The following is a 71,749-nucleotide window of genomic DNA, read 5'->3' as shown; positions in this document are numbered from 1 at the left end:
ACCCAAAACAAAGGAAAAAATAGATTTAGGTTGGGCCAATCCAGCCAAAAATTTTGAAAAATGTCTAAATCCAAAACCTATCAAACCACATCGTGATACATCACACTAAACTGCACCACACAACATATGTGACCGCAAAATTAAGGTGTGGTACAATGATAAAAATGGACAAAAGCCACACTGAACCACACCATGAACACACTTAGTTGAAACCCACGTGGCTTCTAAAATAATAATAATAATAATAATAATAACGTTTAGTTAACATTAAAAAAAAATAACACCATCATTTAATAAACAAATAAAAGACAAAAAAAAAAAAAAAATCTTCATTCCGAAGAAAGTTTTTTTTTTTTAATTATAACTAATCAAGGTATGGTTGCAACCAAATGATTTGGTTTGGTAACAAATTGCCTGGTTCCCATATCAAGGACAAGGAAATCAACTAATTCAATTCAATACTTTTTCTTGCTCGACTTATTGGTAAGACAAGTAAGACAAGGCTATTAAAGTGTTGAATCATACGTACTCACTTCAATGCCGAAAAGGCCGTACTCGACAACACCTCCTCGTGCTCTAATCGCTACTTAAAGAGCTTGGCAGTGGCAATGGCTGTGGCAAGCTGGCAATGAAGCAAAAGACCCCGGAATAACTACTTGATTCTATCCCTCCTCTTCCTCATCCTCCCTAAAATATTCTTCAAAGTCACCCAATCTATGACAAGGAGGGACGGGCCCCAGGAAGGGCCCAAAGGGGCCCCAGCGCCACCCCCCCCCCCCCCCCCCCCCCCCCCCCCCCCCGCGGCAGCTTTTGAAAAAAAAATTATATTAGGTATATTTTCAGGCCAAAAAAATTATATTTAGGCCCCTCTTCTAAGTAGCTTGGCCCATTTCCCCTCCAAAATCATTAGCCCAACTCAATCTAGTCCAACTCAAACTCATGTAAATCCTTGGCCCAAAACATATGGATGCTTATTTGTTAACACTTTATAGATGCTTATTTAGAGTTCTTTTTTTAGAAATGTTTTGTCCACAATATTTTCACAAAAAATTTTAAGTGTCAAGTTATTACTGGCTATTATTGGTGGATAAATAAGGAATTTCAGTAATTGGTTCAAATTAAAAACAACTAGTCGCTAACCCGTGCGATGCACGGGATAGTTAAACAAAATTTATACACATTCACTTTTATTGATTCAATCATTTAAAGTAGCATTCTGAAGAATTTACACATATTGTGTAACTGAGCCTTAATTTCTCATCAACAATAAAAACGTGGAAATTCAAAACATGGAAAGAAAATAAAAATTACAACAATTAATTCCATTATCTTTCATGCTATACTTTGTAACTGTACGAAATTAAGTCAACTCAATTTAAGTAGTTGTAATAAAATTGGCTTCTACTATTCTCTATTCTATAGAGATATGAACATATTGGATTTCTCAAACAATTACCGGTATTGCAATAAAATGATTTATTATTGAAAATAAGAAACAAAGAAAATCTGTCTATAGCTTAAGAAACACAATATAATAAAATTAAAGAGATAAAATTTTCGGAGGACAAAATATTATAGATAATTTTAAAAACAGATTATACACTTAAAATTGTTAGTAATTTATAGTACTTACCCCCCACTATTAGTATACAAACACCAAGTGCGGTCGTCGTAACCCTTTGAAAGAACCTTCCCCAATTGGACCCTAAAAAAAAAAAAAAAAAAAACACCCAATTAACAAAATTGATCCAAAAGGGTCTAAAAAGCACACAAAATCAATTCAAAAAACAAAAATATGAGACAAAGTAATTACTTTCCACTGTCTATGAAATCGTCTTTTGTATTGCTGTTCCAAACTGCAACACTTATCTCTCTAAGGTCTTCAATTAACGAAAACACAAACTTCTTTTGAAATACTGGAGTATTATAACCATTTATACACATACACACAAAACAAAATCAGCATAACTCACTATAACTCTATAGAAGCCTCAAAAATATAAAGAGAAATTAAAGGAGTTGAATTTGATATTTACGTTTGGAGAGGGAGAGTTTGCAGAAACTGTGACTTTATATTTCTTAACTTGAGAGAGGGGTAAGGTGGCTAGGGTATTGAGGGTAAGGTTGCTAGGGTTTTGAGGTGTTATAATGTTTTTATTTTTATTTTTTATTTTTTAAATATTGTGCTGACGTGGAAAATTGTGGTTATTTTTTAAATATTGTGCTGACGTGGAAAATTGTGGTGCTAACAGAGGTTTCGGTTTTATATATATATATATATATATATAGATGACAATCACCTAGGAATTGCTGTGAAAACGTTGTGGATATAATATGGCTTTTTTTTTTAACTTCCCCCCCCCCCCCCTCCAAAACCCCCTAATTTGAAATCCTAAGTCCATCCTTGATGACAAGGACAACCCAGATCTAGGCAACTACAAGTCTACAATCCCAGATCTAACAAGAAGAGAAACTTAACAAAATTTTGAGATTTATATGAGACAAATTCAACCACAACCTTATTTGTCTCATTTGTGGTTGAAGATTCGATGAAATGAGAGATTGATTATTTGTTTTGTTTTCGATGTATTGTGTATTATGTGTTTGGTTGCCAAGAAAAAGTAACAAAAAATTGTAAAGTAAGATTTTTTTTTCTCCAAATCTTTTTTTTTTTTTCATATAGATTCTTATGTGGAATTTTTTAAATATCTAATAAATTTTTTTATTATTATTTTAGAAGCCAGGTAAGTTTAAGTGTGCCAGCTTTGCACATTATGTGCCACATAGGCAATCAGGGCCGGCTGAACAATTGATGCAATTGCCTAAGATCTCCAAATAAAAGAAGGCCCTCACTTGTAAAAAAAAAGTATATATATATATATAATATATATTTATCAATATGTTTTAATTACACAAAAAATAAATAAATAAGTACTTTTATTGGTCAATAAAATACATTAAAAATGTCTCATTGTATCCTAAAATGTACTCCAACTAGTCAAACTCCAACTAACAAAATTAAATTTTTAGGAGACAAATTCATTAACTCATTCTTGAAATATGCTAAAATCAAAATTAATACTAGACAAATTCATTAATAATACAACATAATTGTCTTGAAATATGCTAAAATAGAGATTATAAATTTCTAAAACAAAAGAAAAAATCTCTCATCTCTCTATCTCTCTGCCTCTCCATCTATATTCTTACCTTTATTTTCTTCATCTTGATTCTTGATCTTTTCCTATAAGCTCAATCTAGCTTGAAATCATTCTTTGTTCATTCCCTTCAATTCACAATAAATTCAAAATTGAAGAAGGATCGCGTAGGTTGTGGGCATAGCAGAGGTAACCTTCTCTCCCTCTCTATCTTTCCAAAAATTAAGATTGCGGAGTTTTTTTTATTCAATTTAAATATTTTAAATTATATTTTTTTAATCTACTTCACTGCTTGATTGATAGAACAACACGTCTTGCACAAATTGCACAGCCCACAGCACTTCACAATGACAATGCATAGTGCACACAATCTGCCCACAGGCCACAACACATCACAGCTAGCCCCACCACACGCTAATTAATAATTTATCACATCTTTTTGTTTTTTAAATGCAAACTCTTACCTTATCAATTATTACAAATTATCACACGAATTAATAATTTGATGTATATCATATCAACTCATTTGTATTATAATGATACTAATTTATTAAACCATGTAATAAATTAATTTTTATTTGTGCAGGTTTAGAATTTAAAGTGGTCATGGCTTTAGAAAAATTGCAATAACCAGGTTCTATTATTCTATACTTTAAATTTTATTTTTAGTTGAATTACCATTTTTAATTATAAATTGTGTTTTAGCCATAAGGTCTACTATGTCACAAGAAATATTAAGTGGATTAGTCATATTATCAATTGAAAAAGAAATGATAGAGTAACTTAAGTACAAAAACTTAATTAGTAATTTTGCATCTCAAAAGGCAAGAAAAATAGATTTTAAATAAAAAAAATCAATAAATATTATTTAATTAATATTTAAATATAAAAAATGCTCTACTTAAAATTTTCGCTTAAGGCCCTTAAAGTTGTTGAGCCGACCCTGTAGGCAATTTCCTTTAGTGAGTCGACGATAGGTGTCAAATTAACTGTAAATTGAAAATAATATTAACTAAATTGATTGTTATCAAAATATATGAACCAAATTGAAAGTAACCCCAAACTGTATAATCTAAAATGGTATTTTTGTCTAAAAGATATTACATATACTAAAAATCTATTACCACATACTAAACATGATGAAAGTTTATATTTTTGGAAAGTTTTTTGCTAGATTGTATGTTTTGATAGGATGAAGAAGCAACAAAATAACTGAGTAGCTGTTATATATAAATAACCATTTCATTACGGTATTTATTACTACATATCAAACATACCCTTACAATCTTTCTATGAATGCGTTTCTTTTTAAGCTTTGCTGCCTAAGAAAAAAAATAAGTCACAAGCAAGTTTCACTCGATTGCAAATGCGATATCGAAGTTTTATGCATTTGACAAGAACCTTGGTCTCAAAGTTGACATTGTTGTTGATCGCTTGTTGACCACAAAATTAATAACTTCGACAGTTAATTTTTTGTTTGATGGAATTTTTTTTCCTCCAAGGTTGCAAGTTTGACATGAGTTCAATGGAATGTGTATCCTCGATTAAAACGTTCAAGAATCGATAATTTAGTATTGTCTCAATTAAGAGTACTTAAACCAAGGCATGATCGGCTTAGCCAGAAGAACATGCTGAAGCATTGGCGGCTTCCCGGGCTGTGATATTTGCAAGGGAGCTTAGTCTTTCCAAAGTCATGTTTGAGGGAGATTGCCTACGGATTATTAATGCTATCAATAAAAAAGAGCCATGCCATACTCTATTTGGCCACATCATTGAAGAAATATGGAGCGGCACTACATCTCTAGTGACATGTAATTTCCAACATGTGAGAAGGGAGGGAAATAAGTTGGCACATGCCTTAGCCAGAAGAGCAGTTGTATCTGCAGACACTGATGTATGGGTAGAAGAACTACCCTTGGACTTGGATGATGTATTCAATTTTGACTTAGTTTAATAAAGTTTCACTTACTTGTTCCTCAAAAAAAAAAAAAAAAAACCAAGGCATGATCATGTATACATAGTTGATTGTGATTAAGCATAATAATAAAGTGTGATAGCAGATTGAGTAGAAAATTAAAATACTGAAATAAAACTTTTTTTTAATAAAAGGGGGTATTATTTATATAATAGAGAGTTTACACAACAACAATCATATTAGCCATTTAAGGGACAAAGTTTACTAGTCCTTATTTGCCTTACATCCCATACAAAAGCTGGATAAATAAAAGGAGAGCATCTGTCAAAGGCCTTGTTTGGTTGCAACATCACTTATCACTCATCACTCATCACCCAAATATCATCACTCATCACTCTTCACCCTGTAACTCATCACTCATCACTCAAAAATCTCTAAAACAAACCCAACTCTGTTTGACAACTAAACCCGATTAACTTTGCTTTCTTAAAAACACAAAAAACTCACCTTTTGTAAGACCCACTTACTATCTATCTTGTAAAGGCACAGAACGGCTACTCACGTTCCTTTTCTTTTTTTAGTTTCCATATGCCTTTTTTGCTTTCCCTTTATTTCCAACCTTTGTCTTCACCTCTCAAACCCCAAAGCCAAAAGACCACCCAAGCATCAACTCCTCCATCCTTGCCCACCTGCGCCATCTCCATGTCACCTTACCATGGCATCATCCTCCTTCCTCATCCTTGAACCCGAGCCGCTACACCTCCGTCCTCCAACATTGACCCTAAATCCGAACCCAGAAATAGAGAAAAAGAGTGGGTCCTCTACTCGGTCACTATTCCTCATCCAGATCGGTGGTCGCTTGACTTGCCCAAGGAACTTCAACGGCTTCCCCGAGCATTACGAGTGAACAGTGTATGGATTCATCCCTCGTTCTTTTTGAAATTTTGGGTAAAAATTATTTAAGCTTGCTAGGTATGCCATGGGAATCCAAATCTGTTTATCTCTTTCCATTTTTTAAGCTTGTATGCCACGGGAATAGAAGATGTAAAGTTGGGTGACTTTGTTATTGGCCTGTGATGGTTACGAAGATATGTTCCTTCGATTCTTAATTTGCAACTCCTATTGTTTTTTTTTTTCTCTTCTTATTTTAACATAATAAGACATTATTGTTTGTTAAGAGCTTTGTAAGTTGTTCTTGCTCTTGTGATGTTGTTGTTATGATGTTGCTGTGATGTTGGGTTCACAAGGTCTTGTGATCTTGTGATGTTGTTGTGGGTTTGGGAGAACTGAGAGGAGCTAAAAGTGATGAAAAAAGAAGACTGAGGTGGTTGGGAAAGTAGTGGCAATAGATTCGTTGGGTTCACAAAGCTTGCACTAATGGGACGAAACACTGGCGATGGGACCCATATTGTTAGATAAATTACAAAATTGTCACTAATAACTCATAATCCATAACTTGAAAACACCTCCACCGTGTTTCCGAATTAGCTCACTCATATCTCAAAATATTGAGATATGTTAACTGAGTTAAGTGTTTGAATAATCATCCAAACAAGCCTACAACCCGTGGGCCCCACCGATATTGGATTATGAGTTAACAAAACTGAGATTTGTTAACTCAATTCACCAAAATCCAAACAAGGCAATAGATTTCCAAAAAGCTATGTCTCTATCTCTTTTTGCTAACACATCCACACATTCATTTGCTTTATGGTGTGTATAAAATAGATGGGCCGTCCATGCTCGATAATCGATATGACAAATCTACTACAATCAAGGCTAAATTTATGTCAAAGGAGGATATTACAAGGATAACAAGCATAGTTTTTACTTTTTATATGGAGTTGAAATCTCTCCTCTCAGATGAAAAAAATTTATCCATGCTTCTTGGCAACAATTGACAGTCGTTTTAGGACACGTGTCTTCATGACCTTTATCCTTTGAACAATTATCAAGGTGAGTTGCGGGATTCTCCATTTCTCCTAGACTTTTGGGGTAATTGCCTAATAACCCAAATTCTTTTCCCTTTTGAGTTTCAAGTTATTATATAACTGCTCCTCCATAGTCCGAAAAATTTCGGTGTATCAATCTATTTAACTCTTGAACACGTGTCTTCCTTGTGAGGCCCACTCTTATTTCCATGTTACATGTGTTTATTAACTAAGTAAATTTTAGACTAAAATATTGGTTCTGTCCTTCAAGTCTGCATGGATTTCGTTTTTCATCTTTAAAATTATGAAATGATTTTTTTTAATAGTTTAAGAATTACTATTTTTCAAAATTTTAGGAATAAAAGAATTTCTTTTTTTTAAGTTTGAGGTCATAAAATATAAGTGTGGGAGGGCTAAGGATTGAGGTACCCTATTCGAAAATAAACCTACCAACCCAAGCAACTAATCGCAATCAGACCCCAAGGATCACGCTTAGCTGAGGAGGAGGACTAGGAGACCAAATGGCAGCTGACACCTTGAAAAGCCAAGGATAAGGGAGTAGATTACAAACAAAGAGTACAAGACATACAGGGGTGGAGGAAGGAAGTTTCCTAAAAGAGACACCTCCCACCTTCACATTCAATACTTTGCACCAACTTAGCTAACTGCATTCATGGGAAAATGACACTTGAACAATGACTTTACAACTCACATCTCTTTCTATCACCTCCAAAAGGGTCTCGATGGGACAAGCATCCAAATTGTTCCTCTGAGACATATAGATGGAGGGCTGAGATGCAATGGAATGGACTATATAAGGAAAGAAACCCCCCAGAAAGAGAGGATGAATATTTTCCAAGAAAAAAGACATAAAGTGAGAGAGCAAAGGATCACCCTGTAAAAATATCACCCTTGCTTATTAATGAGAGACCTATCCTTGGACCCGCCTAAGGAAGAATTTATACTGAATTGTCGTTCTTTTCATTCAAATTAGTTGCTTTGATTCTATTGGTCCTAAGCTTGTAATTTTCTTTGCATTGCAATTGACTTGGAAGCCCACTCTCTTAAAAATTCATTGTATTGGGCTTGGTTTGAAGGACTGGGAGCCACTATTCTAGGTGGGCCCAGACTTTTTTATTTTTTTGAATCCTTACAATAAGATTTTCAATAATTTTAGAGGAAAATAAAAAACAAATTTTAAATTTTAAAAACAAAAATGAAATTCATACATATTTTATGGACGGAAATAGTGTTTTAGCCTAAATTTTATTCTAAACACCAATGTCTCAAGCCAATGTCCAGATGGAAACTAGATTGGTCTCGAGATGGAGACTATATATTGGTTTTCGACGGTGACACGTTTTATTTTTGTGTGTTATAAACAGGACCTCTCTTTTGTTGTGCAAATAGAGAGTAAAGCAAAAAAGAAATGGAAATAAAATGCAAGTAGAATAAGATAGCAAAACCGGCACCAATTCTAGATGCTGATTTAATTTATGCTCCCCTAATCTTCTTCAATCTCTTCCCGATTTTTACCTTCAAATTGCATATTATAACTCGTAACTACGAAGGTCGTTTTCTCGAGTCTGCTTGCTCGAGTATTTTGAAGATTAAGAACTGTGCTCTTTGGTGAATTTTCTCTTCTGTGTCTTTCAACCTTGAGTAACCATATGGTCTCCTCAAAAAACTTGGTTTGCTTAAGAAATCCATGATAAAGTACAGATAGAGAGAAGGGTAAGGAACTAGGCGTAGAAGCAACCTAGCTCGAAGCAATATTTATCTGAGTGTTGAAAGAAGAATTGGGGTGTGTCATATGGTGATGAAGCAGTGCTTGTGCACCAATATTTGCAGTGGCGACTCCAGAAATTTTGTTTAGGGGGTTCATTAAAAAATTTTAATAAAAAGAGAACTTGAATATATCGAATTATAGACAAAAAATATAATAATAATATGTGAAGTTTTACAATTTTATTCTACAAGTTTTCAAATTTTGAATGTTACATGATAGTTCATTATGAGTATCTATTGCCAATGTGGGTAGTTATGAACCTATGACCATTTTATTTTGTTAAGTTTGTCTAACATTTTTATCTTTATAAAGTTGTTATTATCTATTTGACTTTATTCTTATAAAAAGATTTTAGACTAAATGACTAATCTCAACTCATTGACTCCATATTAATTATTGACGCACACAATCACACTCATTTATACATAAAATTGTACACTTTGTGTCTACTTAACTAATCAAATGCTTTAACAATCACTAACTTTACAATTTTTTTCGTGAATTTTACTAACTTTATAACTAAAAGTTATTACAACAAATAACAATATACACGCATGTCAAAAAACCCTTTTTATTTCCTAATTATTAAATTATATAAAGTTATATTATATTTATATTTTACACAATCATCCACACGCATCATAATTTATACAAATAACATTATAACAAAATGTAATATACACAATCAATATTAGACATACTCACACAAATATAATATAAACTTATAAAAAAAAAATTACACTTTCAATTCACAAACACTCACTCTTTAATTTTAGAGTCGAAAATACTTATAATAAGGGTTTGCAAAATTTAAGTCAGGGTGTGCAAAAATATATTTTTAAGAATAAATTAAAGTATTAACCTAACAAAAAAATATATTATATATAATTTTTTTTTTTTTTTTTTTGAAGTCAGGGGGTTCATTTGAACCCCCTAAATAGGCTATAACGCCGCCTCTGAATATTTGGCAGACAAATAATCGAAGATAAAACAGACTCTGAGTTGGCCTTATATTATTGTGTCCAAATCAACATACTAGCATAGAAATGACTCCATTATTATTATTATTATTATTTTTTCATGGTAGACCTTTGATTTCTTTGAAATGGAAGAGAGGATATTTATTATCAGTCAAATATTTAGTAGGAGGTAATAAGTCACCCTATATCAGTATATCAATGGAAATTTGAGAGATCAATTTTCTAATTAAGAAAATTGGTTCTCAATTAGAAAAGGTATCAACCAATTGAGTTACAAGACTTTTGACCACTGAAACTCTTACTAAAAAGTAATTATGTTAAGTAAAGTTTCTTTTAGTTTTATTTATTTCACATCAAAGTAGTAACCGTTTTTTATCAAAGAATATTCATTTTTAAAAATAATAATAATCTCTCTTTTGCCAAAAGTTATACCCTTCACCAAGATAATGCATCACGTCTATCGCAGGACAATGTAGAAGTTGAGCCATTTGATGATGTGTCAAATGCCGAAGGGCCCTGTCTTATTTACAAGAAAGTCAGATATGGAGATTATCCGAGGCAATCCATGAAGAGGAAAGAATGAAATCCTCTCTGCATTCCATGTCACAGTCATGACTTCTGCTTTGTATCATAAACATTACTATTATATTTGTTATTTTCTTGTGAAGTGGAAAGAATGAAATCCTCTCTGTTCCATGACATAGTCATGACTTCTTTGTATCATAAACATTACCATTATATTTGTTATTTTCTTGTGTCTTAACTATGCGTAGTCTGTGTAACGAAGACCACTATTTAAAACTTCTTTCCTTTCTCCTGAACGAAAGACTACTATTTAAATCTTGATTACAAAAGAAAAGACTTTATACAATAATATTTCAAACTTATAGTATCTCCTCCATGATGATTACTCTTATTATTAGGTCAAGACAGCAATTAATTTTTGGTATAGGTGAGTTCGAATCTCTTTTTACTATAGACGAGGTTCGAATCTCAAATCTTGAAAAATTTTACTAGTTGAGATTTAATTGGAACCCCTTTACAGTAGAAAACTGAAATCACTGTTTGCGCTATTCTTAAAAACAACTAGGCTATGTTTGTTTTGGGTGAAAATCACTTCCGGAAATAGTTTTCCTTAAATGTGGGTGTTTGGTTGCACATGGAAAATAAATTTTCCGAAAATGGTTTTCAGTTGACCATGTGTTGGGTGTAAAATGATTTCCGTTTTTATTTTACCTTCAAATATCATTTTCCTAAAAACAGAGAGAGAGCTGAGTGAGAGTGAGATAGAGGAAGAAGAGAGAGGGAGAGAGCATACCCCTCCGGCCAACCAAGCTTCGGCCAAAGAGATCGCATCCAGAGAGAGATCAAACCCATAGCCTAGAGCCCTTCGACTTCGACTTCGAATCGCACCCTTCGACTTCGCCGTTCGACTTTCAACTTCGAATCACAACCTTCGACTTCGCCGGCGAACCCAGAGCCCTTCGACTTCGCACCCTTCGACTTCGACTTCGAATCGCACCCAGATCACACCCTTCAACTTCGCCGGCGAATCCAGAGCCCAGATCACGCATTCGACTTCGCTGAGATTGCACCGAGACGGCACCGATCGCACTGAGATCGCAATTTAGAAATGGTTGGGTTTTGATGAATTTGACCAGATTTGATGAATTTTTTTTTGTTGGGTTTTGTTTCTGTGTTTATCTATTGAGAAATGGGATTATATATTTGTTTGGAAGCTGAGAAAATGTGAGGAACAAGAAGAAAATGTGTTTTCTATATTATTTTCAGCAACACAACCAAACACTAGAAAATATTTTCCAAAGCATTTTTCCAGAATGCAACCAAACACTTAAAAATATTTTCCTTTCCCGTAAATAACATTTTCGGAAAATACTTATTTTCCGGAAAATATTTTACATAAACCAAACACAGCCTAAATAGCAATCTTTATGAGCAACAATCAGACCAAGATCATAAGGAAAGAAAAAAGGCTGGAAAAATATTGTACGTCAAAGCGCACCAAGATGTCGTATATTACCAACATTGTTTGCTTCACACTGTTAGCAACAACTAAAACCATACATATCACAAAATTTCAGGTTATCAACTGTTACTACCATAATATTAACATCAGATTAAAGCAAAAACAAACAAGAATTCTGGGCAGCTTTCCCCAAGTCCAACAGTGAGGACAAGCCATGGGAAAGATGTTCCAAAAAGTACACAACAAAACGTATGGACAAAAAAATCCCAGTTCTGTCTATTCAAGATCCATTGGCATTCTCTCTCTAGTTTTACCTATTCGGCTGTCCATTGGCATCCTCTCCTGCACCTGAATTATTTTGACTATCTGCAGCCTCAGGTGGAGGACCTCCTAAAAGCAAAGGAGCCTCTTTCTTTTCAGAACTGGGGCTCTTATCAGTGGAAGGGTTAGCAGCCCAAGCTCTGAGAGGAGGTTCAAAATGCTTGCTGGCAACATCAGGTGGTGGTGCATCTTCCCCAGGAAGAACAAGAAGCCCCTTCTCTTTCAACAAGGATGGCTCATTGTAACAAGTATTCCACAGGGAGTCAACAAGCTGCCTCTCCTCCCTTGCAGCCCCAAGATCGTCAGGTGACATCAAGCTGATACCGTTGATCCGTTCTTGGAGAAGTTGTTTCAATTTCTCATCTTCACCTAGGCTGCCATCAGCCCCTTTTGTCTCTTCTCGAGCAAGCTCAAGAAGGCCCTTAAGGGCAGCTTCTCGTACCTCTGCATCTTCACTGGAGGCAAGGTGCATCATCATGCGAGGAAATCCTAGCTCACTTACCACATTGCAATCTGAAGCATTCTCATGTAGTAGGTAATGGATCAAGTTGAGGGCTTTCCTGAAAGGCGGTTGATCTTGTAAGTAATTAAGAGTGGAGAAACTAACTTAATTGAGAGACAAAATACAGTAAATCATATATGCATTCCAAAGTATACTATAACTAAATATTGGAAATTGGCTTCTCTCCCCCAAATCCATAATGTTTTTCTTATAACAATGAAATATCAGACTATATATTCATTTCTGACTCAAAAAGAAAATGACCATATAAACTGATTACTTTTTACATTATTACCTTTGAAATCTCACATTTTCAGAACCTAAAGCATCTCTCAAGGCTGCATAACCATTTGCTAGACGGAATGCTGTAACACCTGGTTTGTTATGCCGGATTAAAGCTGAAGAGTCAACCCCAAAGCAAAATTTACAAGTATATCAGTCTAAGCCCAAGCAATTATATGGTTAACAAAAAGAATAAGTTCATCATAGAACTGAAGTCACTCACAAGAGATTGCCCCAAGTGCTTTGGTTCGAACAGTCACGTCAGGGTCTGAAGTAAAATTAGAAAGGAGAGGTTCTAAACCATTTGCTTCCATGACTAGTTGTTGACTACGGGGATTGTTCTGGACAATAGTTGTTACAACTTCTGCAGCCTTTGCACGAATATTTGAGTGGGAGTTTTTCAGGTAACCAAGGAGAGGAACCAAACCACCAATTGAGTGAAGATCTGTAGCATAAGCATTAACAGCCAAAACATGAGGCATACTCTTGACACAGCTAAAAACAAAGGATAGGAAAAGTGTGCACAACAAGTATATACAAGTAGCTAGCTAAAGAAAAAACCAACCCTTCAAATTCTCTTTAACTCAACTAAAGCAGTAGTAAGACTGTAAGACAAAGGAAAGAAAAAGCGTGCAGAACAAGAATATATAAATGGCTAACAAAATTTTTTTTTTTTTTTTTTTTTTAAATGACACCTTAAATTTTCTTGAACGTGATTAAGGCAGAAAGAAGACAGAGGAACAAAATAGTGGGAACAACAGGTATATACATGGGGCAAATGAAACAAAAAAAAATTGACACCTTCAATTCTCTTGAAAACTGCCAAATCAGTAGTAAGACGAGGGAGAAAAAAGTTTGAGCAAAGGCGTATATAAGTGGCTAATGAAACAAAAAAATGACACCTCAAGTTATCATATGCAATGCCATTAAGGATAAACCAGTAATGGCTCAAACACTATCCATCAATCCTTAAGAAAAGGGGGGCAAAATACTGGTGTTATACCTCAATAGATATAAAGAGTGAGGTAGATGAACCCACTCCAGAAAGGATATATCAGGTGGAAATATTGCAAATTCCTAAATAAATTAACAATACAATGAATTGATTTTTTTTTTTTTTAATTATAGGCAAAACTTCCATCCAGTACTCTAGCGCTGGGATGAGACAAGATGCAGACACATGGTCAATCTTGGACACATGTGACATGTTCGCATGATATCGCATTCAAGCCACTGGAGCATTGGACACAAGCCAAACCCATTTGTTATATACCTAATAGAAGTAGATGACAATTCAGTCAAAAAAAGAAGTAGATGACAATGACATTTTTTAAGATTAGACTTGTATGCGTCAAGCATCCAATAACACATCATTATACAATGTGACGACCAACATAACAATAACAACAAGACACAATTATCGATCAAGATAGTCACATTGCACATATTCCAATACTCAATGCACTCATTCACACATAATAACTTAAGCAAGCACCAAAGACATAAGCAACTGCATCCCCAAATTTTTCATCACATAAGAAGTAGTTCACAAAAACAATGCAAGAACTTTACCATTGGCCATGTCAATAGACTCCACGTGCTCTTGTAACTCGTCCAACATATCTACCAGTTGACAAACACCAGAACCCAAACCCAAATTAATACGTGACTAAAACATAAAAAGAAAAAAAACTAGGCTTTTGTGATATACTACCTTCTATATCAGCAGAAGTAACTCCTTGGGCCTCCAAGACTTGCTCAGGAGTTTGCATAACAAGAGTTATCTCTTTCATGCGCTTAACAACATCAACAGTCTGTGCTTGCACGGCTTCCATGAACCATTTTCGATCCTCCTCGCTGATAATATACATAAATGAATGAAATTAATCAACACCAATTTAATTCAAATTGAACATTATTGCAGCAACTAATACAAATTTCACTTATAACCTCGATTATAACCTAAAGTTGCCTCCTTTACTTTTTCCCATGTTTCTAATACATACAAACCCAAAGAAATTTTAAACTCTAAATTAACAAAAATCGTGAAGGAACAAGAGGGGGTACCTTAAATTGCGACTGGGGTTAGTGCCATCGGAGTGTGCGAGGCTCCACTTGAGCAATCCATCCCAGTTGGGTCCTTCTTTAGCCATTGATACGATTAACAATAACGCTACAAACAAAGACAATCTTCTTCTTCTTCTTCTTCTTCTTCTTCTCTAAGATACAAAGGAAAAGGCTTTCAAGGCTTTTGCAATGAGATTGTAAAGTTGTATATGTAGCAGCGAAAGGAAGGTTCGCGAAACCCCTATAGATTTCGAGCGAGCGGTGGAGAAGTGAAACAGAGAAGAAGGACGACTTTGGTTTTTTTTGGGTCTATTTGGGTATTTACAAGACTCGGGCTGGTTTAAGGTTTTGAGGCCCAACTAGGTTTGGACAATGATTTGTTTAATGAAGGCACGGCCCGTCACGGCTAGTTAGTGAGTTCTACATAAGCCTGTAAATGAAATCTTGAACAATTTGGACTCGGTTCAATAAAAAACTTATTCATATTTGTTTGTTTATAAATAAGCCAAGCTTGAATCTTAATTTTAGACTCATTTAATAAACAAGCTGAGCCCAAGTAAAAAATTTGTTTACGAGCAAGCTTGTAAACTATTAGGCTTGATACACAACAATTCAAGCATAGACTCATTTAGAAGTTTATATGCGTTTGCTAAATATACTCATTATACATATCTTAATAATGACATGGCCAACATGAGACTATTACCTATATTACCTTAATTTTTTCCTTCCCTTTAAACTGATCAAGAACCACTTTAGACTATAGTTATATTTAAAAATAAACAAATAATTAAGTAGACTACATATGATCCTTCCCTATCAATCATCTAAAATAAAGTTGCAAAACATGTTAGTATTTCTCATTCATAATAGTTACAAACAAATATTTTTCTAGTCCTTCACCATCTGACGTGAATGTACAAATTGTATTTTGAATAATTGCTGAAGTTGTAGATAAGGAATGATGAATGAATAAATTTAATTGTGTAAATTATTAATTTGAATAATAGCTAATAATAAGTAAAACTAGATGCATAATAAAGTGAGTATACTATTTTCCTTTTCCTTTTTCTTAATCTTAGAGATTTAAGCATTTAATAATGTAATTTTTTTAGATCTCAAGCTCAAAAACTTGACCTAAACTTGAGTTTGAGCTTGATATTAAGTTTGAGCTTGGCTTGACTAATTAATCAAGCTAAGCTAAGCTCAAACTTTTTGGCTTTACCATGAGCTCAAATTCAAACACTATTTTTAGGCTTGTCACAAGCTCAAGCCAAGCTCGAACTTTTGATTTTTCCTGACGAGCCAAGGTCAAACATACACTACTCAATAAAGCTCGGCTTGTTTACAGCTCTAATTCTACAATATAATTATACACTATTAAACAAGAAAGAAAATTATTACACTTTTATACCATTATTTTTTGGGTTTGTTTTCATTTTGGTTCCTGAAGATTTTCATAACAGTAACTCTGTGATGTATGCATCCAGCTTTAGCTTGATTACTATTCATCAGATCTTCAAAGCTTGATGATGATAAAGAACTTGATTACGAAACCATAGGTGTACATACAGCTCTCTAAACTAATTTAGGTCATCCCAAAGCAGTCCTTTTATACTTTAGCAAGTAAAGCTTGAAATTATAGAGATTTAACGACTTATTGGACGGATTCAAGATTTGCTATTCTTGATTGATCGAAGAGCTATTGAGAGGCTATCGAGCCACTCTTGATCGATCAACTAGCTGTCAAGGTAGGTGACGAGATTCTAGTAACTTTTGTTCTCTTTAGTCGTTATGGGCTTGAGTTTTGGACTTCAAATACACTCTAATAACATATAAAACTCAATTATTCATTCACGGTTTGCCAACCTACATCTTGTGGACCTAATATTTTAGAAATTAGATTATTACAACAATAAAAAGAAAATTATTTATATATACTTAACACTTATAGCGTGTCACATGACACCAAGAGAATAATTTATATAATAAAATAAAAAGAAGGTGTCCACTTTTTTTTTTTTTTTTTAGGAAAAGAAGGTGTCCACTTGATGCATGCAATTACATGTAGAACATAATTTTTATCATATAGTATAGGATATTGTTAGAACATGAGCTTATAAAATATCATGGGCGGAGGGAGGGGGGTCGAGGTCGAGGAGGGGGCAATTGCCCCCTTACCTTCTCAAAAATTCTCCATGCATTAATTCAGCAAAAGAATTCTCTACATTAGTAGTAAACAATTAATAAACGTAGTAAAAGGTTATTTGCCCCTTCTAACATAAACAATTTTTTAGTTTTTACTAGTTATATATGTATTAGCTACTTGTCAATAAGAAGACAATTTTACTTTCTTTTCTTTTCTTTTTCTTTTTTTGGCTGAAAAAGACAATTTTACATTCACAAAGCAATGAAGCATCACTTTTATTAAATAATAAGTCCCACCTACTAGTACATTGGTTTTGCACACAACTTTGTCGAATAGGACTGTAAAAAAAATATAATGATACCAAACTATAGCACCTCAACAATCGGCCTCTTATTTACATTTTTTTTTCTCTTGTTATCAATCATTTTCAGTCTTAACCTAAGTTTTTGTTGTTCTTAAAAAAAAAGCCTAATTTTTGCTATAAACTCAAATGTCTATATAACATTTTAAAAGCATTCATGGCATTGAGTAACATATACAACTTCATAGTAATATGTCCAGGTCAAATTTTAAATGAGCTCGTATCGAAATAGATTTTGCAATTGAGTAAATTAAATTAGTAATGAAAAAAATGAATTAAAGCAAAATTTTATATTAGATTATGTATGACAATGACTTTGGCATATAGTCATTTATTTATTTTGTTACAATTAATATTTCTTAGATTAATTTTACCTTCAATCTTGACCCTCCTAACCTAAAATCCTGGTTCCACCACTGTAAAATATATAATTTTTTATGAATATTTTTGTGACAACGACTAGATGATTTATTATAATTTACCCAAGTCTTTGATTAAAGATAGCCACTCGACATAAAGAGAATATAGCCACTTATCACAAAGAAAAAATAACCACTAGTGACTAGTTGCAACTATACTTTTTAAGACTCATTTTTTATTATATAGTATACTAATCGTTATTATAGTAGAAAGTTCAACAAAAATTATTTTTATATCATACTTGTGGGGGCCGGCTAGTCAATAAAGTTATTAAAGTCAAGTTAATTGGGCCTGTGGCCCATCCGAGGACGTAAAGCTGTCCGAGGATGCCCATGTTAGGTTGTAAGGGTAACCAAACAAAAGGAAGAGTAGATATCACGTAAGGTGAGTTCAGTATTCGTCCGATGACAAAATCCTTCTCGGCAATATGAGTCCGAGGATGACCAGAACGCCACCTTGTTACAAACGTACTTCGGAGCTACGTTACCACTAAAAGCGAGATATGGGACCAAGGGTAAGAAAGAAAAGGCAAACAAATATCTATAACGACAGCTGCCACCGCATTAATTGCCTCTCAACCAACTCTCTGGTCGCATTAATGTGGAGGTGATGCCTGAACAGTGATGAAGCAGCCTTACAGCTGCTAGTTGGAGGTTCCAGAAGGTATTAGATGGGACAGAAAGAGATCCCCTAAACCCAACTAACACGTGTGTAGTAAAGATGATATGAAGAGAGCAGTATATAACATGAAAGAAAGCATTGAGGAAGGGATCGGAACATCAAAAAGAAACAAAAAGTACTCAGAAGAAAACCTTAGAAACCAAAGTACTGAACTTGTTTAAAAGAAAAACTAATTGTTATATCATTGCTAATCCATCTATAAATGAGAGGTTGAATCGTTTTTCTTTTAAAGTTAATCTAGTTCTTGGACGCCCACGCTCTACAAATTTTATTATTTGGGCCTTTAACGTACGAACCCAATACCAGTTTGGAATCGTTACAAATTGAGTCCTTACAATTGGCGCCATTTGTGGGGAGAGCTTGATTTAACTTAAAAGAACTCTGGTGCAACGTTGATGATGAAGGAAGCAGGTCCACATCAATACGCGGCGGGACTACATCAGGAAAATGCCAACCCGCACCAGGCAGAGTCAAGGGGCTCCCAACATGGTGATCCCCACCGAAGTCCCGCACGGAGAGAAGGCCACGAGGAGAGTGTTCGCACAACTCATACCACCAAAAGTCACTCTCGTGGGAAGAGTCATATCTCCCATGCAAAGCATGACGGGAACCTGCAACGTGAGATTGCCGATTTGAAAAGAGAGTTGCGTCATGCCCGGTGAGAACGCTCCCCACCTTGCTCCGAACCATCATCCGAGGAGACGGATGGAGCTAGTTATAGGAGGAGGTCAAGAACTCCGCCTAGTGAGACTTTCTCCTATGAAGAGGAGCACGACCATCGAGTTAGGCACAGAAGCCCGCCTAGTAGGGGCTTGGGTAACAACGCTATGAACAAAGCATTGAGCCAAGTTTCCAAATCACTCTTCACGAGGAATATAGAAGATGTAGTTCTTTCTCGGTGATTCCACCAGCCTACGTTCACCCTATATAATGGCTGGTCAGACCCAGTAGAACACGTTAGCCATTTTAGCCAAAAAATGGCTATCTACTCCAGGGATGAGGCCTTGATGTGCAAGGTTTTTCCATCAAGTTTAGATCCGGTGGCGATGAAATGGTTCAACGGCTTAAGGGCCAATTCTATTGAGTCCTTCAAAAAGCTGACCCGCGCTTTTGGCGCTCGCTTTATCACATGCAGCAGGGTTCTTCGGCCTTTGGGATCCTTGCTGACTATGTCCATGCGAGAGGGTGAGACTCTCAAAACTTATTCGGATAGGTACTGGGAAATATTTAATGAAATAGAAGGAGAGCACGATGATGTGGCCATAAGTACTTTCAAAGTTGGCCTCCTAGCCGATCATGATCTAAGGAAATCCCTGACGGGTAAACCTGTTACCAGTGTACACCAGTTGATGGACAGGATTGATAAGTACAGAAGAGTAGAGGAGGATCAACTTCAAGGAAAAGGAAAGGCTAAAGTAATCCCTTAGGAGAGGAGGGATTTCAGGCCGGACCGTTATAACAGTAACCGACCCTAGAAAGACTTCGTCAGGCAGTCGGGTTCTGCGGACACCCAGGTGGTTAATGCAGTGTTTCGGGAGCCGGTGTAGCAGGTTTTGGAGAAGATAAAGAATGAACCATTTTTCAAATGGTCGAACAAGATGGCAGGAGAGCCTAGGAAACGCAACCCGAACCTATATTGCCACTATCATCAGGATCATGGGCACACGACGGAAAATTGCAGGAATTTATGGGACCATTTGGAATAATTGGTCCGAGAGGGGAAATTGAAGCAACTCTTGCATCATTCCAGTGGTAGGGCAAGTCAAGCAGGCTCAGAGATGCGTGGGGACGCTTCTTCAAGACTTCCCCTTGGTACGATCAACATTATTTTTGCTGCCTCGGGGAGGATTGGATCTTGCCCCTCCAGGGTACTTTCGGTGTTCCGACCTTCGGCCGAGGATCATTCCCAAGCGTCGAAGAGAGCCAGGGTGGACGTCCCCCTGATTCTGGGCTTTTCGGATGAGGATAAGGTTGGAACCATACAGTCCCATGATGATGCTCTGGTGGTCACGCTGAGAATTGGTGGGTACGATGTCAAAAGGGTGATGGTAGATCAAGGTAGCGCTGTGGATATAATGTATCCAGACTTGTATAAGGGGCTAGGTCTGAAGCCAAAGGACTTAGCAACCTACAGCTCCCCTCTAGTGAGTTTTGAGGGAATGATGGTCACTCCGAAAGGACTGATCAGGCTACCTGTGCAAGCCGGAATGGATGTGGTGGAGGTGGACTTCATTGTCGTAGACGTTTTTCCCCCATACACGGCTATTATGGGCAGACCTTGGCTTCATACCCTGGGAGCGGTCTCATCTACTCTGCATCAGAAAATGAAGTACCCATCCGAAAGCCAAGTATTGGAGATAGTAGGAAGCTAAGTGGCCGCTCGGCAATGCCTAGTAGCGGCTATACAGCATTAGCCAGAGGTAGAGACCTCGGCTACGGCCGATAATGAATTATAGCAATTAAAACCCCCAGCATTACCCTTGGAAGTACCAACCGATGAGGTAAAGTGTGAAGATTTAGAGAGGGTAACTGTTGCTGATGATCCGGAAAAATTCTTCCAGGTTGGGGTTAAGTTGCCTTTGTAAGAAAAGGAGAAATTGCTGGGATTCCTCAGAGCAAATGTAGACGTGTTTGCATGGAGCCCATATGAAGCCCCAGGTGTGGATCCGAATTTTATTTGTCATCGGCTCAATGTGAATCCCTCAGTTATTCCCAAAAGACAACCACCTCGGCGACCATCGAAAGAGCACGCCGAGGCTGTCAGGAATGAGGTGGCCAAGCTCAAGCAAACTGGGGCTATCAAAGAAGTTTTTTATCCTCAATGGTTGGCCAATACGGTGGTGGTAAAAAAGAAGACAGAAAAGTGGCGAGTGTGCATGAACTTCACGAACCTCAATAAGGCTTGTCCCAAGGATCCATTTCCCATGTCGAAGATAGACCAATTGGTGGATGCAACCGTGGGTCATCCTAGGATGAGTTTCTTGGATGCCATCCAAGGATATCACCAAATACCGCTAGCATCGGACGATCAGGAGAAGACTGCTTTTGTCACCCTTATTGGAAACTATCATTACAAAGTGATGCCCTTCAGTCTGAAAAATGCCGGATCCACCTACCAACGGATGATGACTAAAATGTTCGAACCACAACTTGGTAAAAGTATTGAAGTTTATATCGATGACATGGTAGTGAAGAGTAAAGTGGTGTCCGAGCATGTAGAAGATCTCACGAATATCTTCGGAATACTAAGAAAGCATAAGTTACGCCTCAATGCTTCAAAGTGTTCCTTTGGTGTGGGCTCCGGGAGGTCTTGGGATACATGGTGACTCATAGAGGGATTGAAGTGAACCCAGATCAGATTAAGGCCATCAACGATTTACAAGCACCTCGAAATCCAAAAGAAGTGCAGAAACTGACTGGAATGACAGCTGCTTTGAACCGATTTATCTCCAGATCAGCCAAGAGGTGTCGTCCCTTTTTCCGTCTACTGCATAAGTGGCAAGGATTTGAATGGACTAAGGAGTGTGCTATGGCGTTCCAACAGTTGAAGGAGTACCTGTCCAGGCCGCCTATCATGTCCAGCCCTGAGGTGGATGAGGTATTGTATGCTTATCTGGCAGTTGCTCCCCATACAATTAGTTTTGTCTTAATACGAGAGGACAGTGGCGTCCAAAGACCGGTTTACTACGTGAGTAAGTCCCTTCATGAGGCCGAGGTGAGATACTTGTCGCTGGAAAAGGCCATCTTGGCGGTGGTCCATGCAACACGCAAACTTCCGCATTACTTTCAGACCCATACTGTGGTTATTTTGACTCAGTTACCTCTCAAGTCCATACTAAGAAGTGCAAACTACACTGGAAGAATTGCTAAGTGGGGTACAATTCTAGGTGCTTTCGATATCAAGTATATGCCTCGCACCTTGGTGAAAGGCCAAGTCCTTGCCGATTTGGTAGCTGAGTTCGCCGAGTGCCCAGAAGAAGTTAATATGAAGCAAGACAACATGGATGAAAATTCGGTTGGTCTAATATCCACACAAGGCGGATCCTCTTGGAGGGTATACGTGGATGAGGCAGCAAACCAACGGGGGGCAGGATTGAGATTAGTTTTGATATCCCCGGAAGAGGTCATCATTGAGAAATCCTTGAGGTTAGGATTCTCGGCTACTAACAACGAAGCAGAATACGAAGCTTTATTGATGGGAATGAGTATGGTCCAGAAAATGGGCGGGAAGATAGTAGAATTATTCTCGGATTCAAGATTGGTAGTCGGCCAAGTGAAAGGAGAGCTGGAGGCCCGAGATCCAAGAATGCAAGGGTATTTGAGCCAAGTTAGGCGTATGCAAATGAAGTTTGAGTCTTTCGACTTGTCGCATATCCCCCGAGGTGAAAATACTCACGTCGATTCCTTAGCAACCCTTGCCACTTCCTCGGTACGGAATTTTCCTCGGCTGATTATCGTTGAAGATTTGCATACCCCCACCTCACCAGAAAATGGCGTTTGCTAGGTTTATCAAGCCAATCTAGCGCCGAGCTGAATGGATCCCATATTGAAACTCCTTGAAAGTAACATCTTGCCCGAAAAGAAAGTAGAAGTTGAGAAAATACGGAGGAAAGCTCCTCAGTTTTGGTTATCTGAGGACAAAAAGTTATACAAACGGTCCTTCTCTGAGCCGTACCTGCTCTGTGTACATCCCGAGACGTCAGAGTCAATCCTAGAAGAGCTGCATGAAGGCATTTGTGGAAGTCATACAGGGGGAAGGTCCCTATCACACCGAGCCATCACACAAGGATATTGGTGGCCAAACATGCAGAAGGAAGCGCAAGAGTATGTTAGAAAATGTGACCAGTGTCAAAAATTCGCTCCAAACATTCACCAGCCTAGAGGAATTCTTAACCCTCTTTCCAGCCCTTGGCCTTTTGCTCAATGGGGGCTAGATATTGTCGGCCCTTTTCCTAAAGCCTTAGGAAACAAAAAGTATCTGTTGGTCGGCACAGATTACTTCACTAAATGGGTTGAAACTGAGTCATTGGCTAACATCAGAGATGTAGATATTAAGAGGTTTATCTGGAAGAATATTGTCACGCGATTTAGAACTCCGCTCACCCTTGTCTTGGATAACGGACTTCAATTTGATAGCAAAGCCTTTAGGCAATACTGTTCAGACTTAGGTATAAGAAACAGATATTCCACTCCGGTTTATCCCCAAGGGAATGGACAAGCTGAAGCTATTAACAAAGTAATAGTCAATGGACTTAAGAAGAGACTAGATGATGCAAAAGGAAAATGGGTAGAGGAATTGCCACATGTTCTTTGGACCTATCGAACAGCGCCCCGACATTCAACGGGGGAGACTCCCTTTTCCATGACCTATGGAGCCGAGGCCATCATCCCTCTGGAAACTGGATTCCCAACGTTAAGGACCAATACATTTTCCTCGGACAGTAACAATGGGATATTGGAAAAAAGTTTGGATTTGATCGAAGAGCAAAGGGAGAGTGCAATGGTCCAATTGGCTTACTACCAGCATAAACTCAAGCAAGGCTATGATAGTAATGTGAAGCTAAGGCCGTTAGCCGTGGGAGATCTGGTGCTGAGGAAAGTTTTGGGGACCACCAAGAATCCAGTTTGGGGAAAATTGGGGTCCAATTGGGAAGGGCCTTATCGGATTACTTCAGAAGTCGGAATAGGAGCCTATTATTTGGAAGACCTAGATGAAAAAGCTGTACTTCATCCCTGGAATGTAAATAATCTCAAGAGGTATTATTATTAATAAAAGTAGTCCAGTTTGAGTTTTTCTTTTAATTGATGTTAACCATGTATCTTGTGCTCTAACACCCTATGATATATATTGAAGTATTAAACAGAAACTAAGTTATGTCAGGTCCTCGGATCACAAACTTAGTAGAAATTAACGCCCTATGCTATGTGTTGAAGTGTTAAAAAGAAACTAAGTTATGTCAGGTCCTCGGATCACAAATTTAGTGGAAATTAACACCCTATGATATATATTGAAGTGTTAAATAGAAACTAAGTTATGTCAGGTCCTCGGATCACAAACTTAGTGGAAATTAACGCTCTATGCTATGTGTTGAAGTGTTAAACAGAAACTAAGTTATGTCAGGTTCTCGGATCACAAACTTAGTGGAAATTAACACCCTATGATATGCACTGAAGTGTTGAACAGAAACTAAGTTATGTCAGGTCCTCGGATCACAAATTTAGTGGAAATTAACACCCTATGATATGTGTTGAAGTGTTAAACAGAAACTAAGTTATGTCAGGTCCTCGGATCACAAACTTAGTGGAAATTAACACCCTATGATACGTATTGAAGTGTTAAACAGAAACTAAATTATGTCAGGTTCTCGGATCACAAACTTAGTAGAAATTAATACCCTATGATATGTACTGAAGTGTTAAACAGAAACTAAGTTATGCCAAATCCTCGGATCACAAACTTAGTGGAAATTAATGCCTTACAATATCTACTGAAACCTTAAATAGGAATCTATGAATATTATTTAATGTACAATCGAAGTACTGAAGACCCAACTTCATTCAACCTTTGAACTTTCCATAAAGTTTCAATTGGCTAGAAAGAATACGTATGTATCTAAAATGTCTCCCTGAGACTTCGAAGTATTAATGCTTATTACCCATTTTTAATTGCCAATTAGTGATATTTATAAGTAATACTTCCCCATGTAAACAAAAGATAGTCAAAATGAATCCATCCAAATTACAATAACACAGTGAACAAGTACAAAAATAACGTAAAGCAGTAATAGCAAAACTCCTTACAAAGCTTCTAATCAGATTACAAAACAAGTCCTATTTTTTCAATTTAATTTGGATCTTGGGAGCTTGGCTGGTTGGTTTGTCTGCCTCTGAGGTGGTGACTTCGTCTTTATTCTTAGCAGTTCCCCCAGCTGGCAAGACTGTGGAGGCCAAATCCTGCTGAAAGCTTTGGGAAGCCACCTCTCCCTCAGAAGCAGCTACAGTCTTGTCTGAAGAGGCTTCTGGAGGGGCAGTATTCTCTTTAGTTGGTTTTGGCAGGCCAGGAAGGGGGAGACTTGGAGGCAAAACCTTCTCATTGGGGTTAGCGGTTGAAGGAGTGGCTTCAGCTTGATGGGTTGGAAGAGCTGAGGGGTGGATTGCTTCAGGATAGAATACATTCTCTGGCTTCCTCAACTCGGATGAAGCCTCAACCCCAGCTCGGTTAAGGGCCTCATCCCAAGTTTTGGCACAGTAGATGTGGCATACCACAGGCACCTCGGCTCTCAAAGCCTCCTCAGTCTCAGCTATACCGACCTCATAGCCTCTCTGCTCAGCTTCATTCGTTACCTGTAAGGCCTCGGTTTTTGCTTTCTCGGCTTCCTCCCTGGACTTTTCAGCTTGCTCCCTCAGCTTTTGAGTTTCCTCCAAGTGCTTCTTAAGGGCTACAATTTGTTCCCGAGCCTTCTTCAATTCGGCATTTGCCTCACGCAAGCGATTCCCCTGGTCCTCGGCCTGCTTTTGATAGCCTTCTAAGGCCGAATCAGCGCTCTTGCGAGCTTGTTCCTCAGCAAGTAGCTTTTTCCTCGCATCGGCCAGATCCTGTTCGGATTGGGACAAAGTCTGTACAGCCATTGCCCGTTTCTTCCTTTCATCATCTAGCTGATTGGAGCAGATATTGAACATCTCATCCAGCTTGAAAGTATCTTGGATAATCTGTAGGGAAGAGGTTAACACTATATTTAGTAAAAAGTACATATTAGCGAGTAATGATCACAAAAAGAAAAAAGAAAAGAGTCAGCTTCTTACCATGCCCAAGTATCTTTTATTGTTGAGGATGAGTTCATTCTTTCTCAAATTCTTTATCTCGGCCATATCTCTTGGGAGCAACAAGGCCTCCTCTATGGCCGAGGCTATATGGCACCCTACGCCGCCGTTGAAGTCCCTAATAGATGCATTATCTCGTAGGGGCTCCCCGCCGTGCATAGGTGCTGGCAACCATGCTTGTGGCTCAGAAAGTTGGGTATCAGACCTCTCCTGGTCTCGCAGAGCTTGGTGTCTGATTTTTTGCTGCTTTGCAGCTCGTTGGGCATCCTCTTCGCGAGTAGGACGAGACTTGCCAACGTCTACCACCTCCTTATCCTTCTGCTCCCTGCGCCTTTTTAACTCAGCAGCATCAGGACGGGCTGGCTGGGGAGGTTGATGAGAAGGCTGGTGAGAAGCAAGAGGAGGAGACCTAGTGGGAAGAGATGGAATCTGGGATTGTGTTGATTTTGCCGATGCACTCTTCCCGGGCTGACCTTCCATCAACTCCATCAAACTTCTTTGAGGCTTCCTTTGTATCCCCATCTTGTCAGGATCTTCTTCGGAGCGTATGGATTGATCAAAAATCCCAAAGTCGTCCGAGGAGTCAGAGAGTTCTACAACTTCTTCCTCTTCTTCTTCCTCTTCCTCTCTCTCTTCTACTTCCTCTTCTCTGAGGGTAAGCTGGGATGAAGAGGCTCCTGCCGAGATGTCGGCCACGAAAAGGGGCTCGGTACGGGATGTATCTTGGGGAAGTGGAATACCTTCTGGAACAATGAACCCCTTGAAGGCAACACTGATACGGTGAAGCCGAGGATCGCGGGCTCTAATCACGCACTTCGGTTCCTGGAAAGCGAACGATAGGGGTGTATAGCCGAGGATTAAATGTGCTGCCCGAAGTTGGCCGTCAACTTCATTCACGTATATCTCGGCTTTCAATACCTTATCCAAGCTCGCCTTATTGACCAACCTAAGGTTGGGCTTTGTGTAACGTCTATCTGCAAAACCATTGAATTGAAGTGAAGCGTTGTTAGAGATAGGAATACCAAGACTCAAAAAAAAAAAAAAAAAATGCATATGTAAACCAAATGTTATGAATCTATGACTACACTCCCGCCTGGTACTCCTTCCTCCATGGGGCATGGCAGACCATCGTGCCATTCCCCAGAGAAGATAAGGAAGTCCTCCTTTAGGTTCTTGTTCGAAGTGGGAAGGCACTGAATCAGCCTCACCTCGGGATATCTCGACTTGAGATAATACCCCTGCCCCTTCAAGTGGTGGAGATTGTACACCCAATTCACGTTATGATGGGTCAGTTTTAGGTCCATCCTCTCGTTCAAAGCATCTATACTTCCCAAGACCCTAAACATATTTGGGGCACACTGAGTAGGGGATAACCTAAAGAACCTAAGGTAGCTCCTAGTAATACTACCCATGGGGATGGTCATCCCGCCTTCTATGAAGGCAATCATGGGAATAACCACTTCCCCTGTTTGTCTAGCGTCGGCCCATTACCCTTGGGCTGCGTACCTCATACCCACCGTAAAGGGGATCCTATACTTAGATCGGAAATTTCTGATACCTTTCTCGGACTCAACTAGACATTGAAACGTACTCTTCTTTTTCCCCATTTGTCTAAAGGATTTAGTAGAGAAATTAACGAGTTTAAGATAAAAGCAGTAAAGGTTTTGAGAAGACTTACAGGTTTGAAAGAGGGACCTCGGACAAGATTTGAGTATTTGTAGACGCCAGGAAAACGACGAAAAAGGAAAAAGACAGGTTCAGTGTATGAGCTCTAGAACTGTGTGATCACTGAAGGTAAGAAAGAGAATTGATTTGAGAACGCCTTTATAGTCGTGTAGAAATTATGAGCGGTAAAGTTCCCGCTCGCGAAACGAGATAGACCCCCCACCGTTTGATTTACATTTCACCGTTGAACGTGGGAGACAAGGGCGTCGCCAAAATTTAATACTGTCACACTCGGGATGCTGAAGCGTCAGAAGCATGCCCTAAAACATGAACGGGTGTAGGCTTATGACATCAAAATCCATCTTTTCTCCCGAGGAGTCGAAAAGCAAGATTTTGAGAGGCTATTGTGGGGGCCAGCTAGTCAATAAAGTTATTAAAGTCAAGTTAATTGGGTCTGTGGCCCATCCGAGGACGTAAAGCTATCCGAGGATGCCCATGTCAGGTTGTAAGGGTAACCAAATGAAAGGAAGAGTAGATATCACGTAAGGTGAGTTCAGTATTCGTCCGAGGACAAAATCCTTCTCGACAATATAAGTCCGAGGATGACCAGAACGCCACTTTGTTACAAACGTACTTCGAAGCTACGTTACCACTAAAAGCGGGATATGGGACCAAGGGTAAGAAAGAAAAGGCAAACAAATATCTATAACGACAGCTGCCACCGCATTAATTGCCTCTCAACCAACTCTCTGACCGCATTAATGTGGAAGTGATGCCTGAACAGTGATGAAGCAGCCTTACAGCTGCTAGTTGGAGGTTCCAGAAGGTGTTAGATGGGACAGAAAGAGATCTCTTGAACCCAATTAACATGTGTGTGGTGAAGATGATATGAAGAGGGCGGTATATAACATAAAAGAAAGCATTGAGGAAGGAATCGGAACATCAAAAAGAAACAAAGAGTACTCAGAAGAAAACCTTAGAAACCAAAGTACTGAACTTGTTTAAAAGAAAAACTAATTGTTATATCATTGCTAATCCATCTATAAACGAGAGGTTGAATCGTTTTTCTTTTAAAGTTAACCTAGTTCTTGGACGCCCACGCTCTACAAATTTTATTGTTTGGGCCTTTAACATACGAACCCAATACCAGTTTGGGATCATTACAAATTGAGTCCTTACAATACTTACATTTTAATAATAAGTGTTAATAAATTAAAATTTCAAATTAGAGATTTTGTTGAAAATAACTTATCTAATGATCAAACATGATTTAATCACAATTTATTAAGTATTAGGTTGCTTTATGGAAAAAGGCAGTGAGCTTCCACTTAATTTAAACCAATGAAGTTTAGCACTATTTGTAACTCTGAAAACTTCAACTATGTGAAAAAAAAAAAAAAAAAAAAAAAAGTACATTTTTAAGAACTTATGTGTAAATATTAGAAGAAGTTTTTTTTTTTTTTTTTTTTTTTGAGGAAAAATATTAGAAGAAGTTGATAAAAGTTTTTTTATAATAAAAAATCATTTGTAAAAAAATATATTAAAAAAAATCATTTAACATATTGATAAATGTGGAAAAGGGTTTACCTTCTATTCATAAAACTAAAGAAAAATGATTGAGCAATTAGAAAAAATGTAAGATCGCGGTGATGCATGTGCAATACAATTTCAGATTTTATTTATGTTTTGTTACTAAAGAGTAATAATTATTTCATTCAAGTTTCTTGTATTAATTGTAACGTTGATTTGTATCAAATGTGCCTAAAGTTCCTAAAAAGAAAATTAAATAAATAAAAAATAAATAAAAATTGCCCAAAGTTATTATCTAAACGATACAAACCAAAAACATTGAGTTCATTGATGATACGTCTTAAAACAGCACAAAAACATTGAACTCATTGATGAAACAACAGGTGTGAGCAGCCAGGGCCGCCAGGCTGCTGGCTTTTCAGTAAAGAAACATTTTTAATGCTAAATCTGCTACTTAAGCTGGGTGATTCATTGGGAAATTATTGTGTATTCCCGAAGTATCATAAATGCGTATTTCTTCCTCTCACATGAATAGTAGATCCCATTAGTTAAATTCATGATAGGACCCACCATTCATGTAAGAGGAGGACTACGCATTTATGATACTCCAGAAGTGCCTAATAATTTTCTGATTCACTGACCGAGCAATTAATTTGTACACATTCTTATAACAGATTTCTTATTTTCATTCAAATCAACAATTAATTTGTACACGTTCTTATAACATATTTATTAGTATTCAAAAAAAAAAAAAAAAAACAATGGGTTAATTCTACATTGAAAAAATGAGTGTGAGTTATAGAAATTTAAAGTCAGTGATGTGTATCAAAGAGTTAGGCGCTTTTGGATATACACCACTGTTAGTTTCTTTAAAACTTTCTACCCTCTTCCCTTGTGTGTGTGTTAAAATACTTAGTATTCTCAAAAGAAAAAAACAGTGGAGTTAATCCCATGTTGAAAAATGAGTTTGAATTATAGAAGTTTAAAACTTGTGCTGTTTATCTAAAAGTTAGACCCTTTTGGATATACACTACTGTTAGTTTCTTTAAAACTTTATCTCCTCTCCTCTTGTGTATGTGTTAAAATACTTATCAAATAAAAAATTCATTAAAAAAAAAAAGCTAATCAAGTAGTACAAATCAATAAGTAGGCTCTTAACTCATTCAAATCAGCATTAGCTTATGATAGCAAATGCTAATCAAATAGTAGAACCAAAGTCAGAGAGCAACAAGAGACACTTGCAGTCACATCCACTAGAGAGATCGAACTCAAATGGTTTTAAGAGATCTAACAAAAAATAAAATAAATAAATAAAACCCATTATCAAAGCATACAGTTCAATTATTAGGCCAAAGATTGCGTGAGGGAGACAAAAATCACAAAACTAGGCCTACTTTTCATTTTTTAATTTAAATCATTATTAATGACAACTCTGGCTTAACAACATTTTTGTATGAGCAATTAGTCCTAGACTTAAATTTCTTTCCAAATGTGTCAATCATCCGCATAGAAATTGTTTTATACCACGAGATTTGTAACTATTTTTCTTACTTTTCTTATTAGATACTCTCAAAATAAAGCGATAATCCACATCCCTTTTTCACATAAATAATGGATTACATTAAGAATAAAATTAGTGAACTTAGTATTATGTAGGAGAGATAAACAAGTATTGTGTATTCACATCGTTGTACTTCCAGAGACTATTTTATAATTACTCATCTTTTTATACCTTGATATTAATTTTTTTTACTTGTTATTATGCCTTTTAATTCCTATATCATTTGTATAAGGCTCAAAAGAATCAACTAGTTAACAGAATAATAAGTTGTGATAAATTATCTAAAAATATTATCCACTGAAACAATAATAACATATTTTTTAAAAAATATATATATACACCGTATACATCTACTCTGCAACTGTAATTACGAATACGTTAGGGTAAATGTAATGTCAAAGTTGACTAAATAATTGAATGATGCGTTATTTTTTAAATTTAAAAAGTTTAAACCACTGAATATATGGCTGGAATAGCTCAGTTGGTTAGAGCGTGTGGCTGTTAACCACAAGGTCGGAGGTTCAAGCCCTCCTTCTAGCGCTGAAAAGCTATTATATCTTTGGCTTTATGTTCTAGAGTTCTTATGTTATTTTTTCTACCTTTGGGCTGAAAACCAATGAAATATATTATTCTTTAGCACTCCCAGCATTCATATGTTATTTTTCTGCCATTTCAGGACCAATAATTTCGTATTGAATTCATTTTCCTCAAAAAAAAAAAAAATCATTTTGCAATCATATAATAATAAATAAATAAAATCAGAAAGGTAAATTTTCAAATGAGACTATTTATTCTAGGGTAGTAAATTTACTTATAATTAACCTTTTTAACCCATTTTACACGAAAGGTTTTTTTTTTTTTTTTAATAAAAGATGTATAATCTCTATCTTAAAACTCTAAACTTTTGACAAAAGGATATAACATATTTCATGATAAAAAAAATTAATGAATGAATAATAACGGAATAACCAACAATGTCAAGTTATTAAAAATTGAATAACTTATTTTTTAATTTGATAAATTATTAAACCCTTAAATGTACTGCTGGAATAGCTCAGTTGGTTAGAGCGTGTGGCTGTTAACCACAAGGTCGGAGGTTCAAGCCCTCCTTCTAGCGTTTTTACAACCATTTTACATGCAAGGGTTTTCGTTTTAAAATACAAAAATGTATAATTTCTATCTTATTAAGATTTATAAAAAAAAATAAAAATAAAATAAAATAAAATAAAAAACAAACAAACAATTGAAGATGGTAAGAACATTTTGTTGCTAATAATATTGATAACCATTAACGTCCTTTTTTTAAATCTTTTATTTATATAATTTTAGAGGTTTGTTAAAAAAACAAAAATAATCTAAAGTCGTTACGATTTTGGAATGAAATTTAATCTAAACTCTTTCAGAGAAATGCAATGTCCACAACTTTTTTACAATATTTTCACAACAAATCTTATGTGGCAGATTGTTACGGGTTGTTATTGGTGGGATAGAAAATTAATTTCTATGGTAAGTTCAAATTAAAACCAATAACAACTAACCACCTATAATTTGTTGTAAACATATTGTGGACGTAACACTTCTCAAACAAATATGTTAAAAAAATGTGGTTGGGAATATTGTCCAAATCCAAACTAGGCCTATCCACAGGTCAGTCTGGGTTGAGTTTGTGCCCAATCTAAAACTGACACAATTACTTTGGGTCTACCATTTATGAACTCATCGCCGACTGATAAAAGGGGTTTATTTGGGTGGTCGGACCTCCTCAGATACAGGTCAATCCTCAGTCGGGGTTGAAATTTGCAGAATTATACTAGAATCTGCTAAAATCCACTAGATCTGTACCAAATCAAGCTGGATATGTTGAGATCAGGCCGAATCTCGACGAGATCTCGCTAGATCTCGAAGAGATCAAGCCATTTCTCGACTAATCGGACCAAAACGATTGGTGAAACGCTCCCATTGATGGAAAACGACTACCTTTCCGGTGTAATACAGTCGAGTAAGTTTTTTTTGGTTTTTCATGTTTAGACCAGCCAACCAACCTGCCGGTCTTGAGTTCTGGGGGTGAAGACCCGCCGTCGACCTATCACCGACGTTGGGTCCGCCAGTTCTCAAATCAGATCGACCGAGTTGGCCAGGTGGGTTAGTTGACGGGTTGGTTTGGACACCCCTAATCCAAATGCATATTTTAATGTTGTGTTTGGAATGAAAGGAAGAGGAGGGAAGAGAAAAGAAATTGGCGGAAAGGATTGTATTTCCATTGTTAAGTTGGCTAGAGAGATGAGAAAACAAAGCAAATGAAATTCATCTACGCCCACCTTTTCCAATCCACTAAAGTTGGGCAGAAATGGAGAGAAAGGTGTATTGGGGAGATCAGCCACATTTCTTGACTTTTTATTGCTTTTATAATTACAATTTTGCCCATTAGCCTTTTACTCTCTTCTCCACTTAATGAGGGTATAAAAGTATATAAAAAAATACTTTTTTTTGAAAATTTCCATTTTTTTTTTCCAAACCAAACAAATAAAAAATGAACAATTTCTTCCTTTTTCTTCTTCTTTTTTTTCCTTCCTACTTCCAAACATATGCAAGGGAAACATTTATTTTTTCCTTTCTTTATCATTTATTTTCTCCTTAATCATTTCTTTTCTTTTCTCTTCCTCCATTTACAACCAAACACATAGTAAGTTTTCGCTCAAAAAAAAAAAAAATCCAAATGAATATTAGTGATGATTATAATAAAAAATTTAAATCAATAACAAATTGAAGATTGTAAGTATTCTAACTGTCTACGCAATAATTTTCTCCTTATCATCCATCACTATATGTCTTCCTTGTCATCTTCTTTCGTTCAATCTAAGAAGTTGTCATAATCTCCCCTTATAAATCCTTTAATCCTTCAAAAATTTTATAATTAATATATATACTCTAAAGCTTTCATCATTGCTAATTTTTTTTACATTATGGGTGAATGAATACTTGACATTGTCTAAAAAGTGTGACAAGGTCCTTACTTCTTGTGAGAATCGCGACTCAAATGGACTGCATTTTAGTTTCTTTTCTTTAGTGGATAAAAAGATGGAATCTCCCGATTGCAAATTTCAAGGTGAAGATTTTATTATCAATAATGATTCCTCGTGATCTAAGGGCCTGTTTGGTTGTGTTGTTTAAACAACAATTTTCGTTGTTTAAAAATACAACATACATTTCCATAACACTTTTTTACCCACATGTATTTTCACAACACTTAAACAACTTTACTAGAACAACATTACCAAATAGCCCCATAAGAACTTACAATGGAATCGTTACATAGGTACAATGGATATTATAAAATAGTTTACCTAACGAGCATCCAATCAATAACAAAAGTAGAAAATTAATATAAAGAATAAAGAACTCCATCTGCAAAAGATCGACATAATTCTAATGCTAATAGCAAAACATAAATTCAAGTTAGTCATAAGAAAAATAAACAAGCATACCTGAACAATGAAAATATGCAATGCACTCTAATCTAGGATCAAAATGGAATATTTCACATGTCATCATAGAAATTCAAATTAACCATCAAATATGAAAATTCAATAATAAAACCTATATTTTATCGCTTTATGCAAATTAATCTAATTTTTTCAACAATGTGAAGGCACGCTGCTTTTATTTACTGATGAAGTATGAAATTAGTAGGCCGCAAGTTCCGAACACTAAGATGGATCAATAGCCTGAAAAAGAAAGAAAGACTATCAGAGTTGACCATATGGCTGTAAGTGAACCAAGTCATTCATAAAAGCTCGTTCATGTTTATTTGTTTATAAACAAACCAAGCTTAAACTTTAGTTTTAGGATTGTTTAATAAACAAGCCAAGCCCGAGTAAAAACTATTGTTCATAAACAAGCTTGTGAACACCAAGGCTTGATACAAAAGTAACAAAACAAGTTAAGCCTAGGCTTATTTATGAGTTTGGTAATAAAACTGATATAAACTTGACAAGTAAACTCACATCCTTCTAAGACTTTAATTAATTATAAGTTGAAACCACTCATCCAAATCAAATAGGCTAGATAATAAACTTAATATAGGCTTGATAGTATACTTATGTTGGATCTTAAGTTTAAAAGTATGATATTGAACTTGAGTTTGGGCTTGATATTAAGCTCGACCTTGGCTTAACTAATGAATCAAGCCAAGCCAAGCCAAGTTCAAGCTTTTATACTTTATAACAGGCTCAAGCTTGAATATTATTTGTAGGCTCATATCAAGCTCAAGCCAAGTTTGAACATTCTATTTTTGCTGTCGAGTCGAGCTTGAACATTCACTACTCAATAAAGCTTGGTTCATTTACAGCCTTAGTTAACCAGGTGGAACCAGCTAAGGACCCTCCGACAACTAAGTCATTATTTCTCTCAATGACTTAAGTATGAAAAGTGGATGAATAGTTGTGCATACCTTTACTTGGTGAAGTTTGGTCCCTTTTATAGAGAGTTTGGAGTGGGTCTACTTGTTAGGTGCCACTATTATTGTGGGAGACGTGTGACCTTAGTAGGAAGAGTGGAGTGAATTTTGGAGAATTCACCCCACGTTTTGGAATAATGGATCATGGTGTAACCGTTCTTGATTTGCAGAGAACACCTTAGAATTTACTATAAGTTTTCATCCATCATCTATGGGTTCTTGTCTTTAGACAACCTGTCTTCTACTTAGTCGAACTTGCCCCTTCCTGGTGCTACTGCTTTGTTCTTTCCTTCTGGACGATCATCTTGGACAGACGTTGTTTACTTGGATGACTCTTATGGATGATATATACCTTTTTTTTTTTTTTTGGGGGATTGAGACGATACATACATTTTAGTAGCCCATCATTTACAAAATTACCATTACGATTTTAAAAAACAAAAAATGAGTGTTGAAAATGTCTTTTTGGTGTTTTTTAAAAAAAGGTTTGGCTTACCTCTAGTACTTTTTAAAAAATAATTTCTTTTTGTTTTAATGAGAGACTATCACATCATCCACTAACTAATAAAATACGGAGATTAAAACTCACTAAAATTATTATTGTATATTTAAAATAAAAGGACATGTCCAGTTAAAAAAGTACGGGAAGTAAGCCAAACCCCTCTAAAAATACATTTGTATAGCAAAATTGAGTCATCAATTTTTTTTTTTTTTGGGTAGAAACGGGAGGTCTTATTTAATTATAAAAGAGTTTATACATCAATAGCTATATCTAGCCTTCGGGCACACAGACTACTACTCCCTAGGCCTACCATATCCCTTACAAAACACGGATATACAAAATTAGGACAAGTGTCATAGATAGTCAAAACTTGATGTTGGTGGTTTCCCCATCTCACGAGAGCGTCAACACATGCGTTTGCTTCATGGTAGATGTAGTGCACCTAAACCTTCCATGCTTGCACCATAAGGCTCCTGCAATAACATAATAAAGGAAATACATCAGGAGGGAAATTAGAATTCTCCTTAGTTAACCAAGATAAGACTATCATAGAATCAATTTCAAGTTGGATAAATTTAAATCCCAAGTCTCATGCCAACATAAGGCCCTAACGAACTGTTCCCAGTTCTGCCATATTGTTAGTCATAATGCCCATATTTAAAGAAAAACCTGATATCCATACCCCAGAGCTATCTCTTAGAAGGTTCCCTGCACCTGCCATTCGTAGGTTGTCTAGAGAACTACCATCCATGTTTAGCTTTATAAATGGTTCGGCTAGAGTAGTCCACTTAATAATTTGAGAGACCTTACTTTGGATTGGTTTATTAGGGCCCACTAAGTAAAAAAATTCGATAGCGACCTAAACCGTTTTATAGATTAGTCTACCCTGGGAGCTAGATTGATTGTGAAATATACGCTCATTTTGAGCTAGCCATAGGTGCCAACATAGAAATGGAAAGCATATTTTCCAAGGCAGTTGTTGGTGCAAGATAACGGCATTACCAGTCGCATTGGTTTGCAACCAGGATTGCAAAGGTAATTGAAAGAATGTAAGTGGCAGGCTACCCAGTGATTGACACCAGACCTCCTTAAACCATGGGCAATCTCTTAAAATATGGATAGTTGTTTTAGGAATATTGCATCTAGGACAGTGATCACTTATGTGTGGTCGAGAAAAAGCTAAATACTGCCTTGTAGGAACCCGATTACGCATGGCTTTCCAAATGAATAGTTGGATCTTTTTGGGACATTGTAGCTTCCAGATCCAGTTCCACAGAGGTTTTTCTCTATGCATATTTTTTGTTTGGTATAGATATTTTGAGGCTAAATTGACCGAGCAAATACCATTATTATAGGGCCACACAAAGGAATCAGGGATCCTAGTAAACTGTGCTACATGAATACCTCTAATAAGTTGCTCAATTTGTTTTGGGAGAGGCACTTGAAGGCAGTCTAAAGTCCAAGCATGGTTATTGCGTAATGAGCTAACTAGACATTGTTCTTCATTTGGCAATAATGGCCCAGCAATGCGACTCTGGAGGGTGCCCCCAGGAATCCAGTTATCCTGCCATACCTGTATATGTTGGCCATCTCCTAAGATCCATTTCATACCACGCTAGAGCCATCGTGTGCCTTCATGCAGGGCTTTCCAAATATGGGAGCCTTGCGGATTACAGACACTATCAAAGAGGTTCGTGTTTGGAAAATATTTGGCTTTTAAAACTTGAGCCCATAACATATTGGGTTACTGATGAAGTCGCCAGGCCTAGTTCATAAGAATTGCCATGTTTAGGGACGGAACCATGTTGAGGCTAAGGGGGGCTGTGGCCCCTCCCCCCCCCCCCCCCACAAAATTTTTAAAAATATTAAATAGTAGGGTATATATTTAAGATTTTTGAAAGTAAGCCCAAAAAAAAATTATATTTGCCCCCCTCAAGAAAATTATATTTGCCTCACTCGATTTCGAATCCTAGTTCTGTCCCTGGCCACATTCATATGGCAAGTCGATTGTAAACCCAGACCCCCTGCGTTCTTGGGAATCGTAATAGTTTCCCAACTTACCGTATGACATCTTCTCTGCTAATTCGTATCTCCCCATAAGAACTTACAGCTGTATCTATCTAATGTTCGGCTAACTTTATGGGGAAGCAAGGTTGTTTGCATGGCATAGATAGGGATAGAAGCCACCGAGAATTTGATTAATGTAATCCTGCCAGCCATTGTAAGATATTTGGCCTGCCAACCTTCAATTTTCTTTTGGATTTTATCAACTAAAAATTGATATGCGTTGGCTATTCGTCGTGTGGTAAAGATGGGGGTCCCTAGATATGTGCCTATTTGCGTCGTAGTTGGTAATCAAAGATTCCTACAATAAGAGCCTTCGATCTTCAAGGAGTATTAGGTGAAAACCAGATACGAGATTGTGGGTACTGATAATTTGGCCTATGAAAGACATAATTTCTGTAAAATGCTTCTAAGGTTTTGGCATTCAATTAACTTAGCTTTGGTGAACAGGAAGATATCATCTGCAAAAAAATAGATGGAATATTCAAATTTGGCCTCAGAATCCTATAAGGTGGATCTTTCTATCCCGAACTGCCTCCTCTAAAAGCATGGAAAGGCGTTCCAAGTACAAAATAAAGAGGTATGGGGATAGCGGATCTTCCTAGCGCACTCCCCTACTTGGAATCACTTCTGGCAGTAGAGCTTCATTCCACTGAATATGATATTGCGTTGATATTATCATGTTCATAATCAATTTAATTAAAACACTTGATAAAACTTAAGAGATTCCTGAATAAATGACCACTCGAATCGATCATAAGCTTTTTCAAGGTCTAATTTGAGCGTCACATACCCATTTTGCCCTCTTTTACGCACCATTGTACCAATAATTTCCCGAGCTAAAATAATATTTATTTATTTATTTTTTTTTAAAGTACTCAACCAAACAAACTTAAACGTGAAAACATATTTCAAAACTCTTACGAAACAAGTATTTGTAGTTTGTCAAGCGCCCTGTATGCTAAAAATATTTTCATTAAGATTCTTATTTTCAAAAACTTCTATAATTAAAGCTCTACATATAAAAATATATAGACAAAGTCAAAGCTTCCACGTCAAAATTTTTAAATGAAGTGGGTTTTAAGTGGGGTTTTTTTGAAGGCAACTTTGTTTTGAACAAAAATTGTAAAAGTAACCTGTTTTTTTAGAGAAATAATTTTAACTTGTGATGTTTGCTCATTATAATTATTATTATTTTTTTATCAATAAACTAAGACAAATTGGTTTTTTAGTGTAGGTGGGGATCGAATCCTAGATTTTTTTTTCGACAACAATGAATTTTATCACTTGAGTTAGCTAAAATCCATAGTAACATATTGTTAAGTGATGGACAGTTGCTGATCTCACTTTCATTTTGTAAAAAAAGTGGCATTATTAGATTTATTTATTTATTTAGTTATTTCTTGCTTATATATATACACACATATATCTTTTACAGATAAATTCCAGATAAAATTTTCTTTAAAGAAATTTCATGTTTTATTCATTTTGCTCCACTTGTTATAGGATCCTAAAAAATGAGCTAAGTACTTTGCTGGTTTTGTTTAAGAGCATTAGCACTAGGGTGTAAAACCTCTTAAACGGCTATTTTAACAATACACACAGCTCAAATTGAGCTTTACCCAGATGTGTATTGCTAAATTTTTTTGGCAATTGTGAACCATAAATTTTTATTTATAATAATTACGGTAGCAAGTTTGTATTTATTTTTTATTCAATTTATTCTCACTTTTCTCTTTATACTATTTTATTATGTTGTATATAAAAATAAAAAATAAGATAGTTAATCTAAATGAGAAATATTATATTTATAATATTTTCACAATAAATTTTAAATAATAAATTATTATTATTAAAATAAAAAAATAATTTTAATAATAAGTTCACACTTGTAAAAATATAGTAAATAGAGCAATAATATAATGAAAATTTTGTAAATGTACCGGTGTGAATACGTGAATGCTCTTAAAATGGTCTAGGGGAATCAGAAATAGATAGCCTACTCCTATAGTCTAAATAGCCTTCTTTAAACGGGCCCCACGTTGTCGTGATCGCATCTTTGTGGTCGAAACGTCAAACAAACTGAGCGACGTTTTGCCTCCTTGTCCGAATTCACATCTTCCGCGACTTTCGCTCCTACCTAAAAATCATTCCATTCCAACTCGCCGGTTCCCGTAACCTCTGTTCACACCTCATACCCAAATTACTTTCATTGAGACACGTTAACATGATAACGTCACTAATAACGCCGTCAACATACCAACCAACTAATATCATCTTAACACGTGTACAAAAGTTATCACTAGCTAGTCAGAACCCACCAATTACCACTTGTTTTTTCTTTTTCTTTTTTCCTTTTCCTTTCTTTCCAAACCAATAAAAAAAAGAAAAAAGAAAAATAATTTCGGTAATTAAGCGTGAGTACCACGCTTAAAAGAGTCACGCGCTTTCACCGTTGCAGCTTCCACGCTGCTCTATTAAATTAAAATAAAAAACAAAATATCCTTCAAATTCTCATTTTTCACGCCTCTCTGCTTATTGTTGTTGTGGTGTGTGTTACTACATTTTCCTACGAATCAGGTTTTTCCTTTTCCATGCTTGTCAATTCCTCTCTCAAAAAAGAAACCGAGAATTCAATTTCTTTGTTTTCTTCTTTCTCCGATCTCTGAAGAGTAAAAAAAAGAAGAAGCTTTCTTTCTTCAATTTCGTCTCCATATCCTTTGATTCAATTCCTTAGCGTCCAAGTCTACTCAAAAGCTTCGATCTTTTTGACCAAGAAATTGAGGGTGTTTTACTACTTTTGCCCTTCTATTTTTCAACAAATTGAAGAAAAGGGGAAAAGATATTATTAGGGTTTTCGTTTCTTACAATTTTACAAATCCCCGCAAAATTCTCGGTGGGGGATTTGATTTGATCGATGGCTTCGACTGCCTCGTCCTACTGGTGCTACAGGTGCAACCACTTCATCCGGGTCCGGGTTCGGGTCGAAGACGCCGTCCTCTGCCCCGATTGCGGCGGCGGATTCGTCGAAGAAACCCCGACCCGATCCCCGCTCCACCGGTTCCCCGCCGCAATGTTCATCGACAACCCGCCCAATCCGGAGCACAACGCAATCCCAATCCCAATCCCTAGGCTCCGCCGCAGCCGGAGGAACGGTGGGGATCGCTCGCCGTTCAACCCGGTCATCGTCCTCCGTGGGAACGAGCCCGAGAGAGGGAATTTCGAGCTCTATTACGACGATGGAGCCGGGTTGGGGCTTCGGCCTTTGCCGGCTAGTATGTCGGATTTCCTGATGGGATCAGGGTTTGATCGGCTTCTCGAGCAATTGGCGCAATTGGAAATCAATGGGGTTGGAAGGTTAGAGCATCCACCGGCTTCAAAAGCCGCGATCGAATCGATGCCGTTTGTGAAGATCGTTGGGAGCCATGTCTCCATGGAGTCTCATTGCGCAATTTGCAAAGAACCATTTGAGCTGGATTCGGAGGCGAGAGAGATGCCTTGTAAGCACATTTACCATTCGGATTGTATTCTGCCATGGCTTTCGATTAGGAATTCGTGCCCGGTGTGTCGGCACGAGTTGCCCACGGATGTGCGTGGTGGGAGTTCGCCGGAGTTGGACCCTGTAACGGGTCCGGCTCGGGATGAAGAGACAATGGGATTGACGATTTGGAGATTGCCCGGTGGCGGGTTTGCGGTTGGGAGGTTTACTGGGGGGATAAGAGCAGCAGAGCGTGAGCTGCCTGTTGTTTACACTGAGGTGGATGGTGGGTTCAATGATGGAGGGTTTAATGGTGGTGGTGGTGGTGGTGGTGGTAATGTTCCAAGGAGGATTTCGTGGGAGACAAGTATGAGAAGCTCAAGGGAGAGTGGCGGGTTTCGCCGTGCGTTTCGTAGTTTCTTCTCATTCTTTGGGAGACTTAGAATTACTTCATCAACCTCAAGGTCAAGGTCTGAGCCGCAAAGGAGTCACTCTAATTTAGTGTTTAGTCGATCGTGGAGGAGGCGGCAGCGTGGTCAGCCAGCGGCTTTGGATGATGACAGATGGTAAATTTTGATTTTGTAATGAGAGAGGTGTTGAATTGCTTATATTCTTTATCTAGGGTCTTCTCTAATTGTTTCAGTAAGACTACAATGTTTTCACATATGTATATTGTTTGATTTTACTTGCTGTACATAACAACACATGAGAAAGAGTTGAGCCATTTTTCAGTTTTGAATTCTGTCAAAGAGAGAAATGAAGTGGCAGATCACTTAGATTTTCACACTAGTGGAAGGAGAAGAAGATAGTTATGCAATTAGAGTGGGCCTTCAAAAGTTATGGAGGTAAATCCCCTTGTAGCTGCGCTTGTACTAATGTTGTACCTTATTGAGCTCCGCCGAATGGTATTTATTACAATAGGAAATGCACACTTTCTTCTCTTAATGTATTTGTAGAAGCTGTTTGGTATGTAATATCTGCCGTTCCTTGTAGACAATTTTGAACTTTTTTATTGTATGTAACATGGTTTCTTTCCCTCTGTGGTCTTGTGTCCTTTTGGGCGCTTTTGACTCCACATGCTACTATTCAATAACAGTGGCTTACTTGCTAAAATTTGTCCAATTTAATTTTCTTGATTTATGTTGGCGGTTTCTTAACATAGAATGTCTGCCATAATACATTTACGGATCAGAGGATTGTAGTTGCGAGTGGGACCAATGGTCATTAGGTTGTAAACAATACAAGATGGCTAGTTAACCAGGAGACGTTGATCGTATTGATTTCAAAAGCTTCCTGGAATCAACTATTAGATAGGCTGCAGTTGTAGCTTATCACTTGCATGGACTGCTATGGAGTGTTTTTATGCAACGGTTCTTAATTATCCTGATACTTGTTGGGTATTGTTAATTTGTTTTTCTTACCTGTTCTTGTGATGATATTCATAGGATAGTTGATTTTGTAGCATCACCTGTAACCCTGACCAGATTCATTTTGAAAGTTCTTCATAACTGAAAATAAGCAGCAGAACCACTAGCTTGAGGGGCTGCTGCAATACTTTGGCATCATTGCTACAGGTCAGTTTTCCTGCAGTGTATTGTTGTGGAGAACTTGTGGTGATGTAACCCTTAAATGCACTTCTTTTTAAACTCAAAATTATTATAATGTATAAAAAAACATGGTGTAATGTATAGCATGCAGGTCATTCCAAAATCTTGAAACAAATGAGATAGGATACCGTTGGCCTCTCATTTTTTAATGGAATGCATTCTGGTTATTGTATTTGAGCATCTTTGCTTATTTTGAATTGGTATTACCTTTGGCAGAGAATTTTAGATTGAATGATGGTATCAGCATTGTTGAAGTATTTTTTTTTAATAAGATGAGGGATATTTAGAATCATGTTGTAGTAGGTAAGGCTGAATTTTTTCAGCCTTTTACTTGTATAATCATGTCATATACATTCATATCAAGATGGTTTTCAACCACCTAGGTACCATTAGGATGTCATTTATCTTTTTTCTTGTCCTTTTTGGCATATGGAAGGCTTTGCCAATGAGCTTCCAGCTCAACTGGCACCTTCTTTCCTTATAAGTTTTAGGTGGAGGGTGAGGAATTGGCTTCAAGACCAACCGGGTGCACCTCCTCTCCTTGTAAGTTTTAGGTGGAGAGTGAGGAATTGACTTCAAGACCAACCGGGTGCGTGTGTAACTTGCTAATAAAAAAATATTGGATGATTTCAGGTTCAAAGGTATGTATATAAATGATCAACTATTTTCTTGTTTTGTAATTTGCACGCACCTGGTGGGTATTGACTCATGACCACAACCTCCACGCCATTCTTCATGGAGGAAGTACCTTTGGAACTAGAGCTCATATATTAACGGTCAACTACATAAAAAATCTGTTTGAAGTGGGATTCAACTATACGGAAAAAAGAAAAAGAAAATTTGTTTTTTTTTTTTTTACCATCTTAGTTGTGCTCTGTAGCTCAACAGCCAAATTTTTTGACTTTCCCTCCACCATTGTAGCATGCTTTCTAGTATTGGTAGTGCTAAAAATAGCAATATGGCTTTTAGTACCACCAATGCTAATGCTCTCAATATGTAAGTGTTGGTACTGTAAGCAATAGACCCCCTAAAAATATAACACCTTCATTTTAATTTTATTTATTTATGATGATTATGTACATTCTTTTAAAAAGAGTGTATGTTTAATGTACATAATGGTGTACAATCTTTAAAAGTTGTGTATGTTGAAGGTACATGATTGTGAACATTCTTTGAAAATCATTTTCGTTGTAAACATACAATTGTATGGATAATGACAGTTTGGTTAAATGGGTATTTTTGTGCACAATTATGTACATTTTTTTGAATAATGTGTACATTGAATTTGTGGTAGCAATTGGGTGGGCTAGGATGGGTAGATGTATTTTCACAAAAATGTGTGTGTTGAATACACAATTGTGTACATTCTTTGAAAATTATGTGTTGAAAATACACTGCCCCGTCCAAACTCACCCAACAGCCACTGCAAAGTCAATGTAAACATTTTTCAAAAAAATGTATAGTTTATGCACATAATTGGGTACTAAACACTCATTTAGCCATTTATTATCTATTTAACCAAATTGTCATTACTCCCACCCAATTACCAAATAATCTAAAGAACCATGTAATAATATATAAAATACTATTTTGTAAATTTTACCAAAAGTGGCAAATTTTTTATTCAGTTTGTTAGACATGTTAGCAATTTCTATCCCACACTTAAAAGTTAATAGGAAGGACCAAATGGACCAAATTGACATAGCACAAAAATTTAAGGACCAAATTGACACAATGTAGGACCATTTATGTAATTTAGTCTAAAATAAAATATTCCAGATTGTGTAAACCCCTTCTGTAAACCTCTCTCTCTCTCTCTCTCTCTCTCTCTCTCTCTCTCTCTCTCTCTCAAGTCCCTTCGTCACCACCACCCATCACGCTGCCGTAATGGCGCTATTGCCGATCTTTGGTTGCCAATCATCAGTATGCTCTCTCTTTCTCTTTCTTCACTCACCTTACCTTTATCTTCCTCTCTCTTTGTCCACCCACTTTCCCTCCCAGCCATCCTTTATTTCTTTCTCACTTTTCCGCGGCCGCCACCTCTCTCTCTCTACTTTTCTCTCTCTTTCAAACCGACCGCGATTCACAGTTCACTCAACCTCTAAATTCTCGTTTGTCTCGCACTCTGGTCAAGTGTCTTGCACTCTCTGGCTCGTCTTGCTGAACTTCAAAATCTTGTTTTGGCTAATCAAAGCTTAATTAAGTTTAGTCAATCACATAAAAATTGATGAAAATCAACAACAAAAATTGGGTCCAACTAGTAAAATCATTACATCCTTCATTTTTAGGCTAAAACTTCTATCGAAATTTAGAGTCGGACAAAATATAGTATCAACACCAAGTGCAACTCCTTTTTCCATGATATTTTTTCTCATGCAAAAGGACACAAAAGAATAACAAAAACACAAATGGTTAAATGTTTTTAAAATGAAAAAACAATGTCATTTTACAATTTTATTATCTTTGAAGGAAAACCTTTTGTTTTGGCAAATCAAGAAAAAAGCTTTTTTTGTGACCTCAAAGGCCTTTGTGCAATTTTTTTTTTATAAATATTTTAGGGTCAAAAAATAATTTTGAGAAAATTTGAGGATCAAAATGTGATTTTTAAAATTTTTAGGGTCAAAAGATAATTTTTAAAGTTTTGGTTTTGAAAGACAATATTGGAAATGTTTTGGGGTTGATAGGTAATTTGCAGAAAAGATTTGTGTTGTTGGTGGCGACTCTTTTTTTTTTTTTTTTTAAAGCCAATCCAGCATAATTTCATTCATTCAAATTCATAATATCAAAATACAAATCATCCACCACTAGTGGCGAAGAGTCTTCCAGCCAGTACATATCGTCAAAAACAATTTTAGCATACCTGGCAAGGGCATGGGCCACCTTATTTCCTTCCCTCCTAATACTGATGACATAGACATTTTGCATATCATTCATAAGACACTTATCATCATCTATGATTATGCCCAGCGAAGATCGATTTGGGAGTGATGAACAAATAGTCTTCATAACATGCGCATTATCGCCTTCAATGATGAGCTCCAGAAATCCTGCATCGATGGAGAATTCAAGCGCCTTCCTGCAAGCTAATGCTTCTGCTTCATCACTAGTTGTCACAGGCGGTCCTTGGCTAACATGGCAACCATCACCTTTCCTCTGTAGTTTCGAATTATTGCACCAAAATCCAGTATAGTTCTGCTCAGCAAAGATAGCCGCATCAAAGTTGAGTTTGAAGCTTGATTGTGGTGGTGGCTGCCAAGTGGTTCTGTTGTTGCTGCAGGAATAGCAAGTTGTCGTTGTGCTTGTTGAAAATCCTTGTGGTAGTCGCTGGCTCTTTTGTTTAGCCATTTCGTTTCCTTAAAGCTTCCTCCATATAAAACTGTATTTCTTTGGTTCCATATGAACCAAGATTGGACTAGAAACAACTCAAATTCTGATTTCTCAAGTCTGTAACAGATTCTCAACTAGCTTTATGACATTGCTGTGATTGTTTGACATCTTCTGGAGCCGAGGTACACAACCTGCCCAGACATCTTACGCAGCCCCACATTCCCATAACACGTGCTTCAATTTCAGGTTCTCTCACAGCACTGACATAGATTATCAGAAGTGATTTTCCTTTTTGCCAAGTTCACACGGGTTGGTAAAATTTCCTAACAAGGACGCCAACCAAACACCTTGATTTCATTCGGCACTCCTAGCTTCCAAATCTTCTGCCACACCTGCCTTCCTGCTAGACCCGTGGAACATTCCATCCAATTTGACTCTCTTGCAATCTATCTTGCAACTTGATACCCAGACTTGCATGAGTATGCCCCATCCTTGCTATGTAGCCAAAAAATGGCATCCAGAGCAGACCTACGGCTCAATGGTATTCTGCAAATTGCATTAGCATTAACTTTATGAAATTCAGCATAAATGAGCTCATGGTTCCACCAATTAAGGTTCAGATCTATCAGGTTTAGGGGTGGCAAAGTAAGCCCAAATCCATTTGTCCACTCAAACCCACACACTCTAATTTAACCCAAACCCACCCAATTATTAGTTGGGTTAAATGGGCATCAACCCAATTAGACCCAGTGATTATTGGGTTTTAACTAAAAACTCATTGAGCCCCATTTAACCCAAAAACAATATACCCAAATTCAAGTCAGCCCTTCCCATTAAAAAAAAAAAAAAAAACCTCAAACGTTTCAGTTTCAATTTCATTTTCCTTCATTTTCTCAGCCTCCAAACACTTCTCTCTCTCTCTCTCTCTCTCTCTCTCGTTTGCTCTCTCTCTCACACTGAACTTCCCAATCTCCGGCGACAAATGCACTTCCGGCGAAGAATACACTAGAGTGGTCGGCGTGCGTTGCATGTTTTTGAGCACGATAAGAGGACTAGTCTCGCTAGCTTCCGAAGCATAGGTCCTTGCGACCTTGCGCGGCGGGCAATAAACCCAAGGTTCTTGAATCACCTTGACTTGGGCCAAAACCCTAGATTTGGTGTCGGAATGGTTGGAGTTTAGGGTTTTAGGGTATTTAGAGAGCTTTGATGACGACGAGGGGTTTGAGATTGGGGATAGGGATTGGAAATTGGGGGATCTAATAGCGAGGGATTTGCGGGATTTGGAGGCGGAATGAGAGGCCACGGGGGAGTCGATTGCGGCCCATAAATCGGCGTCGGCGACGGAGTGAGGAACTATGGAGGCCATTTTTTTGGATTTGTCAAGCTTCAGCGTCGGAGTGGAAAGGGCAACCAAACACAGACTACGGCAATAGTACACACCATACTGGGTTTGAATTTTATTTATTTATTTATTTTAAATTTGGGTAATTTAAGAATGGAGTAATTGATAAGGATGCATTCATTTTTCTCTTTTTTTGGTTTAGAAGAATTTCTATTTGTTTCAAGTATAGTTGCTTTCGAAATTCCAAATCAGAAGAATTTCTATTTGTTTCAAGTATAGTTGCTTTCGAAATTCCAAGAAAGTTTTGAGCTTGAAATGATATATCTTTGTATTTGTTGCACTGTTTGGTTGCCTAGAAAGTGAGAGAAAATAGGAAAGAAAAGAAAATATTTTTTTATTTGGATTTTTAATATAATTGCTGATGTGGATGTACTTATGTGGAATTTTTTAATTCCAAAAATGGAGACTAGAGAGAGTGGAAAAGAAAATCTAAGAAAATGTTGGGATTTTCACTTTAATGGCATTTTGGTAATTTTGATAATTGGGTAATTGGGTGAGTTGGGGTTTACCCATAATAATTGGGTTGGATTGGATTTGGGTTAGAAGCAATTAGTTAAATGAGTTTTAGTGGGTAAATGGGTTTTATATACCCAGTCCAATTTTGCCCGCCCCAAACCCACCCAAACTCGCCCATTTGACACCCCATTCAGGTTTGCCACATGCCAGTCCTCATCCTCCATCACAGTTGGAAATAGGATTTGGTTGGTTGGGTGGTTTGGTATCCATTTGTCCTCTACCCCTCTAATAGTTGATCCATCGCCGACCCTTCAATAGCGCCCGATTTTAGAATAGTTACTGCTGCCATTATACTTTTCCATGTATATGAGCAGTTTGGTGATACAACCATATCAAGGAAATTGCATCGAGGGAAGTATCTGGCTTTAAGGCATTGGAATAAAATTGAGTCTTGATCTTGTATTAGTCTCCACCTTTTCTTAGCAAGCATAGCAAGATTAAAGCTTCTCAAATCTCTAAACCCCATACCACCATCCTTCTTTGGCTTTGATAAGAAATCCCAACTCCGCCAATGTATTTTCCTCTCATTGCCAACTTATCCCCACCAAAATTTTGCACACAAGGCATTGAGATCATCACAAAGCATCAAAGGTGAGAGAAACACCCCCATAGTGTATGTGGGTATTGATTGAGCCACTGCCTTGATTAACACTTCCTTGCCTGCTCTAAATAACATTGTCCCCTTCCACCCTTGCAATTTTTTCCAAACTCTATCTTGGAGGAAGGAAAAGGTTTGGTATTTTGCATGTCCAATCAAGGTTGGTAAGCCCAAGTAAGTGTCAAAACTCTCCACCACCTTCACTCCCAAAGCTGAGGCACTTGCTTGTCTTTGGTCACAAGGTGTGTTCTTGCTAAAGAATACCAAAGATTTCTGTAAATTAATGGATTGGCTTGATGCACCTGCATACTTTTGGAGGATCTCAGTAATGGCTACAACTTCGGGTTGAGTGGCCTGGCAAAACAATAGAGAATCATCTGCAAATAATAAGTTGGTGATTTTTGGTGCACTTCTACAGATAGATACACCACTAGTCCGCCTCTCCATTTTTGCTTTTTCCAAAAGAGATGTTAACCCATCTACACACAAAAGAAACAAATATGGTGAAAGAGGGTTGCCTTGGCAAATCCCTCTTAAAGGTTGCAAGTGACCATATGGTTTCCCATCAATAATAATGGAATAGGAGGACAAACTTACACATCCCATCACCCAGTTAATCCACTTCTCTGGACAACTCGATTTCACCATCATGCCATTGAGGAAAGGTCATTCCACCCTATCATATGCCTTACTAATATCAAGCTTCAACGCCAATGAACCTTGTTTTCCTTTTTTCCGAGTATTCATAGCATGGAGAGTCTCATAGGCAAGTAATACATTGTCTGTGATGAGTTTGCCGGGGACAAATGCACTTTGTGTGGGAGAGATTATATATGGGAGGATTTGTTTCAAACGATTAGTCAAAACCTTGGATATGATTTTATAGATAACATTGCATAAGCTAATTGGTCTAAAATTAGACATTTTGATAGAATTTTTCACTTTTGGAATTAACACAATATTGGTATGGTTAATGCCAAGAGTCATACAACTAGATTTAAAAAAAAAAAAAAAAATCCAAAACAGCAGTAACAACATTATCACCCACAACATGCCAAAATTTTTGGTAAAACAGGGGATTCATACCATCCAATCCAGAAGCCTTTGTCGGTCACATCTGGAACAAAGCCGCCTTAATTTCATCAGCACTGAAATCACTGGACAGGATCTGTTGCATATTAGGAGTGACTTTGCTTGTCACCGTGCTTAGACATTCATCAATCTAGTTACATGTTCCTGCAGTAAACAGGTTATCAAAGTAATCAATTGCCACTTTTGCAATGTCTTTTACTTCCTCCATCCAACAATCTTTAGAGTTTTTAATCCTTTGAATATGATTTCTTCGTCTCCGATGTGAGGCTTTGGCATGGAAAAAATTTTGTGTTCCTATCCTTATGCTTAAGCCAAGAAATTCTAGATCTTTGAGCCCAAAAAATTTCTTGCTTGTTGTGGTGGGCCTTTGTGATTTTGGGCTGGACTACCTCCTGCTGCACTAGGTCCAAGTGTTCTAGATAAGAGAGTTAGGACCGGTCCAATTGTAACTCACCTTAGTTCGGCTTACGCACAAACTATGCCCTATCTGCCGAAACTTTGGTCACATGCCCATGGCAAGTGAAGCTGCTACAAAAGAGTTATGACAAATAAATGCAATAAAACAATGATAAAAGAAATACGTTACTGTCAGGCAAAGCAAGTAAGAGATCCTTAATTAAAATAGGAAAAAAGAATGATATGGCAACAAGAAACATATTATAGGTGAAATTGCAAAGACAAAAGAAGAAACAATAGCAATAAGCAATAAAATTAAAAAATGAAAAGATCAATTTGTCGTGTTTAATTGTGTTACGGGACTAAGGTCAAGGAGGGAACCACTTCCTCAACGTGGGTAACCTCACAAGAGGATCCTATTGTAGAAATTATCCACTTTGAGAGAACATGCCTGAATGGCTTATGCCCAAATGAGTTTTTTATCCTCAACAGAGGGTAGGCTTTTAGATGGAGGAATGAGATTAGCCTATTGGTGCATGTCTGCCATTCTACATTCTCTATTTCTCTTCTTTTTCTTTTTCTTTTCTCTGTTTTGTTACCTTGATTCTTTCCCCCACTCCTTTTCTTTCTTTCTTAGTGCTTACTTGTGTAGTGTTATGATGATGATGGTGCTGTGATTCTCTCTTAGTAGTTGCTACTGTTGCAATGATGTTATTGTGCACGGCAAGGACCTTTTATATACTGCCTACTGTGACTAATTTTTACCATTTTAGCATTTAACTACTTTTATCTGGTTTAGAGTGTTCTTATCGACCACCCACTGGTTTGTCAACTGCCCAACCACCACCACTTACCTGTGCTGGCTGTGCCACTCCCCATTACCAGACAAAGAAGACTATTTTGTTTGCTTGCTCACCGTGGCATTCTTATCCACCACAGTGTGGGTATTCTCTCTCGCTATCCCTCATGACATGCACCTAGTGGTTCCAACTCATCATTCCTTCTTTTGGGTGGTATGTCATCCCAGTAGGACATCACCCCTAAAAGAATCTGAGTAGGAACCCCAGAATAGGATTTCCTTCTCCCCACCGCCAGGCCGTACTTTCTCTTACCTTTGACCCATGACCTACCACTCTTGTATTGGCTGAGTACAAGTTGGTAGTGCCTGGGCCTAGCATGTGTTCCACTTCCCATGTACGTCAAAAGCTTGCTGCTCATGCGTTTGCCATGGTCTGGAGGCTTCTCTGTGCATTCTGCCGCTCATCTTTGACCTCTTATGGCGTGAACTATTTTTTGATTTTCCGTTCTTCATTGGCTTGCTCATTTCAAGGGCTGGGCCTTACTTGATTGTGAGTTTTCTCCTTTTTAGCCCATTCTTTGCTCCTTCCGTAATCTTGTTGCCATTCCTATTATACCATTCTGCTATTCCAACCGTGGTCTTATTTGACCCGTGCTTATTGGGTCTTTTTTGGGTCTGCTGCTTGTTCTTCTCTCAATGACTCTGTATGATCATTAGATTTATACTCATGCTACTTTGGAGCTTTCTTAACCCATTATATTGCTTGTGGGCTCCTTTGTCCCATTTCTTCTTGGGCATCCTTGGCCCATTTACTTTTCTTAGGCATCCTCGGCCTATTTTCTAATTATGCATTCTCATGGGTTTTTACTAACTCTTTTGGGTTTTCTTGGCCTAATTACCTTATCCTTCATCCTTAGGGCTCATGGTCTTTCCATTAACCCCTTATTTTCTTACTTCATTACTTCGGGTTTGCTGTGGTCCATTCTTACTTTTCTACATCACATAATGCCTATAGGTTTACTACTTCTCTCTTTGGGCTCCTTTAGGCCCATTTGCTTTCCTCAGGGCCCATTTATTTACTTTATGGGCCTATGATCCATTGTTCCTACCATTTGGGTTTAATGGTTTTTCTATCAATCCACTAATTCTTCTCTACCCGTATGGTTGGGCTTTTTCCTGCTATTGGTCTTCCAAAATGAGCATCAACACCTACGTAATAGTTCATCCAATTTTTTGGAGTCGTCTAGGAACTTTGGTCTAGACTCCTTGGTAACTTCCACCACAATCATAGTGTCTATTTTTTTTTTTTTGGAAGCTTTTTTATTTCCTCAGTATCCGGGTTTAACTTACTAGCACCCCAAGCCTTCAATTCCACCCTACATGCCTCAATTCTGTGTTGTATATTGGCCAACCCGGTCCCATCAGTCCCACCTATATTCCATGCTCCCTCAACCACTACTTCACACTCTTCCCACAACAGCCATGTTTCTTCAAATTTGAACCTTCTATTCCCCCTTGGTTGTTGATGCCTATAAGTTTGGGTTTGAAGGAGAACGGCCAAGTTATCCGAGGCATGTGAAGAAAGGTGGATCAGTTTGCTCATTTGGAACTTGTCACCCGATCTTTTGTGGCGATGGTATGGTCTAGGCGTTGCTTCGTATTAGCGTCACTTGGCCTTTTGTTGTTCCAGGTGTATGGGTAGCCATGGTGTCCCAAGTCCTGAAGCTGACAAGAGTCAAGTGTGTCTCCAAAAGCATTCACCTGATTCCTCTGGCATGGACGTTTGCTGAGTTTCTCCGTTGTATGAAGGATTGCATTAAAATCTCCAATGCACATCCAGGGGCCATCCACCAACGTTCTAATATGTTTAAGCCCATGATTTATTGCGTTGAGTTGCATCTAGCCATCCATAGAACCCTGTCAAGTGCCACACAAACCTGTCCTCTTCCTTCATAGTGACAAGAATATGGTTAGGTGAGAAGTTCATGAGGTCGATACTCACATCTAATTTCCACAACAATGCATCCACCCCCTTCATCAGGTTGTTTCACGATAATACGATTTTGAAACAATAAATCTTTGTATAGCTTTTCAAATCCTTCTTTTTCCAGTCTAGTCTCCATTAGAAAACACACTATGGGATCTTATTTCCTCACAATTTTGCGAAGGCTTCGACCTATCCAAGGGCCCCCAAGCCCTTGGCAGTTCCAACTTAGGATCCGTATTGCTCCCGGCAAGGGTGGCTTTCAACCCTCACCGATATTTCATCATGGTTTGCTTCACCAGTCTCTACCTGTCCTCTTTTCTAGTGGTGTTCTTCATGCTCTGCAAACAAAGTACTCGTTGCTGCTCTTTTTCCTAAGCTTGGTGTGCAAATATCCCTAGCAGACTCACTTAACCCACACTCCATTCTGTTAAGCCTAACCCACGTTGCTTTAGGCTTAGAATTCAGCCCATCAAGCCCATTCGTTTGTGTAATTGCTACACTCGAGACTGTTGGGCCCAAGTTTGGTCCAACATTTGAATTAGTGCAATCAACAGTTTTCCCATCAATTTGTGTAACGCTTCCCATTAATATGCCTTTATCACCAAGATTCTCAATCATTGTTTGCTGTTGTTTCGGACTACAATCATGATTGCTACCGTTTCCAATAGCTACTGTTAGGTGTTGCTCCTTCACTGTGGCATTATCAGAACCATCACGAGACTCTGATTCATGGTTTCGAGTGGATTTTGAACGACTCCCCATTGCTTTGAGCTAGTCACCATACTGGTATTCACCTACACCTCCGTTCTTTTCTGGTGCATAATGACTTGCACAGTGGCGCAAATTGTGGCCCAACAAGCCACAAAAATGACAAAAGATAGGCATTCTCTTATACTTGAATTGTATCCATGTATGTTCTCCACTGGGTCCTGCAATATAACTCCCACGACATAGTGGTTTTGCAATAGGTAGAGCAACTCGGACCCATATAAAAATATTCTGTTCATCCTGTTGTCTTTGCTTCTCAACTTCCTCCACAACCCCCAGTCTGCTTCCGACCTTTGATGCAACAATAGGAGATACCATGTCAAAAGGGGCTCCCCAGATTTGTATCCAAAGAGATGCGTGTTCCCACTTCATGTTCCCAACAATCATACCTTTATGCCACCTCTTTAGCATGAGGAGTTGGTTGTCGAACGTCCATGGCCCCCCTCGTAGGATGCGCATCATATCAAATTTAGAGTTAAACTTGAACTGAAACAGGTTTGGTCATACATCTAGTATTTGGAACTTTGTATCCACTCCCCATGCTCTTCGAATTGTGTTCTTAGCCGCCATTTTGTTGAAGGATTTGCAGGTTAAGAATTTGCCAATGAGGCTGTGGTAACAACTCTCTAGTTCATCCACTCTATCTTCGTCTGGTATCTCAATTACTTCCTCCTCTTCCACTGTTAGTTTCATTTTTTCTAGTTCGTTGATAATGTCGTCTACCATCAGTTCGAGCTAAAGAGTAGATGGGTAGGTAGGTAAGTGATCTAGGTAAAGAGAAAATCTAATACCCATAGGTTTACCTAAGGGAGGGAGATTTTGTTATGGAATGAAAGGGAAGGCTCCTACAGCAAGGAGAGGGAGGGATTTTTTCACTTGACTTTTTTCTGAATGCTATGTAAACACCCTACAATCCCTTTAAATGTTGGCTAAAATGAAAAATTAGGATTTCAAGAGAACTTGGAAGAATGACTAATGTTCTCTCGATGGTGGCGACTCTTAAAAGTGAATACATGGCATGTAAGAAATTTATTTTGGAAGGAAAAATTGAAAGTCATAGCTATACATGTGATTGCATGGCATTAACTTAAAGGTAAATGACTTTGCAATGAGGTAAGTCTCATTGCATAGCATAGCATAACAAGAGCAATTATTTTTCCCAAGTATTTTATCTCATGCAAAAGACAAAGAAATAACAAGGAATACAAAATGAGTAAGTTCCTATAGAATGTGAAAACATAATCATTTGACAATTTAATTATTTTTGTGACCTCGAGGGCCCTTGTGCAATTTTTGAATTTATAAAGGTCAGTTTGTAATTTCATGAAATTTGTGGGGTCAAATTATAATTTTGGAAATTTTAGGGGCCAATTTGTAATTTAGAAAATTTTAGGGCTAAAATGTGATTTCAAGAAAATTGTGGAGTCAAATTATAATTTTGGAAAAGTTTGGGGTCAATTTTAATTTTGCAAATTTATGTGCTGATGGGTCCACAGGTTGGGCTTAGGTGAATTGAGTTTGATTTTCAGGTTGGGCTTGTTTGAGGCAAATTTAGTTTTGGGCTCAAATGCGGGAAATGCAAACTCACGTATTGGAATGATCCTACCTTTCCCAAAATCTCAAAAAAAAAAAAAATATATATATATATATATATTTGGTGATGATTAGTGATATACTCCGTTTGAGGTCAAATAAATCTAATTAGAAAGACGTACAAAAGCGGATTTCACCCAAAGTAAAATACTCAAAAGGTGATGCGTTTGCATTTACAATTGCATTGTAGCAAAGTGAAAAAACGGAGCAGAGGGAAAGGGGGGAAAAGAAAGAGTGGTTTTAGTGTGTGATGAGACGAGTATTGGCGGTAAATTGGTGGAGGAGGTGGTTGAAATTGTTCCAATATTAATAAACACACATTCTACGGACACGGTGGTTGCTTCTTGGGAAAAAAAGAGAAAATGAAGGGCGGAGGTGGTTGGGGTGGTGGTGGCGGTGGATTGGGATTAGGGTTGAAGAGTCAAAGGCGATGGAGAGGGCTTGTTATTGGAGTGCTGGGACTCGTTATCCTCTCCATGCTGGTTCCTCTTGCCTTTTTGCTAGGCCTTCACAATGGCTTTCGCCCTGCGCCTCCGGGTACTTTCTACTTTGCTTTTGCTTTTGCTTTGCTCAATCTAACTTCTTCTTCTTCTTTTCTATTTAGATCTGTTTCCTCTTCTTCCTGATTAATTTAGGGCACAATCACACTCTCTCCTTTCTCTATTTATTTTTTAGATCGATCCAGATTTCTTTTTCACTTTGCTAGATTCGGGGAAGTCTTAACTTAATTAATTATATTAGCTTAACAATCTTAATTAGTCCCAGATCTCTCATTATCTATCATTATTATCGTCATTATGGATGATACTGACTTAGCATGATTATGCTCTTTGTTTTGCTCCATCGCATTACTACATTTTCCCCATTTTATAAAACATTTTCGCATCTGCTGCAGGATATTTGCCTGAACAACAAACTTCAGCTTCAGTAAGTACTTCGCCATGGGGTTTCAAATTTTTTTTGTGCTTTCAATTCTTTTTGGCAATGTTGTTGACTCTCTCTCTCTCTCTCTCATGCAAATCAGAATGGTTTTGGAGAATTTGACCATCACCAAGTCAGAAACACTTGGAACGAGTCTGAGGTAATGCATCTTATTCACACCATTAGGCCATATTTGCAGATTTCATTTGGATGCTGTGCAAGTTCATTCCTAAAAACTTGTTCATGAAATTTTCAACTTTCTACTCTTACAAAATTAAAGGAATTCCTTTCCTATATCATAACACATGCTTTGATTTTTAACAGGGGGATCAATCTATCCATGTACGTGAACTTATTAGAAAACTGGGACCTACTCTTCCAAAGGTTCATGCATAATGCTCTGATGGTCAATACTTTAACTTCTTTTGCTGTTAAATCGTTGAAAGTGGTATCATTATGCTTAGAAAATTGTCAGACATAAAGCTTGTAGTTTGAATCGTTAGATTGCAACTGGCCTACTTTTACTTTTATTCATTATTTGATAAAATTGGAGTTTGTGTAATGTTTGTTTTTCCTTACATTAATCTGAAATGTACACATTTTTACAAAGCTGAATATTGCTTTTGATGTCGTAAGCTACATACATTAACGTTATTCCTGAAAGGTTCTAATTCTGATTTGGGGATATGCTTGAATGACATACAAAGGCCTTTTTATCTATATGAGCCACATTCATTCAAGGTGTGGTAGGATGGACGCAACTGCTAAGAGGGACTTCCAGTCATTGCTGGAATCATTCTTAATTTTGAATTTTTTTTTTTTGGAGGGGGGGGGGGGTGGTGTGTGTTTGAGTTTCTAGTATTGAATGATATAATGAGAATCATTAAGGTGCAGGGACATATGTACAGTAATTATTATTATTATTATTATTATTATTATTATTTTCACTTTTTTCTCTTTCCTCCTATGTAATTTTGTTAAGGCGTTCTTATTATTTATGGGAGTGTGTTGCAATTCATTTACTGAAAAAAAATAGAGATTGACATTCATTCTGATCCCAGAATGTCGATATATAAGCTTATTGACTTCTATGTTCTGTAATGTAGGCATCTAAAATAATTTTTTTGGTCATCTTCTATTCTGTCTGTCAGGATGTTCTTAGAGACTTTACCAATGAAGCAAAGAATAAAACCATTGGTAGGGGTTCCGTGAACGATAGTCAGCCAAAAGAAGGTTCTTTTGAACTTCTTATCTTAAAAGTTTTGCTTTCAAAAACCTTCCTTGTTAAAAAGATGTTGATTCAATATTTTCTTGTTTCTATTGTTAATTATCTACAGGCTTTCCAGTGCCTCCGCGTGGCTCTCTGCAATCACCTCCCAGTGCAAATGTAAGAATGCATCACTCTTTCTGTAAACTTCTGTTAACATGCTAATCAATTTCTGGTGCATGTATGGCTTCCTTGATTGATTTGAAATCTGTGACAGAATACTAAAGTTGGTGCTGTAATTGAAGTCCCCTTATATACAAAAGATGTACATGATGTTGGAAAATTATGTGAGTTTAAATTTGGTAGTTATTGCCTTTGGCGTAAAGAACACAGAGAAGATATGAAGGATTCTATGGTGAAAAAATTGAAGGACCAATTATTTGTAGCTAGAGCATACTATCCTAGTATTGCAAAACTTCCAAGACAGGACAAGTTGTCTCGTGAATTGAAGCAAAATATTCAAGAACTAGAGCGTGTTCTTAGTGAAAGTTCTACAGATGGTGATCTTCCACCACAGTAAGTGATGGTAACCTTTCATTGTTTACCATATATTTCATCAATGGCAACCAATAAAGCAATGATCATTGCTTTAGCATGGAAAGAAGATTGATTCTTGCCATCTGCAGTCCACTTTCTAAGTGCAAACATCAAATTTACCTAAACAAGCTCCTAAGTTGTATTAATGATTTTTTTTTTTTTTCTTTTGACACATGTTGTTTTCTTTTGTTAGATTCACTTTGTGTTCTTGTCAGACCTTGGAACTGTTTGTCTTTTCTTTTCTGGGTTTTTGTTAAATATAGACTATAGTGGAAACATATTTGATTAGTGCTTATTCTTTCTCATGTGTTCTTTATTTTGATGATATTAGATCTACTTCTGCCAATGCTTTTGGTTTTACATTCGGGTGCTGTTACATCCAATACTTCTGCCAATGCTTTTGGTTTTACTTTCTGGTGCTGTTACATCCAACTACAAAGTATACGAGGCCCTTTAAGCCCACTCTGATTATATTTTCTTTTGTGTTATGCTCTATTCTCAACCCCAACAATGTTCTATTGAGCTTCATTTGTTTCTTTTTTTATCATCCTTTTTTCTTTCCAGTTCTACATGAACTTTTTTTTATATAATTGCCTGGTCACTGCAATTTGTAAAACTATCTTAGTTAGCCTTAAGCTATTTAGATCCCTCTCAAACATATTGTTGACAGTTTCATGCTATGCTTGAGCATATTGTGGCAGAATTATTTTTTGCACTTTTTTAGATTTTCTGTACTGACCTTGAAATGCTTTGATTTTTGGTCAAGCTGCTGTGACAAGTAACATCAATCAAAAATACTTGCCTGAGAATCTGTATACAAAAACTTCTGTTTGGAACTGTGTCCTGCTAATGCTATGGGATGAGGATAGTCAGACCTTTTAGATAAGCATCTTTATGACTTCGAGATCAATATGATGTAAAATATATTGTCAATGCAGTAGCTTGTTAGATCTTTTGGCAGATAGTGCTCGAAGTTTTCATTCTTTTCATCATTTGTTTCAGCAAGTGCTGCGGATTTCTATTATAAGAAATTTTAACATGGCTTGTTCAACACACTAAGAACAAAATTGTTTTATTAGGATTGCTAAGAAGTTACAGATGATGGAAGCTGCAATAGCCAAAGCCAAATCATTTATTGTGGACTGCAACAACGTTGACAAGAAATTGAGACAAATATATGATATGACTGAGGATGAAGCTAACTTCCACATGAAACAAAGTGCCTTCCTCTACCAACTTGCAGTCCAGACTATGCCAAAGAGTCTTCACTGCCTGTCAATGAGATTGACAGTAGAATATTTTGGATCACCTTTAAATGACACGGAACTCTCTTTGGCTCAAAAATATTTAGATCCTACGTTGCACCACTATGTCATATTCTCCAATAACGTTCTTGCTTCATCAGTAGTAATCAACTCAACTGTTATGCATGCAAAAGTATGTTTCTGACATTCTACTGAGCACATTTTACTCTTAAATTTTCATCATGTATGCTTGCAAAACTGATTGACTATCCTGCTATGTTTCAGGAAAGCAGGAACCAGGTTTTTCATGTGCTTACAGATGGGCAGAATTACTTTGCAATGAAATTATGGTTTCTGAGAAATACTTACAAGGAAGCCACAGTTCAAGTGTTAAACATTGAACATCTTAAGCTGGAAAGCCATATCAAGGCAACTCCATTGTATCTTTCCCTGCCTGAGGAATTTCGTGTTTCCTTCCTCAATGTTGATAGTCCACCAATGGCTCCTATTAGAACAGAATACATATCTATTTTTTCTCACTCACACTATCTTCTCCCTGAAATATTCCAGAATTTGAAGAAAGTTGTGGTTCTGGATGATGATGTTATTGTGCAGCAAGACTTGTCAGCACTATGGAGCCTCAACATGGAAGGGAAAGTTAATGGCGCTGTGCAGTTCTGCTCATTGAAGTTGGGTCAACTCAAGAAATATTTGGGTGAAAACAGTTATGATAAAAAATCTTGTGCTTGGATGTCTGGATTGAATGTAATTGATCTGGACAGGTGGAGAGAGCTAGATCTTACTGAAACTTACCGAAAGTTGATGCATGAGGTGAGTGACACTGAATTTATACCTTACATATTTTGGCGTTTTGAATATGCTGGGAACTATTTGTGGTTTGACAATCCTATAAATTTGAATTAAAAAAATATAAATAAATAATGAAAAGAAGCCAATGGCCCTCAATTTTCTTTAATTGGTCTGGTAAACCCTTGACACCACTGATCTCTTTTAAAGGCTGTGCTTCACTAAGCTACAACAAATTTGGCAAATGGACTGGTCATTCTGTATTATATCTGCATGTTCTATTTATTAGTAACGTTGAACCTTTCAATTGTTATACAAATAATTATTAGAACAGTGGCTGAAGCTACTATACTCTTGAGCAATATAAATTTTCTGACTCTTTGCCTTCATAATAACTGCAGCTGACCATGCATGAGGGATCCAGTGAAGCTGTTGCATTGCATGCAAGCTTGCTAAGCTTTCAGGACCTAATTTATGCCCTTGATGGTACTTGGTTACTGTCTGGGCTAGGACATGACTATGGCATTGATATCCAAGCAATTTCAAAAGCTGCAGTTTTGCACTATAATGGTAACATGAAGCCTTGGCTCGAGCTGGGAATTCCAAAATATAGAGGTTACTGGAAGAAGTATTTGAATCGAGGAGATCAGTTCTTGAGTCAGTGCAATGTAAATTCATAATGTGCTGATGGTGGGAATTCAATCCTTGAGATTCCTCCTAATATAGTGATCAAGAAGTGGGGATGTCCATTTTTGGGGTGCTGAGAAATTTTCTTTCAGCTAGTTGTTCCAGAGAGTATTGAGTTGAATGGAAGAGAGGGCCATACAAAGGCATTGTTCAATTTTTTTGGTAAATAAGAGCACTTGAATATTTATACTTTTTCCCTGGCAAAGCAGAAGAGATTTAGCTCACTCTTGACAGCTGCAGTTGCTATTATTGGGCATTTATGGTATGAGTTGCTATTCGATGGACAATGCGGGGAATGATACGAAGAGCTTTATTCTCTGCTTCTTAGCTTGGTGAAGTGAATGAGTGGAATGGAGGAAGCCATGACAAATTATTTCAACCCAGCAAAGGTGTGATTGAGTGTTTGCTCCAAGGGGATTCAATTGTCAGTCATGATGTAAATGATTGTTGGTAGGAAAGCAAGTAGTGTAATGTCTGTCTTTCAGTTTCCACTCATCATTTGAGGCCTTACTTCATCTGATTTGAACGAATCTTTTATTCGGTCATGAGAATGTTAATGGATTTAAAATTTCTTTGCAATATATGTCATGGAGTAACACCCCCCCTTCTCCCCCTAAAAAAAAATGTTGGGGGGGGGGGATGTTTGCAACTATCATTACATCGGAATTGGCTATAAGGTTAAGTAAGGTCATTAACAAATTGATCGCATTATAACATGGGGCTCGACTTGGAAAACATGTTTGTTTATATTCAAACTTAAATTTAGACTCAGGTATTAAATGATATGAATTCACACTTAATAATATATTCATATATTCATGAACAAGCTTATGTATATAGGATAGATTTAAATATACATATTATTGTATGTTTGGATGTATACAATATATTTACATAAACATGAAATTATATTTTTCTAAACAAATTCATAAAACATCAAATTATTATTGGTAATTTGAGAACTATAAATATTATATTTTGTTGTAAAAATTATATGAAATTCTTGATAATACAAGATTGGTGAATCTAGATTTTATAAATTCATAGCGAGAAGCCACTCTATTAAATTGACTTAAATAATATAATTTCATTGCAATTTAGTTATTTATTATTGCATAAATTTGTGAATGGGTGACAAATTTTAGTCGTAGTGTTTTCTATATATGAAGGGCAAAAATAGTTAATCAAATAGTTCATGAACAGGATGGAGCTTTATGACTAGAAAATGAATCAACTTAAATAAGTAATCTCGTTAAAGTGATGAGGTCAAGCATGAATTGTGTTCAGAATAAATTAAATGAACAATCTTAAACTTCTTTTAATTTTTATATTTGAACTTCTAAATTCCGAAGTAAAATGAAATAGTTAGAATTCATTTTCTTACCAAACAATCTCTAACTAATTCGCAAACTAGTTGTTTAACTTTTTCTTTTCCCATATATAGTAGACATCGTACTAAAATTTTTACATCTTCACAAATTTATAATTATAATTAATAACAAAATTATAGGTAGAACTACATTATTTGAGTTAATTAGATAGAAATATATTTTTTATAAAAGATGAGTTCAAGTTACACCTGGTGTAACTTCAAAAGAGTTACACCTATTTTAAACCATTGATTTCTCACATATCTAACGGTAGAAAAAATGCTAGTATTTATTGTTTTTCAACTCATCTCATCTAATTAATACTAGCATTTTTGTCTCTCTCTTATTTATTAAATATAACCATTTATAAGCATCTTATAATAAAGTAAAAGTCAGCTAACTTCTCTGATCTCTATCTCTCTCGTTTGTACCATTAAAGAAAAAATATCTCTCGGTTAACTCTCAAACCCAAATGCAGGTTTTCTCACCAAAAAAAAAAAAAAAAAAACCAAATGCAGGAATTTATCAATGTCCATCACAAGAACATTTTCAATGATACTCAGCAATGTCAGTGAAATCGAGAGCCAATATTTGCGACTACCTCATTGACTACATGCCCATGCCCTAAATATTTAATAAATAAACACCATGGGAAAGGGAAAAGCAAGCCAAAGTCCCTACCTGATACACTTAACTAAACCTACATAGCTTCACAATTTCCTGTTTCATTGTTTCTTTAGTTTTGGATGCAATCCAGGTTCGTAGTTATCAGTGATTTTGCAATTCTTTTTTATTTCCCTAAAGGTTAAGATGCTTATAAATGTAATAATACTTTTTTATCTCCATAAATGTTAAGATACTTATAAATGTAATAAATAAGAGAGAGACAAAAATGCTAGTATTAATTAGATGAAATGAGTTGGAAAACAATAAATACTAGCATTTTTTTCTACCATTAGATATGTGAAAAATCAATGGTTTAAAATAGGTGTAACTCTTTTGAAGTCACACCAGGTGTAACTTGAACCCATCTCTTTTTATAAACTTATAAAATTCATATATAATTTTTTTATACAAATTGGACTATATATATAGTATCAATAAATTAGAAATAATAATTTAATATCTATAAACTTATATACAAACTAATAAAATCTAATCTAAAGTTTATATAAATATATATTTTTTTGTACATGTTTGCATATAAAAAAATATATATATTAATATATATTTCACAAATTTGTTCACAAGCATATTATTTTGTTTGAGCGAGACTTGCTTAATAGTTGACACTAAGCTTAGCTCATTTACCAAATAAAAAAATATAGACAATTTTTTCCTTATTCAATTTCGTCCTATGGCCTTTCTCATAGTGTATGTTATGCTTTTATGGTAAGCTCTGCGTGAATTTTTTGGAGAAATTACACTTTTTCACTATAAATTATACTCTAAATTACACTTTGCACCATAAACTTTCAAAATACATGATTAGCACCTTAAACTATAATTCATGTTATACTTTGCACCCCTCTGTCAATTCTACCGTTATCTTGGATGGCATCATGTGAAAAGACTAAATTGTCTATCTTCTCAATCCCTTAGAAACAAATGATAAATTACATTTTACCACTTTAAACTATATTCTCAATTACACTTTGCGTTTTAAACTTTGATTTTTCATCTAAGTTAACGGCAAAATTAACGGTAGGGCGCAAAGTGTAACACAAATTATAGTTTGGGTGCTAACAGTGCATTCTAAAAGTTTAGAATGCTAAGTGTAATGTAAGGTATAATTTAGAGTGGTCAAGTGTATTTATCCTGAATTTATTTCGTTCTCATTTTGCTATTTTCTTTTGTTCTCTCTTTGTGTACGTGTGGAGAAATCCATTTTGAGTTGAAAGTCAGGTTTTGAAATGAGAAATATTGGTTTTTATAATGTATTGCATAATTCTATTGTTAGCGATTTTCGTTTTTAACTTAATAATTTGTCTGCTTGAACACAAGAGGATAAAGGTAGGGAGAAGGGGGGTGAGGGATGAATAATAAGTACTTTAGTGAAGAAGAAATTAGCCCTTTGAAATAAGCATATTTCGTAATATGTAAGACTCGTACTCAAGGGATTAATATATGTTGTGAGAAAGAGATTTCATGAAAAACTCATACTTGAGGGATCAACATATGTTAGAAGGAAATTTCATGAGATCATCTCATAAGGAAATTTTTTTTTTTTTTTTTTTTTGAAACATAGGCAAAATCAGGGAGTTAGAGAAAGAGTAATAGATAGACAAAGCTTCAAACTTAATTATAGTATAATACTACAATTTCTCTCAATATCTTTTTATTAAATGTGAATTTTATCAAATCACCATTAGATTACATTTTATTCTTAAATCCACCATGCTTGCAAAATTTCTCAAAAATCAAAGATTAATAGTTGTGTTATCAATAAAATGTTTAAATTTCAAGTTTTTAGTCTAACGTTATGCATAAAAAATTATTTTACGAATCAAATAGGAAATAACATCTAATTAGCATATAATCCAACAGTTACTTTTTTAAAATATGTAGTCATATTATTTTTTTAGTAAGAGTTGAGGCTACAACCAAGTTTGGCAAACTTTTTTTGTAATAGATAGGGCTATAAATGAGTCAACCCAAGTTGAGTATCAAAAGTTCAAACTTATTTATTTAATTTTATTTTGAACGAGAGCTCATTACCAGACAAGATTACATGTTTGAACTTGTTTCATTTTCTTGTTAAGCAAACTTGAGCTTGTCCATGAGATAATTGATTAACCTTTTTTCCCCCTATATACGGTAATATCATGGTTAAAATGTTTTACCCTTTCATAAATCTGAGTTTTTACAATGAATGGATTGTTTATATTATTTAGAGGTGTGCATGGGTCGGGTTAAGGGGATTTTTTGACCCAGCCCACCATGGTGGGTTAAAAAAAATTCAACCCAACCCAATCCACATGGGTCAGGTTGAACCCATGGGTTAGATAATTTTTTTTATTACTATTATTATTAAATTGAGCAGAAAAAAATATATTACACCTGCCACCTGAGTTGATAAACAAAATATAAATTAATATATAAACTAATATTCCAATTCAGTTATACATTAATTTATGAACTAATATACATTAATATTGGTTTTTATATAGGATAGGAGGAAAAGCTAGTTATTTAAAAAAATTATTAATTATATAATATTTTTTAAATATATGGGTGGATCAGGTCGAGTTTGGCGGGTTTGGAATTTTATGACTTGAACCCAACCCAACCCGCTATCAAAAAAAATTTTGTAACTGAAGCCAACTCATCAACCCTAAAAACCGACCCAACCCGACGGGTTGGCAGGTTGACTACACACCCCTTATTATTAATAAATTATAAATAATAATTTAATATCATTTTAACTTATTCGCAAATTTATACATTCAAATTTTTTTGAGAGAGTTTCAACTTATTGCGTCTGCTCTTGATGATAGCTCTTTATTATCAGACCAAGACATCAATAAGTTTTTGGTGTAGACGGGGATTGAACCCCAGATCTCTTATACAGCCATCAAAAACTTTACCAGTTGAGTTAACTAAAACCCACATACTTTCCAATTTCAAGTTTATATAAATATATTTTTATATAAGTATACGTATAAAAATATACTATAATATATAGTTAAACCAAGCACTCATATTTACGAGCTTGTTTACTAACAAATTATTTGAACTTAGCATATTTAATAATCAAGCCAAAACTTGTGATAGACTTAGAGGCTTGTTTACTAAACAAATGAACATCAACAAGTTTTTCTTGATTCGAGCTCAAGCTTTCCATATACAATTCATTCATTTATAGCTCTGGCAATATGCTCCCAATTCACCTAAACTAAACAAATTAGCACTTAGTAAATTTTACTTTCCCTCCTTCCCGACCACCACTTAATAATAATTTGAAATTTTTTTCCTTCTCTTTTGGTTAACTTCTTTTAAGTATATTTCTGTGAATAAATTTCTTTTATATATAATTAAAATCAAAATACTATTATCTATTTTATATTTCAAAATTCATTCAAAAAATAAAATCTCCTAAGGTTCAAAAATCTATAAAGGGAAAACAAAGATAAAAACAAACAAAGGAAAATAAAATGTGTGTATTAAAAAGAAAACTAATAGAACCTTAAATCCTTTACGTAATAATTTATTTTCCTTCATAAAAATGTGTATAATATTAGCAATAAATTTTTTAGAAAATTACATAATCATACCAGATTAAGTTGAATATTGACATTGAAAATTTTTAAAATATTTTATTCATGAGAAGAAAAAAAATCACCTTATAACATAAAAGAAGTATAATGAATATTATATCTTTTTGTGAGTTTTCTTATATTGGTATATTTATCATATGCATAAATGTTTTTACCATATGTAAATTTTGCCACTTCCCTGGAATGAAATATTGCTTTGCCACTGCTTTGAAATATGACCATGTCAATTTTACTTAAAAAAACAGAGACTCATTTCATAGTTTTTTTTTTTTATTGGTTAGAAATTGTCCGACTGCTATCCCCTCCTCACCTTCAACTCCTAGGTAGAATGAGGTATCACTTGGACCAGATGTCCAGTGATCCATTTCATTATAAAATTATATATATCCTTCAAAATTTTAAATAACGGTGACAACGTATACATTTTTAGTGTATAATATTTAATCTAATCTAACAATAATGAAATCAGTTTGAATTATTAAATCATCAAGGGAGCATAGCTAGTAATTAACTGAATAATGTTGGAAGTAACAAATAAATAAAGGACAACAGTTCTACCTCTTTCAGTACAAAAAAAAAAAGGACAACAGAGCATGTAGTGAGAATGAGAAAAGTGTAGTCAATAGTGATGGGTAGAGGTAGTAGCAGGAAATGGAGGCCTCCAGGCAGAAGCAGTGAGCAAGCAAAGGTCTTTCCAACCAAGCTTGAGGGCGCCATTGTCCTCAACCAAGGTGTAACCATCGGAAGGGAACATACCAAGAAGCAGGGTGGCCTGGGTGGCAGCATTCCCTGCCAAAGAGAGGGGCTTGAACCCACACTGCTGCAGCTTCTCCCTCCAGTTATGGAACTTCACTTCTCCACTCCTCGATGGGCCCCCAACAGCCAGCACATTCCGGATCTCCCTGGATAGCAACTGCTGCTCTACCACGTGCCTTTCCTCGCTCTCCTCTCCGTAGCTTGCCCCGAGTGAATCAAACAGTGCCGAGTAGTAGTGTATTGCCTCCACAAACCTTCCCAAGAATGAACCTGCGTGGCTCAGGTCCTGCTCTACCACCGTCACCACTTTTGGTGCCAATCTGTTTAAATTCATTTCCCCCATGTATAAACGTTGTCAAAATCTGACATATACAATCTTTATAAAAATAGTGTAGATTTTTTTTTTTTTTTTTTTTGGTGTGTGAGTGTGTGGATGATATTGATTGAAAATAACTGCATTACAAGCAATAGAACTGGGCCTCGGGTCATCTATTGCGAAGATTCAACAAAGGTGTAGATTTTAACATAAAACAAAATTTTCTTCTAGTCCCAAAAGAAGAAAAAAAGTTAATTGCACTATCTACATATGAATAGATTGAACTGTCATTTCACAGAACTAGTCAAAATCAATGGGCACGAATACAATGAAAACCATCCTTCGGTGTTCGCCAAGAAGAATGTTAGCAAGTTGTAGTGTAAGTTTGAACATGTTTTTATAAGCTTTTGGGTAATTTTCTTTTGCATTTCAAAGATGTATTTTACTGTGCACAGTACAATCATGCTATATATATAATTAATCATATATTTTATTGAAAATGAAACAAAAAACACAATCTATACAAAGACTAAACAAAAGTTTTCGTTATTTAAACAATATAACACATATTTTTACAATACTTAAATAACATTACAGCCCTAAAATGTCATTCTGTTGTTAAAAACACTTCTTCATCGTACATATTTCCACAACACTTAAAACAACATTACTAAAACAATATTACGGCCTAAGAGATCATTTTGCTATTAAAAACATTTTTTTACCTACATGTATTTTTACAACATTTACAGAATAACATTACGGCAGTAAAAGGTCATTATGCTATTAAAAATAGCCAAGAAGCCCACACAACCAACAAAACCTGCCAAAAAGACGAAGTTAACCTGTACATTTAGAAGCACAAGCTAAATAACTATCTGGAAATCTGAACAGGAGAAAACTTATTTAAGCAATCAACCAGCCAATGTAGACAGCAACGTGAAATGTTTTTTTTTCCCTAGAGGGAAAAATGTAGTATTGATCAAAATATAATACTAAATGATTATAATAGCTACAATATAACGACAGTAATCCAATGTAAAGATTTTCCACTAGATGTGAATAACGAAAAGGCAAAGATGGAATCAAAAAAGAGGGGATCATCATGATGTGTTTGAAATTAAAAGTAGTTATATATGTAGAACTCGATCATAAGTAGTGTAACGCGTTAGTCATAGTTGTTACCTCTGCAAAAGCCACAGCATATTGGTGTCGGAACCAGTGACATCGTAAAGAGAATGTTGCAACCAGTGAACAGCAACGGCTTCCCTCTTGCTGACATTAAGCCTCTCTGGGTCCAAATTGCCGGGTTTATCTGCGAGAGGAATGAACTCAAAGGGAAGGCCTAATTTCTCGGCGAAATCGGACAAGCGCTTGCCAGTAGCCTCGAGAGCATCCATGGAGGTTCCTAGGCCAGTGAGGCGCACATAAGGTGGTCCGCGGGGTCTAGAAGCAAGGATGTGAAAGAGACCAGGCCACTGGAGACCTTGCATGATGTCTAGATCAATGATGTGAACTCTTTCCTCCCTCTCGAATGCTTCCTGTATAGCCTGATTAGCTGTGAAATGCGAAAACTTGACGAGGGGGCTGATGCCATTGAATACTTGAAAGGCAGAAGCCATCTTTTGGCTATAACTATGGCCTGAATTGGGCAGCGACCCATATATTCCAAGGCACGAGCTCACCAGTCTTGCGGACATAGCCTCGGAGAAATAAGCAGCCACACGCTGCGCGGCAGTACCAAAAGGCGTTGAAAGTTCCGAAATCTCCAGAAGCATGTTGTTTGCTTCCTCAAAATTATCAGCGGAGACAGATTCGGCGCATTGCAAGAGCAAGGTGAGGAGGTGTAAGCCTTGTTCGTCTGTCTTCTGCTGACGCATCTCTTCTTTCCTCTCTCTGCTTGTATGGACAATATTAGTTGGGGTGGTCGCACTAGCAATAGAAGTAGTAGACGGCATTAATATTGCAGTATCTGGAGGGGAAGAGTGTTCCTGTTGTTGATGCTCCTCTTGCAATTGAACTTGGACGGTAGGGTTAGGGGAAGCGGTAGGAAGGGGTGTAACTCCCCAGTGCAGATACAATTGATTCATAGCTTCAGAAGTAGAAACAGGAAGCAGCGGAGTCTGTTGGCCTGCTTGTTGCTGCACTACAGTAGTCCTTGATCTCCTGAGTTCCGCTGCTGCCGGCGCATAATTTGGGATGGGATCGGCTGAAGTTAGGGAGCGAAGCCTGTACTCGAGGACAGCAGCAAGATTAGGATTGCAAGGAAAAATAATCTCTCTCACGTTCTGGATGAGCTGTGGAATAGACACGTTGTTGGAGCTGTGGATTAGATCCTTTATGATGCCGTCGATCCACGCCGAGCCTTCTTCCATGGAAACGCCACAAACACTCGCCTTATTATTATTATTATTAGTATTAGGAAGGCTTCTGCTGCTGTTGCCGTTGATGTTGGTAGTGGTATTATTACTAATATTTTGACTCCTTTCGGAAGGAAACAAGGGCAGGCCTGAGAACCCGCACACAGAGACAGAAACAGCAGCAGGGGTAGTGCTTATTTGGGGTTGGGGCTGGGCCGCAGGACTTAAGTTTGGAGGAGTAACACAAGATAAAAACCCACCAACTGACGTCATACTGGTCAAATTGGTGGTGGATGAAGGTAGCATAGTGGAGTAGTTGTTGGTCTGACTTGGATTTGGTATAGTAGCTGCTGCAGTGAAGTTGTCCACCGAACCGACATGATTGTTATTACCAGCACCTTGAAACGAGCTAGAGCTACCATTCACGGTGGTGTTACTGCCAACTCGCCGGGAAAACCTAGTATAATCATTATTCTTGTTGGTATCAGGGGCTGTACATGTGGTGGATGTCTGAACCTCCGTCTCAATCTCAGAAGCCATCCTTTTTCTCAGCATCTTTCCGTTAGACAGCTGATGATGACGATGATTACGTGGTTGTTCCTCGTAGCACCTTGACATCCTGCTGCTATTGTTGTTGTTGTTGTTGTTGTTGTTGTTGGAGGCACTCGTAGTCAAGGGACTATTGTTATCTGTATTTTTGTTGCTATTATTACTGCCATTGACATCAACATCAAGCCAAGTACAAGCAGTCATTGAGACTCACGGGCCGCTTATCGAATGAGGAAAATAGTGATCCTGGAGATTTTTTTTTGACGAAAGACAAATTAAGGTTCTGTGGTGTAAGTGCTTCCTCGTAGTATATGAGATTTTTAAGAATACAAATTTGCTAACAATAATGGAGTTTGAAAGAGAGCATTTGTGTGTGTTGCCTGAGATGCAGAGAGCATCCAAGCAGATAACGGTGTGAGGATTGAGACAGCGGCTTTGGGATTCTTTTTTTCTCTCTCTTTCTCAAGTCTCAACTTTCAACCTTACCTTTTGGATGCTTCTGTTTTTTTTTCATAACCGAGATGAAAAAGGTAGGGGGGGGCGGGCGGGTGGGTGGGTGGGTGGGGAAGGCGAGGCTAGCTGGTGTGGTGGTGGTGGTGGTGATGGCAGTTAGCTATGCGTCTTTGTGTGGATGAACTTATTGTAACTGGCAAATAGGAAATAATGAAATGGTGCACACAGATTGATGTCTTTGTTGGGTCGCATTTGCAAGCGATGCAACTTATACAGATTGATAGGGAAAGAAGTGAGTAATTTACCCCGCTTAACGCTGTCTGTGTATATTCCTGTGGGAGATTTGAAATACATAAAAAAATAATGGCCACTTTGTTCCCTCGTTCGTCGTTGAGTGTTTGACGTCTTTACAATCAGACTTGGAACAATCACAATGAAAAATCCTCAGCTCCAGCGTTTTTGAATGGCCAATCCCGATCTTTCCGTGAATTTACAATATT

General features: G+C 36.8%; 6 protein-coding genes and 2 non-coding genes across 10 annotated transcripts in view; 4 read left to right on the top strand and 4 right to left on the bottom strand.

Annotated features, from left to right (window-relative positions):
* Positions 1-11,768: 11,768 nt before the first annotated feature.
* On the bottom strand, positions 11,769-15,227 carry LOC126692634 (hsp70 nucleotide exchange factor fes1). The gene is made up of 6 exons (XM_050388309.1): positions 14,933-15,227; positions 14,580-14,722; positions 14,438-14,488; positions 13,089-13,310; positions 12,879-12,981; positions 11,769-12,641 (listed from the first exon to the last, which is right to left on the bottom strand). The coding sequence occupies exons 1-6, from the start codon at positions 15,016-15,018 to the stop codon at positions 12,071-12,073; spliced, it is 1,176 nt and encodes a 391-aa protein (XP_050244266.1). The 5' UTR covers positions 15,019-15,227; the 3' UTR covers positions 11,769-12,070.
* Positions 15,228-31,586: 16,359 nt separating this feature from the next.
* Positions 31,587-31,660, top strand: TRNAN-GUU (transfer RNA asparagine (anticodon GUU)). Its single transcript has one exon. It is a non-coding gene; the product is annotated as a tRNA-Asn (tRNA).
* Positions 31,661-32,163: 503 nt separating this feature from the next.
* TRNAN-GUU (transfer RNA asparagine (anticodon GUU)) lies at positions 32,164-32,237 on the top strand. Its single transcript has one exon. It is a non-coding gene; the product is annotated as a tRNA-Asn (tRNA).
* An 8,406-nt stretch (positions 32,238-40,643) lies between these two features.
* LOC126692633 (probable E3 ubiquitin-protein ligase RHC2A) lies at positions 40,644-42,742 on the top strand. Its single transcript, XM_050388308.1, has one exon. It carries the CDS (start codon positions 41,060-41,062, stop codon positions 42,188-42,190), a length of 1,131 nt encoding a protein of 376 aa, XP_050244265.1. The 5' UTR covers positions 40,644-41,059; the 3' UTR covers positions 42,191-42,742.
* A 6,265-nt stretch (positions 42,743-49,007) lies between these two features.
* On the bottom strand, positions 49,008-49,517 carry LOC126691116 (uncharacterized). The gene has a single exon (XM_050386191.1). The coding sequence runs from the start codon at positions 49,515-49,517 to the stop codon at positions 49,008-49,010; it is 510 nt and encodes a 169-aa protein (XP_050242148.1).
* Positions 49,518-54,115: 4,598 nt separating this feature from the next.
* Positions 54,116-54,571, bottom strand: LOC126691115 (uncharacterized). Its single transcript, XM_050386190.1, has one exon. It carries the CDS (start codon positions 54,569-54,571, stop codon positions 54,116-54,118), a length of 456 nt encoding a protein of 151 aa, XP_050242147.1.
* Positions 54,572-55,789: 1,218 nt separating this feature from the next.
* On the top strand, positions 55,790-61,749 carry LOC126692632 (probable galacturonosyltransferase 7). Of its 3 annotated transcripts, none has more exons than XM_050388305.1 (10): positions 55,790-56,242; positions 56,601-56,632; positions 56,730-56,786; positions 56,951-56,968; positions 57,778-57,859; positions 57,964-58,013; positions 58,111-58,409; positions 59,510-59,867; positions 59,960-60,505; positions 60,883-61,749. In XM_050388305.1, exons 1-10 carry the CDS (start codon positions 56,068-56,070, stop codon positions 61,159-61,161), a joined length of 1,896 nt encoding a protein of 631 aa, XP_050244262.1. In that variant the 5' UTR covers positions 55,790-56,067; the 3' UTR covers positions 61,162-61,749. The 3 variants fall into 3 exon arrangements, with proteins under 3 accessions (XP_050244262.1, XP_050244261.1, XP_050244263.1); XM_050388304.1 differs by having other exon boundaries at positions 56,951-57,010; XM_050388306.1 differs by having other exon boundaries at positions 56,951-57,032.
* A 5,541-nt stretch (positions 61,750-67,290) lies between these two features.
* LOC126692631 (protein SCARECROW-like) overlaps positions 67,291-71,749 on the bottom strand; it is a 4,534-nt gene continuing 75 nt past the window's right edge. The window contains exons 1-2 of the mRNA XM_050388303.1: positions 69,073-71,749; positions 67,291-67,891 (exon numbers count right to left, since the gene is read on the bottom strand). The exon at positions 69,073-71,749 is cut by the window's right edge and continues 75 nt beyond it. Of these exons, the coding sequence (XP_050244260.1) occupies positions 67,435-67,891; positions 69,073-71,000 (2,385 nt within the window). The 5' untranslated portion in view covers positions 71,001-71,749 and the 3' untranslated portion in view covers positions 67,291-67,434. The remainder of the gene's footprint in view (positions 67,892-69,072) is intronic.

The sequence above is a fragment of the Quercus robur genome, chromosome 7, assembly GCF_932294415.1.
Source record: "Quercus robur chromosome 7, dhQueRobu3.1, whole genome shotgun sequence".
Lineage (NCBI taxonomy): Eukaryota > Viridiplantae > Streptophyta > Magnoliopsida > Fagales > Fagaceae > Quercus > Quercus robur.
Note: the sequence above shows the minus strand (reverse complement) of the source record. Positions and strands in the feature narration are given on the sequence as shown.

Coding starts and splice junctions, on each gene's coding strand:
- LOC126692633 (XM_050388308.1), top strand. CDS start 41,060: ATGGCTTCGACTGCCTCGTCCTACTGGTGCTACAGGTGCAACCACTTC.
- LOC126691116 (XM_050386191.1), bottom strand. CDS start 49,517: ATGGAGAGGCGGACTAGTGGTGTATCTATCTGTAGAAGTGCACCAAAA.
- LOC126691115 (XM_050386190.1), bottom strand. CDS start 54,571: ATGCGCATCCTACGAGGGGGGCCATGGACGTTCGACAACCAACTCCTC.
- LOC126692634 (XM_050388309.1), bottom strand. CDS start 15,018: ATGGCTAAAGAAGGACCCAACTGGGATGGATTGCTCAAGTGGAGCCTC. Junction 14,723..14,932: donor AACCCCAGTCGCAATTTAAG/GTACCCCCTCTT, acceptor GTATATTATCAG/CGAGGAGGATCGAAAATGGT. Junction 13,311..14,437: donor GTCTATTGACATGGCCAATG/GTAAAGTTCTTG, acceptor CTTATGCTACAG/ATCTTCACTCAATTGGTGGT.
- LOC126692632 (XM_050388304.1), top strand. CDS start 56,068: ATGAAGGGCGGAGGTGGTTGGGGTGGTGGTGGCGGTGGATTGGGATTA. Junction 57,860..57,963: donor CGATAGTCAGCCAAAAGAAG/GTTCTTTTGAAC, acceptor AATTATCTACAG/GCTTTCCAGTGCCTCCGCGT. Junction 58,410..59,509: donor GATGGTGATCTTCCACCACA/GTAAGTGATGGT, acceptor TTGTTTTATTAG/GATTGCTAAGAAGTTACAGA.